This window comes from Chenopodium quinoa, unplaced genomic scaffold, assembly GCF_001683475.1.
Source record: "Chenopodium quinoa cultivar QQ74 unplaced genomic scaffold, ASM168347v1, whole genome shotgun sequence".
Classification (NCBI taxonomy): domain Eukaryota; kingdom Viridiplantae; phylum Streptophyta; class Magnoliopsida; order Caryophyllales; family Amaranthaceae; genus Chenopodium; species Chenopodium quinoa.
Window position 1 is genome coordinate 256,997 of NW_018742292.1, and position 72,089 is coordinate 329,085.

The 72,089-nt window shown below is 36.2% G+C and overlaps 4 protein-coding genes across 6 annotated transcripts in view; all 4 read right to left on the minus strand.

Moving 5' to 3' along the window:
- Window positions 1-7,068: 7,068 nt before the first annotated feature.
- Window positions 7,069-15,605, minus strand: LOC110685984 (2-methoxy-6-polyprenyl-1,4-benzoquinol methylase, mitochondrial-like). 3 transcript variants are annotated; one of them, XM_021862553.1, is made up of 8 exons: window positions 14,966-15,605; window positions 14,433-14,545; window positions 14,124-14,173; window positions 9,758-9,991; window positions 9,512-9,664; window positions 8,847-8,942; window positions 8,737-8,757; window positions 7,069-7,561 (listed from the first exon to the last, which is right to left on the minus strand). In XM_021862553.1, exons 1-8 carry the CDS (start codon window positions 15,235-15,237, stop codon window positions 7,394-7,396), a joined length of 1,107 nt encoding a protein of 368 aa, XP_021718245.1. In that variant the 5' UTR covers window positions 15,238-15,605; the 3' UTR covers window positions 7,069-7,393. The 3 variants fall into 3 exon arrangements, with proteins under 3 accessions (XP_021718245.1, XP_021718253.1, XP_021718260.1); XM_021862561.1 differs by having other exon boundaries at window positions 14,433-14,540; window positions 14,966-15,059; XM_021862568.1 differs by lacking the exons at window positions 14,433-14,545; window positions 14,966-15,605 and adding an exon at window positions 14,265-14,419.
- A 3,839-nt stretch (window positions 15,606-19,444) lies between these two features.
- On the minus strand, window positions 19,445-20,983 carry LOC110685878. The gene is made up of 2 exons (XM_021862421.1): window positions 20,146-20,983; window positions 19,445-19,919 (listed from the first exon to the last, which is right to left on the minus strand). Exons 1-2 carry the CDS (start codon window positions 20,503-20,505, stop codon window positions 19,503-19,505), a joined length of 777 nt encoding a protein of 258 aa, XP_021718113.1. The 5' UTR covers window positions 20,506-20,983; the 3' UTR covers window positions 19,445-19,502.
- A 42,762-nt stretch (window positions 20,984-63,745) lies between these two features.
- LOC110686012 lies at window positions 63,746-66,945 on the minus strand. Its single transcript, XM_021862588.1, has 3 exons — window positions 64,554-66,945; window positions 64,245-64,470; window positions 63,746-64,160 (listed from the first exon to the last, which is right to left on the minus strand). Exons 1-3 carry the CDS (start codon window positions 65,010-65,012, stop codon window positions 63,922-63,924), a joined length of 924 nt encoding a protein of 307 aa, XP_021718280.1. The 5' UTR covers window positions 65,013-66,945; the 3' UTR covers window positions 63,746-63,921.
- Window positions 66,946-67,480: 535 nt separating this feature from the next.
- The window catches only part of LOC110685885 (cytochrome P450 76AD1-like), a 6,252-nt gene continuing 1,643 nt past the window's right edge, over window positions 67,481-72,089 (minus strand). Inside the window, exon 2 of the mRNA XM_021862433.1 lies at window positions 67,481-68,201. Coding sequence (XP_021718125.1) covers window positions 67,584-68,201 — 618 coding nt within the window. The 3' untranslated portion in view covers window positions 67,481-67,583. The remainder of the gene's footprint in view (window positions 68,202-72,089) is intronic.

The following is a 72,089-nucleotide window of genomic DNA, read 5'->3' on the forward strand; positions in this document are numbered from 1 at the left end:
CCTCCCCACCTAACAGCAGCCGCATCTCCCACCATCACCAATTTAACCGCACCATAAATCGTCATCCAACAAACGCACACACAACCGCCGCGCAACAACAACAACGGGATAATCGACCTCCATCACCAAAAGCAGGAGCAGCCACGCCTCCCTGCCACCTTCTCCATTGGCTGAGCCCAATACATCGCAACAACAAAGCATAAATCCATCCCTATGTCAATTACTTTTTAGAACAACACTTCCTCTGTCGAAGCAGACGCTCCACATGCAATCAATTGTGGTTGAAATTGTAGTGCTTTTGTTTGTTGGAGTGGGGGCCGCCTGAGGCTGGGGGGATGGGAAGGGACTGCCGGAGAGGTGGGGGTGGGGATGGGAAGAACGGTTGGTTTTATTTTTTATTTTTTATATATTTTATTTTTTAGTTGTTTTTTTTTAAAAAAAAAAACAATCACTGAGTGACACTTGTTCCTTAAATAAAAAAAATTACCTATTACTAAGGTTACCAGTCACAAAGGACCAATAGAATGCAACATAAGGATTATTAGATAATAATTAGGGGTGGGACTTCGGACTGGCGGTTCGGTTTGACCTCGATTTGAGTCGGTTTCGGTTTGAAGCGGTTTGGATTGAAACGGTTTAGTTTAGCTGGCGGGTCGGTTTGGTTCGGTTTGGGTTAGTCACGGCTCGGTTTGGTTTCGGTTTATTTCTTTGCGGTTTAAATTCGGTTTGGGTCATAAGCGGGTCGGTTTATAAACGATTCGGATTATGTCGGTTCGGTTTGATACGGGTCGGTTAAGGGGGCGGGTTTACCCGGGTCAATGTCAGTTCGGTTTACAAACGGTTTGGATCAAGCCGGTTTGGTTTGAAATGGGTCGGTTTAGGAGCGGGTTTACCCGGGTCAATATCGGTTCGGTTTATAAACGGTGCGAATCATGTCGGTTCAGTTTGAAATGGGCCGGTTTAGTGGAGGGTTTACACAGTTCAATTGGTTCGGTTTATGAACGGTTTGGATCATGTCGGTTCGGTTTATAAGCGGTTTGGGTCATGAATTCATGATTGTTTTAAAGATCGCGTCATGACCATGATTTAATGAGTTGATACTTATAATACGATAAATCGATAATTAAGAATGTACAAGTATTCAATTAGATTGATCAACAAGTGTTTTAAACTTTTAAGTTTTAATGATCAGATATGTAAATATGTTTATCAATTGTAGTACATACCAATAATTCAATGAGGCAATGATACTTATGATAGTATGATAATGATACCAACCGTACATTCGTACGATATGATATACATAATAATTAATCTATAATTACATATACATTAACAATATCGTATTGAATCAATTTCCATTTCCAAACATTGCATTTCTTATAAATTATAACTTACACGAGATTAAATGGATTCGTTATTTAGTTTGTTACTTTATTTAGATTACTAACTCAAACAACTTAATAAGTTAAATGGACGAAATCACGAAATCACTAATTAAAGTGGTGATGAAATCATTATGCAATACTAATGTACGAATAGCCAAATATACAACGGTTAGATTGAATGCCCATGAAAAACAATGGTTAGATTTTCATTACTTTATTAGTTATTAGTATTACTTATTAAGTTATTATTAGTTTATTATATATATATACTGATATACAGTTACAGACTCACAGATATATATAATATACATATAGAGATGTCAGATATTGATGTGCATTAACTCATTAAGTCATTAACTATGTCGTATTGAATCAATTTCAATTTTGAAACATTTGTGTTTCTTACAATTTATAACTTATAAGTAATAAACTAATAATAATAATAATAATAGTAATAATAATAATAATAATAATAATAAATAATAATAATAGTAATAATAATAATAATTATAATAATATTATAATAATAGTAGTAGTAAACTAGTAATAATAATAATATTAACAAATAATTATACTAAAAATAATAATAATAATAATAATAATCCCTCAAAATAATAATAATAATAATAATAAATAATTAAAAAAAACGGTCAAAAAGACCTAGAAAAGCACAAAGAAAAATCTAGACCGTTAGATCTAGATGAATATTCTGGAATCTACAAAAAAAAAAAAATGAACGGTTAGATGTTGAGATTGAATATGGACGGTTAGATCAACTGAACAAGTAAAACCTAAACCTAGAAAAAAAAACCCACTCTATCAGCCATTCAGCCGTTTTACTCACTCATAGTTTCTCTCTCTAACTTCTCAGTTTCTCACTCTTTCGTTCTGAAATTCTCAAGAATCTCAAGCTCAACTTCTTAACTTTTAAAAATCCTAATTAGGGTTTTTGTTTTCGTTTCATTTGTGTTTTGGATCTACATTTCTGATTTCTCGCTTTACATTCTCGTTTTTTTGTTTTTTCAAATCTTCCTCTCCTTCAATTTGAAGGCTTCAAGCCGTCAAAAGTTCAAAACTCAAGGTAATTTTTTGTTAATTTTTGTTGTTTTCGTTTTGATTTTTTTCGTTTTTGTTTCGGTTTGTTTATTTAGGGTTTTTGTTTTCGTTTCATTTTTGTTTTGGATCTAAGTTCTGATTTTTGACTTTTCCATTCTCGTTTTTTTTTTCCAAATCTTCCTCTCCTTCAAGCCGTCAAACCTCAAGGTAATTATTTGTTAATTTTTGTTGTTTTCGTTTTGATTTTTTTCGTTTTCGTTTCGGTTTTTTACTTTTTTTATTTAGGGTTTTTGTTTTCGTTTCATTTTTGTTTTGGATCCAAAGTTCTGATTTCTAACTTTACATTCTCGTTTTTTTTTTTTTTTTTTTTTTTTTTTTTTTTTTTTTTTTTTTTTTTCAGATCTTCCTCTCCTTCAAGCCGTCAAACCTCAAGGTAATTTTTTTGTTAATTTTTTCGATTTTTTTCGTTTTCGTTTCGGTTTTTTTTTTTATTTCAAGTTCTGATAATCTACATTCTTGATTTTTTCTTTTGATCTCCAGTTCAGGCAGTTCTCCATCTTCAAATCTCCTTCAAGCCGTCAAAGGTAATTACTTTTTCCTTTTCGTTTTTTTTTTAATACAGTTTTTCTGTTTTTGTATTTGATTATTGTTGTTGTTCTTGCTTGAATATGTCGAAATATGCCTAAAATCTGTTGTTGATTGTATTTGTTTTTTACGGGAAAATGGTAGATTTGTGCTGTTTTGTTGTTTATTATGCTCGATTTAAAAGTAATGATGATGGGTTGTTCAGATTATGTGGTTATTGGCTTTTTTACCTAACAAAAGACCAAATTGTGTCACTTTCTGCAGTTATGTGCATAAAATAAATGCTAGTTTAGGGCTAGTAAAATAAACATCTCATGTTTATTTATAGGTTCATAATTTCATTGGAAACTTTTGAAAAAGTTTAAGCTTTTCTTATGTATGCTTTTTTCTTTTTGAGGATATAGGGGTAAACTTTTGCCAAAGAATGTTGAGGCATTGATTACCACCCAAAATTGGTGCCGTGGTTATCAAGCGGATGTTGAGGAAGACGTCCTTCTTATTGGTAAAGAGATTGAAGCCGAAAGTGCTTCATCTGCATAACTGGTATTTGTGTCTCATTGTGGTTTATTTTATCTTGAAAAATCGTTGCCCTTGTCATTTATTTTCAGACTTGCTGGCAGCATTTTTCAAGACTTTTAAAATCGTTGCCCTTGTCATTTATTTTCAGACTTGCTGGCAGCATTTTTCAAGACTTTTAAAATCGTTGCCCTTGTCATTTATGTTGAGACTTAAATAGTTAAATGTATTTTGGTACTTGCTGGCAGCATTTCTTAAGTTTTTGTTAAAACAACCATTGCTCAGTGATGTAAATCTGAGAGCAATTTTTAAAAAACAAAAGCTATAATTTTGAAGTTGCTTGAACTTGTTATGAGCTGCTGCCTGCTGGTAGTGCTTTTGCCTTTTGGTTGTTGTCTCTGTTGAGTTGTTATTGCCTATATGCCTGCATGAGCTGGTTCCTGCCTCCTGCCAGCTTGAGGTGCTGTGTTGCTGCCTTTTGTGTTATGAATTTATGATAAGTTTTGTTGCTGATGTTTCTTATGCTTGCTGTTTTAATTTTTCTTGAATCATCGTTGCCCTTGTCATTTATGTTGAGACTTCAATGTATATGTACTTGCTGGCAGCATTTTTCAAGTTTTAAGTTAAAACAGCCATTGCTCAGTGATGATACGATAAACGTAAATCTGAGAGCAATTTTGAAAAACAAAAATAAGTTCCTGTTGAGTCCCTTCTGCTTATATTATTCCTTGCTTCTGATAAGTTGCTGATCTGTTATTCCGTGTGCTGGTTCCTGCTTGTTGCTGCTATTTCCTCTGCTCTTGGGTGCTGTGCTGCTGCTTCAAGATTCTGCTTCAAGATTCTGCTCCCAAATCACTCACATTCTCACTCCTCCCTTCATCTTATAATGTATCATTTTTTGCAACCCTAAACTTGATGATGTTTCAGTTGATAAATCTGAAATCTAATCTGGGTAGTAGTGATAGTAGTTTCATTATGTATTGGTATATGTATTGTAAATTTTAATCAATGAAAATGGTGACTTTTTTTAATTGCTTGTTGATATTACTCTAATTTCAATGCTATTTATCTGCTGGATTTGTGGTAATGTTATGAAATAATTGTGGCTACAGATTTGGGATGCCTCCGTATTTATTAAAATTCTTTTACTTAATATCTGGTTTAATATAAGAAAAGCTAAAAAAATGTGTTTTATAAACATTTTAGTCCTCCCCTTTACAAAATACTTGTATAAGAAAGTTGTATAAAGTGATAATGTGAATGATTGTACGCCTTTTTGACTAGTACAGTAATATTCTAATGCTTATGCCACTTGTGTAACGCAATCTCATACATCTCCAATCTTATGTTACCTTTGAGGCTTTGAGTGTTATTGGATGATCATGAATATCAAGGAACAATGAAGATAATTTGGGTGGACTAGCATTATTACTGGAATGAAAATGATACAAATGATATATCTTGTAATTAAAATAAATAAGTAATCTAAAACGATATTAATAATTCCGTTGGCCTAGATCTAGGTGATATAAACCTTTGTATAAACCTAAGCCGTTTGATTAGATCTACATTTATTAACATTAATTGTATTTACTATTTAGCCATTTAGGTTGTAAATAATTCAATTTGAGTTAAGCAGTTTGTAATCGGATCAGTTTAAACAGGTTGCGATTCGAAAACAGTTCGATTTTAACGGTTTAACGGGTTATGGCAGTTCAGTTTAGACGGTTAGGGGATTATAACGGTTCGGTTTATACGCGGTTTAAACGGTTTCGGTTCATAAACGGGTCGGTTTAAACGGTTAGCGTGTTACAAATGGTTCGGTTTAAACGGTTTTTTTTTGTTTAAACGGTTTTGGTTTATAAACGGTTCGGGTCATTAACGGGTTTATAAACCATTCGGTTCGGTTTCGTTTCGGTTCGGATTTGCGTAGTTTGGTTTGTTATCGGTTTACGGTCCGTAACGGGTTGACATTGAGCGGTTCAATTCGGTTTTGGTTTGATATTGAACGGTTCAGTTCGGTTTTCGGTTTATATTTATCGGTTTATAAACGGATCGGTCCGTGATGGTTCGGTTCGGTAACGGGCGGTTTCACGGTTCGGTTTAAAAAGTCCCACCCCTAATAATAATCAAAAGGTGGGATTATTAATAGCGAACCGATGAAAGGTGGGATTATTAAAATCAATTTTTCCTAATAATTAATATTTAATAATAATAATAATTAATATTATATGTGGGACAATCCAAGATCTACATGTGGGACGAAGGTTAATAACTTGCATCATATGGAAAGTTGGAGGAGAATAGGTTGCTAAGGCACATGACATTGCGAATAACTGTAGAGTCAACTTAAATAGCTATACTGTTTAGTTTTGTTTAGAATTTGTTGTGGTAAAAAAAAAAATTAATATTATATTGACGATAATAATTGATAAAAGATATATAGAAAAAAGCTATGATAAAATCTGTATTTTAGTTTTTTTAAGGATCTCAATTTTAATTCTAAAATAAAAAATAAAAAAAAAACTAGATAAAGCCCGTGCGATGCATGGTTTGTTTGAATTTTTTAAAACATTTTTTTATATATGTGCTAAAATTTGTTACATATTTAGATAAAATTCCTAATATCAAAAGATAATATTTTTTATTTAATTAGTTTAAACTTTAAAATCTCATTCGCCAATTTTGCTTGTGTGGGATTTGAATGATTTAATTCTAAAAAAAATTAATAATCTCTTATTTGATTGGTTACATATATACATATAAGATTTATTTATGAAGTGGTATATTGTGAATAATAAAATTATCAAATATTCTAAGTTTATAACCTTGTACTATCTGATAATTTTAATACTTATAGGTTTCTTTAAATAATAAATATTAATAATAAATAAATAATAATATTAATAAAAATAAATAATAATAATAATAATAATTTTAAACACATCAATTATCATCATCAATGTTATATTAATTATTATTATTACTACTAAATATTAATTATTATTATTGTTATTATTTGAAAGCAAAGCAGTGTAAATTTCTTTTGAGTAGAGCAAAGCAGAGCAACTCTAAAGAGCGGGGGTATAGAATGTTGTGTTGAGCGTGAGATGATGCATCAGATGTCAGGTATATTAAGAGGCGGTCAAAAGTTAACCATTTAATCTTACCTAAACAGTGAACGCCACCACCCTGCATCCACCTAGCTCGTTCTTAGCCGCTCTCCTCAAGCTACTCTTTTCCTCTCGTTTTTTCCTTCTTTACCTTATTCTTTCTCCTCCTCAAACCTAACATTGCCCAACTACCCTATAGAAGTCACCACCCAAGCCGAAAAGTGATAGGCCGGTGACTTTGTGGTGGAATGGTGGAAATAGTGGTTGAGAAGAGAAAGGGGAAAATCGGAGCGTTCGATGAAAACAAGTGTAGACAATCAATGTTAGAAAGTGGCAGTCAACGTCAAAAAATGGTAGTCAACGGCCGATTCATATCAAAGGCCTTAGTCAACAACAAAATAATGCATTTAAAGGTCCAAAAGTGCCACAATCTTTATTAAGTCATTTCTCACAAAAGTACTACATATTAACATTAAAGCTCATTTTTGACAAATTTTCCTTATATTGAATGCCTTGATGATCTTTTTAATTTATGCGGAGTAACAAACAAAGTTGCACATAATTTATACATGCTTTGATGACTACATGCAAATAATGTCCTTAAAAAAATGGAATATATAGGCCATCGATGAACCAACCTTATCTTTTACAGTTGCTTTCCTAGAGTTGGTTTTGGGTCATAATGCTGTTATGTTACTGAATATACATAATATATGCTGCCTTCAATGCGGAAACTTAGTGTGGAACTGTTGCTGTGACTGTCCTATGCCTGGGATCAGTAAGAATCGTTTGAACATTAATAAATCCAGCTTCCCTCAACGCAGATTCCAAATCAAGCAGGTAATATTCATCAAGAAATGGTTCTGTGCTCTTCATTAACGTAAATAGTACCGGAGACAGTTCCTGAAATGAAACCAACAGCAAGCCGTTCAGTTTAAACTGCAGTGCAATGATAACAATGAGTCCTAGAGAATTGAGAATTGAGAATTTGAGATGTGAGATACCAGAAGGAATTGAGAATTTGAGATGTGTTGTTTTGCATTCTTCACTTCCATAGTAATGAAAATTAATACTACTCTCATAACTTGAAAGCTTTGAAGAAAAGTATACGCAGTACAGTTTTATGCCACTGATAAATACTTTCCAATTGGGGAATCATTTGTTATATACTACGTAGTGTAAGTGTATAACTATTTGCTCCATTTCCTTTTTTGGAGTCAATATTTCACTAACTTCGACTATGATTTCATATTGATATGGGATCTAGAATTGACTAGCTATATGGGATCTAGTTAAATTCGCTAAAAAAATAGAAATCAAAAATTTTGATGGTCAAACCGAGTAAAAAGCATAATGAAAACAATAAGGGACGGGGGGATTATCAACACCATCTATTTCTTACAAACCACAAAATATTCAGATCATGAAGTAGCAACAGGATCCCGAGTAGCATGCATTCATGCTGAATGCTCAAGTGGAGCAAGTAAGACAAAAGGTTTTCCCATTTCAGCTTAACCTACAGAAACTAAAATTACACAACATTTACTCATAATTCCCAATTAAAAGATAGGGGTGGTCTCTAATTCTTTTGCATGACATACTCCTTACATGATATAATCAAATTGCATACATGTTACACAATAATTAAAATATACAAAGAAAACTACATCAGCTTAAGTATAGATAATTGGGTTTTTAATGAGTCTACATTTCAAGAAACATAGGGAATGTCAGAAGGATGAGGAAGCAAATATTACGATTCCCTATGAATCCAAAGATCCGTAATGGTTCATTGCATAGTTGTCGTAATCCAAAGATATTACAAGGACATTTTTGAAAGGAAACATCATCAAAAGGGAGTTACAGCAATAGGCATAAGCTATGCCTTAATATTCTTAAAATAAATAAATAATAAAACATATATGAAATATTACTTTAAAACACCTCACTTGTCCTAGGTCGGTCTCAATTCAATAAATACAAGAATATAACACCAGCAACAATTATTATATATTAAAGCTCAAAGTAAATTGTAAACACAACTAATGCACAAACTAGATGCAGGTTAGAAGTTTTACCTGAAGTTTCTTTGACTTGGGCTGCAGATGAGGAAAAAACATAAATGCTTAGTATATCAAAGCAATAGCAGTGGGAAAAAAAGTTGATAAGAGATTAATGTATAACTCACTGAATTATCTGTGATAGCAATGGTGCCCCCTGGTCTAAGAAGCCTGAATGCTTCCTTCACCAAATTAACTGTCGCTATTGCTGGACATTCATGAAGCTGGATATGTGAGCAAAAAATTAGTGAATACTCACTTAACTAAGTTCTCAAAAAAAAAAAAAAAAAAAAAAAAAAAACTATTTCTAAGGTTCTTGAAGACTACAATGAACATGTATATGGACAACATTTTTCATGATACAACTTTATTCAACCAGAGATCTACCACAGTATTTGGTTAGCTTTGTTGGAGTCTTAAATTACCGAGTTACAGAATTTCATGGCATACTAGTTTTTCAGTGTTCAATTATTAAGGTTATATGACAACACACTCCTTTATAGCTGATGACTGTGAAGCCTGCTGCTAGTAATGCATCCCTCACATTTATATCTTATCGTTGACTTAATTTTTGACTACATACTCAGATATAGGATGAGAAAATCAGGAAAAAGTAACATGAGACTACATACACTACACATAGTTGAATTGTAAATTTCGGTTATTTTTGCTTGCACTAATCAAAAGAAAGCAATGTGAAGAGAGGTTTATATAGAGATCAAAGGCATCAGTCAGAGACTGTTACTATCACAGATTCACATGGATTAGATTAAGAAGTTTAGGTGATACATACAACATAAGCAATTGAGACAATGTCAAATGACTTGGCCGGCAAACCCGTATCTTCACCATTTGCATGAACCCACTTTATGCATTTTCCACTTGATGATCCATTTTTCTCTTTGTATTGAGCAACAGCCAAAAAATAAGGTGACAAGTCCAACCCCTGCAACAGTCAACTGTAATTATCTTACTACTATAAAAAGCTTGATGAAAAAACATTTTACATGATCTACATTGCATAAGAACATAATCTTACAGTGATATTAGCAGAAGGAAATTTGTTGGCCAGAAATCTTGTGCTCCAACCTACAGAGCATCCTATGTCTAAGATGTCCGCAACTACAGAATTACCAGAGTATTCCAGATGATGTTGCTCAATTACTCGAAGCCAATTCCCACGTACTACTTCAATTGCTTCATCCAGGGAAGCAGCATCAGGTATAGCTCTTCTAGTAATTGACATGGTGGCAGGCTCTGCTTCTGCTGCAGCCTACATTCACAAATGCAATCAGTAACAAATTGCACTCTTGGACCATTTCACATTTGAACAAAGATTTTATACAAGTTTGGATGCTTAAAAGGTTAGAAAGTTTATCCCAGGTATAATATTTGTTCCCATGAAAAGTTCCCTAATAAGTTTTCAGGTTTTGCATCCTAGAAGCAAAAGAACATCAGTTTGCAAGCTTGTGCCATTGAAATTTCTGTCTCCCATGTTGTGCAGTGTTAAATATATTGTATATATTTGTTAGTCAAAGGAGATAATTACTCTCATAATTATCCTCCTAGTTTATAGCCTTAGATATACGTGTATAGTATAGTTGGTTTCCTAGTTTATAGCCTTAGATTATGCTCAAGTCTTTGTATAAATATTCGGTACAGAGGAATAACAAAGCAAGGAAAACATTCCATAAATCTTTCATGGTATCAGTTGCCTAGGGCACGAATCCTTCATCTCTTCCGCTGCAATCCTCGGTTTACCGCTCACTATTATCCTTCTTTCTTCTTCTCTTTCATCTCTTTCTTCTCCATGGGTGAATCCAAATCCTCATCCTTTCATCCGGCTCTTGCCGTACCCAACATCAAGAACAATATTTCCATTACCCCTTAAATGGAAAATTCCCAATACTCTACGTGGGCAGAATTGTTCAAAATTCACGCAAAATCTCATCGGGTTCTTCACCATATCATTCCCCCTGCTGACAAAGATAAAAGCAAGGAGAAGGTTCCATCTACCGAGGAAGAACAGGAACTATGGGAAACCCTTGATGCCACGGTTATATCGTGGATATATGCAACCATCTCTCGTGATCTCCTCAATACCATTATCGAACCGGATGCTACGGCCATGGAAGCTTGGAATAGGCTGCGTGATATATTTCAAGACAATCAACATTCTCGGGCCGTCACTCTTGAGCAAGAGTTTTCCAATACTCAATTGGAGGACTTTCCCAATTTTTCAGCATACTGCCAACGTCTGAAATTGCTTGCCGATCAACTCAAGAATGTAGGAGCACCTGTGTCGGATAGTAGAATGGTTCTTCAACTAGTGGGTGGCCTCACAAAGGCGTACAGTGGCATGGGAACGCTCATAAGGCAGAGTTGCGGGAATTTTCTGAAGGAGGCCCACATTTCTTAGCCTTTAAGGCCCATATTTCCACTCAATTTGAGCGCAATATTAAAAATATTCAATGAGATAATGGGCGGGAATTTGATAATGGACCTTTTATGGGATTTTTGTAAGAAAAATGGGTTGTCTTTCCCTCTTTCTTGTCCTCATACATCTCCTCAAAATGGGAAAGCCGAATGGAAAATCCGTACTTTTAATAATATCTCTCGTACCCTTCTTGCCCATGCATCTCTACCTCATTCATTTTGGCATCATTCTTTGCAAATGGCAACATATCTCCTTAATATTATTCCAAGTAAAGGGTTGGGAAATAAATCTCCTCTTGAGGTTCTTTACAAAAGAGTGCTGTCTTATGCTCATTTAAAGGTTTTTGGGTGTTTGTGTTATCCCTTAATTCCTTCTACAACTATTCATAAGTTGCAGCCTAGGTCTATGCCTTGCATTTTTGTTGGGATTTCCTAGTAACCATCGTGGGTATAAGTGCTTTGATTTATCCACTAATAAAATCATTGTGTGTCGGCATGTTTTGTTTGATGAAAATGGCTTCCCATTTTCACAGTTGCATTCTCCACCTCCCTATTACTATGATATCTTTGACAGTGGCATTTCTCCATATGTTATCAATCATTTACAGAACTGTGCCTGACGCCAACTCCACAAGCCCAAACACTGCAGCCCACAAATTCTCCTTCCAAACCGGTCCACCATGTGTCTTTACCTTCACAACCGGACCCCTATCACCTCAAACACATCAGCCCACTTCCCCGGCCCAACCCACATCACCATTGCTTGACCAGCAGGAGCAGCCCGCCAATCCCACACCTTCTGGGCTTCCAATTCTGCCGGGCCCAACTTCTAGTTCTATTCCAAATCAGCGGCCCAAAGCCGTGACCAGAAGTAGGAATGGGATTTTTAAGCCCAATCCGAAATACTCTTGTAATACTGCGATTGTGAGGTCTCCTCTACCTCGTAATCCGGTTGAGGCTTTGCGGGATCCGAATTGGAAAATGGCCATGGATGATGAATATAATGCTCTTATTAAAAATAAGACGTGGGAGTTGGTGCCCCGTCCACCTGATGTGAATATTATTCGTTCTATGTGGATTTTTACTCATAAAGTCAAATCTAATGGTGATTTTGAGAGGCATAAAGCCCGTCTTGTAGGTGATGGTAAAACTCAACAGGTTGGCATCGATTGTGGCGAGACGTTTAGTCCGGTTGTCAAACCAGCTACAATCCGTACTGTTCTTAGTCTCTCTTTGTCGAAGGCATGGCCTATACATTAGTTGGATGTCAAAAATGCTTTCTTACATGGTGAATTGCAGGAAACTGTCTATATGCATCAACCAGTTGGTTACAGAGATTGGGTTCATCCGGATTATGTTTGTCTCTTGCGTTAGTCACTTTATGGACTTAAGCAGGCACCCAGGGCTTGGTATAAGCGGTTTGCTGATTATGTGTTGTCTCTTGGCTTTACTAACAACACGATGGATAATTCTTTATTTTCTATCAGAAAGGGTCTGACATGGCTTACATATTATTGTATGTTGATGATATCATTTTGACAGCTTCTTCTAATGCCCTCCGATGTTCTATCATGTCACTTCTTAGCTCTGAATTTGCTATGAAGGACCTTGGCCCACTTAATTATTTTTTGGGTATAGCTGTGACTCGCCATAAGGGTGGTTTGTTTCTTTCACAGCGTAAATATGCCGAGGAAATAATTGACTGTGCAGGGATGTCAACGTATAAACCGTCTCCGACTCTGGTTGACCAAAGTCGAAGGTTGGCGCTACTACTAGTGCTAGTTTTGATGATCCATCTCTGTATCGGAGCCTTGCATGGGCTCTCCAATATCTTACATTCACCGGCCGGATATTTCTTATGTCGTTCAGCAGGTTTGCCTTCATATGCATGACCCGAGGGTTGATAATATGTCTGCTCTCAAACGGATTATTCGGTATGTACAGGGTACTCTTGATTTTGGATTACATCTTTATCCATCTTCTATTTCTTCTCTGGTTGCATATACTAATGCAGATTGGGGTGAGTGCCCTGATTTCTTGGGTGACAATCTGATATCTTGGTCATCTAAACGCCAACCCAAGTTGTCAAAATCCAGTGCAGAGGCCGAATATAGAGGGGTGGCAAATATTGTCTCCGAATCATGCTGGATTCGGAATCTTCTCTTGGAGTTACATTGTCCGATTAAAAAGGCTACTCTTGTGCATTGTGACAATGTTAGTGCTATTTATTTATCAGGAAATCCAATTCAACATCAACGTACAAAACACATTGAAATGGATATTCATTTTGTACGAGAAAAGGTTGCACGTGGGGAAGTTCGGGTCCTACATGTGCCATCACGATATCAGATAGCGGATATTTTCACCAAAGGACTTCCGCGAGTTTTATTTGAGGATTTTCGGGACAGTCTTAGCGTCCGTTGCCCTCCCGCTTCGACTATGGGGGTGTGTTAAATATATTGTATATATTTGTTAGTCAAAGGAGATAATTACTCTCATAATTATCCTCCTAGTTTATAGCCTTAGATATACGTGTATAGTAATAGTTGGTTTCCTAGTTTATAGCCTTAGATTAGATTATGCTCAAGTCTTTGTATAAATATTCGGTACAGAGGAATAACAAAGCAAGGAAAACACTCCATAAATCTTTCATGCTGCCTCACTGCCTATATCTGATTTCTTAAGACGGCTGACGTAACTAATCTATTTCCATGGTATCTTAGAGCCATTGAAATTTCTTGGCTAAACCGATAATATTCATTAACCATTATAAGGCTTGTTTGAATTCAACCTACAAATTAGCCAATGCTTATCAGTGTTCTTAGTGCGGTTAATAGAAGGCTTCCACACATCTAACCCTTTTATAATCACAACCAACTCATTCTCCACAACAAATAAAAGCACCATAATAAATGTGGTAGAGGTCTAAAAAATAAATACAAAAATACAAACAAGAATCAGCAAATTACCAGCCATGAAAGGTTTCCTTCATCATAAGCATGGAAAGGATTTAGATAATCTGCAATGACAACACAATGGTCCAACATTATCATCCTAAATTTTTCAAAAGCCAAACAAATCAATATTTTTTTCCTAACTAAATCACTCACCCATTAAAGGATTATAACATCATGATTTCCATCTTGTTTACCAAGTTTCTAATACTACAACAGTAAAGCATATTAACTCATTGTTTAAGCCAAACCTAAACTTAGTTCGGATACAAAACAACCACATTATAAGCCTTGCAATTAGATACAAGAGAGAAGAGAATTTACAATCTGGATACACAATATTCGGGTTTTGAACGCTCTCCATCTCGTTGTAGACCTCCGATTCCAATATTTCCTTAGTCATCTCCCTCCATGGTATATCTGTTTTCTCAGCTGTACTGTTTCAAATCCCACAACTTACAAAAAAAAAAAAAAAAAAAAAATCGCTGACAGTAAAGATAACTGAACTAAGCAAAGGAAATTAAGACCATTTCACAAAACCCAATGTACACAATTCAAAGCAATAAATCAAATGCCTAAAAACTTAGTTGATTAAAGTCTCGAGGTAAGACATCTACTACCCAAGACCTCAGATTTAATCTCGTTTACATCACTGCCTTTTGTGACTCTCTCCACACCAAAAACTAAACAATTTCTACTAATTCAAGCAAAACAATAAAAACGCACCTATTCAAATCTGTCCTATTGTACTACAACAATTTCAGAATCAATTTTTTTGCTGAAAACACAAAAACATATCTCAGGAAAATCCAAATAAATTGAAAATTCAAGTGAAAATAAAAAGAAAAAGGGTAGACCTGATAAGGGCTTGTCTAGCACCAAATTTCATGACAGAATAAAGGGGTTTGAAGGAAATAAGAGCAGCAACAAGACGAGAAAGAGGGGTTTGACCAGTCCATTTGGGTCTATCGAGATTTCCCTCTTCGTATGACTCCATTGTTGAGGCCATCATTTGAATTGTGAGTGAACGACGAGCTGAAGTTTTTGATGTTTTGTGGTTTTTAATTGAGCTGCCATTACCATTACAGTTGAGGAAGGTTGAGGTCAGAGTTTTGGAATACAACGCCATTGATGATGCAGACAGTGAGCCAGTGAGGTCTGTGAGGGGGAGAATGAAGAAAGGATTGTCCTTGTCTTCGTGGATAATGTTTAAACTTATTAAAAAGTTTCACAGCCACAATTTTTTTAAAAAAAGTTTCTTTTTCTCTCTCCTCTTTTCTTCTTCTTCAAGCCGGAACCTTCATCTCATTTTCTCAGAGAACGTAACACAAATTTCGCAATTGTTGTCTTCATGGTTCATTCGTCAATGGTTCATTCGTCGGAAGTAGTGGTTTCGCTGGGAGGGTAGTGGTGTTTTGGTAACTCCGTTGCCGAAGAACAAGTTCAAGGTTTTTAAGGTCAAATTCAGCCATGAAAACTCTAGATCTAATATTTTCATGGTCAAATTTAGCCTTTTTTGCCATATTTGAAGTGATATTCGAAATCATTGTTAACATTTTAAGTTATTTGTTTGACTTGATTTTTTTTTAAATGGTTTGGTTGGATCGGGGTTTGTTTGTGGGTTAAGGGCTAGTGGCAAGGCGTTTAGGTTGGTAGTGGTTCATTGGTGGTGGTTGTTGGTGGTAGTTTTTTATTGGTGGAGGGTAAGGGGTGATTAGATCCGGTCAGGGGTTACTAGGTGGTCTGGTTAGGGGTTACTAGGTCGGCGGTCAGGGGTTACTAGGTTTGGGTTACTAGGTCGGGGGTTACTAGGTCGGTTAGGGGTTACTTAGGGTTACTAGGTCGGGGGTTACTTGGGGATACTAGGTCGGTTAGGGTTTACTTGGGGTTATCAGGGGTTACTAGGTCAGGGGTTAGTTGGTCAAGGGTTACTAAGTCAGTAAGGGGTTACTTTGTCTGGGGGTTACTTTGTCATTTGCTGATTTGGCAACATGCCGCATGGTGCGGCCAGCTGCACCAGAAACCCATAGTAAACTTATTTATTAAAAAAAAAAAAAAAATTCCATTGGTTTTTACTTTATTTTTTAAACTAGATTAGAACCCGTACGATGCACGATTTATATAAAATTTATTTTTATAATTTGTACATTAATGTATAAATATAAATAAAAATATGCACCTTGTACAAAATATCTGTATTTTGAAAATTTTAGATTTTTCTCAAAATTATGATATAAAACCTGTTCAACTTTGTCTAATACATATTTTAATGTAGGAGTCTATTTATTAGTGTACAACTTAAAATTATCTCATTTTTTAAGGATAAATTGATATGTTGTATTTGTAATATAGAAGTTTCTATTACTCAAATTTCAAAATCTATTAAATATAATAGCTCAAAAAAAAAGAAGAAGATGACATCATCATGCATTTAGGCGGGAAAATTTTTATTATGAGAGTGACATATGGACAATGATGACATCAACAAAGTTTTGTTTTAGTATTAATTAATAGACTAGCTTAAGTGTGCAAAAAAAAAGGCCCCGTTCTTTAGAGCTGTTCCGCTCAAATTAAATCTGCTCTGCTCTGTTCAAAAGAAATTTGCTCTACTCTGCTCTGTTCTATTTTCAGAAAATAATTAATAATAACAACAATAATAATTAATATTCAATAATAATAATTAATATTGTATTGATGATAATAATTTATTATTTTGAATAATTATGATAATTATTGATATTAAAAATAATTTTAATAATATTAATATTAATAATAATTAATATTTATTAATCATAATAATTAATAATAATTATCAATAATAAAATTTAATAATTTAAACTATTAAGAATTAATACTTAATAATATTATTAATTAATAATTTCTAATAATTATAACAATTCTTTCAAAAATAATGATAATAATAATAATAATAATAATAATAATAATAATAATAACAATAACAACAACAACAACAATTAATAAACATTTATTTTGTAAACATTTGATATTAGAATCACAATGTGTAGAAACATTTTATGTGGGTATTGATTGTTAGTTCATTGAGTTGAATTATTTTTCAAATCTTTCCATACATTTTAAGATTAAAAAAAAAGGAGGTTGTTTTCAAGTATTACTTTTTTATATTATGATTATTTTTAGGGTAAAAAATATATGATTAAGACAAATTTATAAGTAAAATCGTTATTACTCATTAAATCATAAAATTTTTGTGAAATAAATATAAGTAAACCGTTGTCTTTTATTTTTCTACTATTAACATATATTAAATATGATACACATATATTTATGTTTTCACTCACCTAAATCGTATATGTTGATATGCACTTAATGATAGTAGTAGTAGTAGTAGTAGTAGTCCACTCTATTGAAATTTAATCTGCTCTATTATGCTGACCCCTACTCTACTCTGCCCAGAAGCTCAAAAGAACAGGGCCTTAGACCATCTCATAATACTCTTGTTATTTTCTTTACAAATTAATTCTATTATAAAAATTGTGATACTAGTAAATAAAATAGTAACATCATACTGAGTATTAACAATATCATAATACTCTTGTTATTGATTGATGTTTTTGGGCAAATCTATGAGAATTTATAATACGAATTACGGAGTAGTTTTCACTTAGGATTATATCATAATGTCCTATTCTTTTGAGTTTATGGGAAAAGAAGAGTAGAGCAAAGTAGGGCAGAGTAAATTTGAGCAAAATAGAACAAATTTCAGTAGAGTATGACCGGGCTTTCCTAGACTACAGAGCATAGGAAATTTCAGTAGAGCAGAGCATCTCAAAAGAATAGGGCCTAAGTTATCCAAATGTACTATTAAAAAAATAACATACTCCCTCCATTTTTAAATACTTGCTTTACTTTCCATTTCCAGCCGTTTAAAATACTTGTTTCATTTCCTTATTTGGAAAGCTTTTACAATATTTAATAAAGTTCTTTCACTTAAAGTCTATTCTCATACAATTATTTTCAGTTCAGTTCAACTCTAATAACTTCAATTCAGTTTAATTTAGCTCTAATAAGTTCAATTCAGCTCTTAATTTCCTTCTCTTATAAAATATTCATTTCAATTCAGCTTAGTTCAGTTCATTTATGTCCAGTTCAGTTCAGTTGAGTTTAGTTCTAATAAGTTCAGATCATTTCAGTTCAGCTTTAATAAGTTCAATTAAGTTCAGTTCAGTCAATGAAAACAAGCCCTTAGGGTACCCACCATAAAATAATATTTTATTATTTCATATTTTCTCCTCCAATTCTCTCAATTACTTTTGCATTTTACAATTTTTTATTTTTCTACATATCCCACTATCTCCATATTTACTTTATCTAATTATCCTAAAACTCCGCACATGGAAAAATAAAGCAAGTATTTAAAAATGGAAAGAGTAATATATATATATATATATATATTTCTTTTCAAAAAACACTCTTGTGTACACCCAATTTACAAATTGACTTGTAGTCAAATTTGAATAACTTTTACTTTTTGAGTAAATTTATACCTAAGAAGCTTTTATATGGGCGTGGGAATGTGGAATAAGAACATCTTAATTTTGTTTTTTAGGAAATATGAACATCTTAATTCATTTCTCCAAGTATTGTAACTTTGGAGGATATTTCCTCTTAATAATATACTATGCAAAGAGAAAAAAAAGGAAAATTGTAAATATTAAGTTAACGTTTTGGCCATCCGTTTATATTATTCAACCTTTTGATTATTTCTCAACACATCAACCTTGTAATAGTATTAATTTTTATTATGTAAAAAAAAACCTATTAAAACAGGTCAACTGGTTACCTAGACAACTAAGATAAAGGTAAAAAAGCTAATTTGATTTCAATCTTTTCTCTTATTCCCCACTTTCTTACTTCTTCTTCTCCATTCTTCCTCTTCTTTCTTATATTAGTTTAAAGCTAAAATAAAGCCCCAATTACCTTCCCTTGAATATTTAAAATCCCAAATCTGATAAACAACCCACATACTCCAAATTTTTCCAAGATGAAAGCAATTGAAAATCCATAAGGTTGCGTTTGGATACACTTATTTCATTTCAATTAGTTGAATTCAATTTTAAAATTTTAATACCTAGAATTCAATTCCAAGTCCTATGTTTGGAAAAGTTAAGAATTTACAATTTTGCATTTCAAATTCTAAAAGTTGTTTGGCAAGACAATGAATTTCAAATCCTGAATATCAAATTCTAATAGCTATTTGGAAATACAAGGAATTTCAAATTCTGAATTTTAAACCAAGGTATATTTTGTAACAAACTGTAAACAAAAAGACAACATATCAAGATCTAGCTAGTAGATTTAGTTCACAAACATCTAAATAAAGATACTAATCATTAATACATAATAAAACCCAATCTAATTTTCCCCCTCCGATAGATTTTTTAACATTTCGAAATCATTTGTCCCATTCATGAACCTTTTCACAGCTTGTAGGACTTGGTGACGCGAGATCCCAAGTACACTCGAGATTACCTCGTAGATCTCTTGTGAACTTGGCTTCGGTGGCCCTTGCGTTCTGCTCACATAGTCCTTTAATGACTCTGCAAAATAACTCACTACATCTGCTAGACGATCTCTCTTGAGCCTCTTATTTGATCCTCCAGAAGAAGTCTCGGAGGTACTACCCCCTTCAATTTCGGTGTCCATTGCATCAACAGCCTCATCATGATGCTCAGCTCCCTCCCCAGTTGTTCTATCCGAAGCAAACAAAGTACAAATATCATCCCAATTCTCAATGAATTTATTCTGATATGCAGCGGCTTGGGTAGCTTCCTACATTAGCAATAATCAACATCAATGTAAGGTAAACTATAATCATAAAAACTGCAATAATTTAACATATAATCAGCAATAATCTGTTCTGATATGCAACGGTGAATGGTCCCTGATTTAAATATAACTACTCAAAAATCCACAAAAAGCCATCATGAAATAATTCCCAGAAACAAGCTTGCATGTTATAGCCTATTCAATGAAACAAGGAATAAATGAAGCATACCATACAGTACATATACCAATCAGCAAGCTGTTTTGGAGGGATCACCACCATCTTCTTTTTTTCATCCCATTTAAACTTCGTGTAAGTTCGAATTTTAGGAATAACAGAATAGTGCTTCTTCCAAACATTAATCCGATTCCTAACATGATCTACAGTTATAGACATGCCCAAGTCAGCCCTTAACTTGTCAACCACGGCTTGATATGCTTGTGACTTGAAATATCCATCACCCTTGTTCCCTTCATTTATTTGCTCAAACAATGTATTAGTAAGTATCTCATCCATTTTTGAATTCCACGAAACATATCCTCTTCTATTAGGAGGACCCATAGGTTGTTTGACTTGTCTTTTAGAAGTCATTGTTCCTAAATATCACAATGTAAACATTAGCAGACAGCCAAGATAAACAGCAAAAAAAAAAAAAAAAAAGTCAGCTAAAAAAAAATCTGTGATGCATATATCGTGTCATGCATAACTTAGGTAAATCTATCAACAATAAATGTTGGCAAACACAACACATTCAAGCACTAAACACTGTCCTTAAATGAAAATAGACCTAATAAAAACCATATAATCAGAAAAAACACAACACATTCAAGGCAGACCTAGCTGTATAATTAAAGTAGCATATAATTATAAATAAAAACCATTAATCACCTATTATCCATTTCATTAAGTAGTTAAAATTCGAAGTCTCCTCCCTTGATACTCTTTAAACATCTTCTTAGCAAGTCTATCCCTAAACTCATTCCACTCTATTGTTGACCGAGCATTGATAATATAGTCTTGGGCGTGAAAATATCAATTAAACAATTAAATCACTTACTTGGATGCCTTGTATCTCTTTTTAATAACAAAATACACACGTTAGTAACTTCAAGGAAAATATAAAATCAAACAATTAAATTAAATAATTAAAATAAAGATTTGGGACCAAAACCTCAGAAATATCAAACCTTTCACGTCTAGGGCGAAGGCAACTTCGAACTTGGCTAGGTGTGTCTAGATCTTGTGAATGCAAAATTTTATTTGTAAAAAGGGTTGGTTTAGAAAGAGAGGGAGAGAATAAGCTTTAGCTTAGAGAGAGAGAAGAATTAGAGAATTCTTGATGAGAGTTGATCATTTAAAACGGAGGTTTAAGGATGCTATTTATAATAAAATTAAGCCGAAATATGATAAAAAAGAATCGGAGTTTCAAGAAGAATAAAACACGACGTTGGCGCCGCAATAGCCTCTGTCGCCGCACGACAGGCTTGTTGCCAGGCGACAGCCTGTGGTGCGGCGCTATAGGCAGTTTTCCACACGTTTTCATATTTTTTGATAAAATTAAGCGTACGAGGGGTAAAATCGTAATTTCATTTAAAACACTCCTTTTATTCTAAATAAAACTCATAAAACTCAATTATCAATGCTAATCACATTAGGATTCAAAAGAAGATTCTAGAAGACTATAATCAATTCTAATTGCATTAGGAATGATAAATCATAATAGGCCCTCCTCTTGATCATTAGGCCGCATATGAGGATCAAACCGGACCCAGTTCAGTAATTTGGCCATAACTTCCTCATTATTCATCGAAATTGGGCTTATAATATATCGTTGGAAAGCTTTTTTCGAACCCAATCCAACTACACTATTATTGTACCCTTGTTATGGACCAAACTAAAGTGGATTGGATATTTTCATAAAATAGGTTTTCGAAAAAGAGAGAGAAAGAAGAGAATTTTAATAAAAATTAACCGCAACACTAAACTTTCCATACTTTCACTTCATTCGATTATGGTTTGACGTGAAAGGTATTCATCACCGGGTTTGGTTTTGGGGAGACACAAATGGGTGTCTACAGAATCTCCCACTTTGACTGAGTTTGGAGAAACGCAAGTTTCGAAAACAAAAGTCAAAGTATCGATAGGGACGGAGAATGATTTAGAACGTTCTGCAATCCTAAATCATTCTTGTAATGCCGATACATGCAAACTAGCGTTAGTTAAAACATATAAAAGAGTTAAGAAACGCGTATCTTACACCGTCGAGCACACGTCTCTGGGAGTAACTGATTTGTTGCTGCATTGTCATTGTGACAACCTTCCACAAGCTAGGGAACACTATCTTGCTGTTTTGATGTTGATATATCCACGCGTCTCTAAACAAAGAGCTTTTTTGAATATGTTCACGCGTTTCTGAACAAAGAGCTTTGACGATCTTCCTCAAGCTAGGGGATACTGCCTGAAGACTGATATGCTTGTAACTGCCTCCAATTTCCACTGTGATAGTCTTCTGCAAGCCAGAGAATCCTATCGAATACTGCTTCTCTTGAAACGATCTTCATTTGTTGTGATAATATTCTGAAGAATATCACCGAAGACCAACGCTTGTCGTTCCTTTAAAGTTCGCTTGAACTTGCTTTTGCTATGCCAGTGCGTCAGCGCTTTTGCTGCTTGTGAACCAGTATGTCGGTATTTCTATTGTTTGTGAACCAATATGTCGGTGATTTGCTGTTTAGACCATTATGTTGGTACTTTTGCGATGAGCCAATGTTTAGGCGTTTTAAGCTAAGTGAGACGATCATTTATCAGGTCGATCACTTAATGTGATTGTAAACAAGCCGATTACTAAATCATGTCAATTACTTATAGGGGCTAACTGGCGTACCAAGAAACCTAAACTGTTGTACGAGGTCGAAATCATCATTCAGAGAGGCCACGCAGTCGTGGGATTGTTTGTGGTAGGACGCGCAGTCGTGGTTTGGGGAACGAGACCATAGACAAGCTGTACAACAAGTATTTTCATGGCGATGAGGGGCTGCGACTGCTTTGGGAGTCCTGTGGGCTGACTGCCCTATTCCGGGCTACTCAGGCCATATATTCGTTCGACGCGAGCCACCACGTGGTTCGAGCTTTGGTGGAGTACTTCTGGGACACTACCAACACTTTTCACTTTCCTTGGGGTGAGATGAATGTCACTCCATTTGACTTCAGTCTCATCTCGTGACTGAAGTTTCGCTTGACTGCGCTGCCGTTCGACAGCTCTATTAGTGCTTTCTCTTCGATAGTCAAGGAGTTGTTGGGTCCGATCGTTGTTCGGGCCCGTGCTGAGGTGGATCCATCACGACTTAGCTCCAGGTGCATTCGCCGGTCGACTCTGGCAATGGCTTTTGAGGACGATGCGACCACCCGAGAGCAGCGGGTGCACATCTTTGCACTTGTTTTGCTGTTAGGGACCTTTTCCCCTGACAAGGGTAGTCGGGTACTACTTTACAACCTTCCTGCTCTTCGCGATCTTCAGCTGATCGGGACTTACGATTGGGCCAGCTTGGCATACACTGACTTCTTGCGGGGATTGCGAGACTCCTGTCGCCACCGGTCTTACACAGGAAACATCTCACTCTCTAGCTTCTAGAGAGTCGTAGAGGTATACTTTATCTCTTTAAAGGTTAGGTCTATACTTTTATTATCATTTGCTGACATCCTTATATCTTTGTAGATTTGGTTCTACGATTACTTTCCTTTGCTTGCGCTAGCGAGACCATCTCCTCGCGAGCTCCCTGTTGGCGCTTGTTGGGGAGGTTATTTCAGTGACCAGGCGGCTATTGCCCATGTCCGAGAGTTAATCCTCTTGGTATGTTCTTTTTGAATAGTTGTCATCCTTTGTATTGTTTTTTGGCAGGGCTTCATCTTACAGACATATTTTGCAGGATCCTGAGGTGTTATACCAGCCTTGGGACGGTCTGGTTATTCCTGCGCTGGCTGCGCAGTAAACCGCCGAGCGTCGCTACTTTCAGGGGACGTATGAGGTGGAGGTGTACCTAGGAGAGAGAATTGCTATTCAGCACTCTTCAGAGATCTTCGTCGTCCCTGCTCCTCCTCCACGCCACATGTTCCATGATGCGATGCTGCTCAACTTGGCGGAGAGGTCGCCTTCTGTAAGGAGGGTGTTCCCATCGTAGGGAATCCTTCTCCTTAGATGCCCATGGCCCTTTAAAGCCTAGGACTTTACACTTGTTAAGGTGTATTAGGATTTGAATTCTTGACTGTTTGGGAGACCTTTGAATTAGAGATGATTCTATCGTATACGTTTTTTTGTAAGAAATAAGTAGGAGTTGCCAATGAGTTTTAGGAAAAACCCATAAACCTCGTTCATGCCTTTCTCCCAAGTAGAGTTCAAGGGATATTTAGCATGAATCATAAGTTTACCCATGCCCAAATTGGTCTAGAAAACCAGAAATGAGTTTGGGAGCGAGGGTACTAAGATAACGTTCCCTTTAGAGGGGAATCACGATCCTAGCCCTAGTGCGGCCTCTACTAGCTCTTCCTTTGCACAATTTCATTGCCAAACAATATATGCAATGTGATACCTAAAAACTATGTTAATTGATTTTATTTACACACATTAATTCACATAGGAATTACATCGTAAGGTCGTTATTCTTATTTAATCAAATTCGTGAAAAGAACAATAAAATAAAGAAATATTCGCCTTGACTTAGGTGATCAACCAACAATTATTTTATTCAATTCTAATCTTGATTAACGAAAGAATACTATGTGAAATTAATTAATTTATTATTTTAAGGCAATCAAACAACACTAATTAATAAATTAAAGTTCTTTTAAACAATAAAAAATAATGGTGATTTAACTAAGTGCTCGGGAATTTACCACTTCTCTTTGCTATATCTCCGTTTAGAACACTTATGGACTCCTTGTTGGGGAACCTCCACCGTAGTAACAAAATATCAAAAAGGGTGAGTGTTTAGGACAAGAGGGTTTGGATGCACAAGTTCACAAGTATTCTGCCAGATTTTAGGTTAATTTTCTCTGTCTTGAAGCCTCGGATTAGGGTCTTATTTATAGGGAATGATTAGGTTTAGGGTTTAGAGCATTCTGCCGCAGCAGGTGTCGTGCGCAACTGAGTGGGTTGCGCGCGTCTGTCGAGCGCAAGTGAATAGGTCGCGCGCGGTATACGCGCGCAACTAATTGCCTTACGCGTAGCTCTATGGTAAGATTCGATTTTCCAATATTTTAATATTCTAAATCTTACGCGAGTGCATCTCTGAAAGTTGCGCGGCCTGCCGCGTGCAACTTAAGAAGTTGCGCGCGACTTTGTGAAATGCGCGCGATATTTTCTGCGGCAGCTTTTATTTTAACCTAGACGCTCCTAAATTTGTCATTATTTGGTTTTAAGCACGGGCTTAAGCCTAATTATGATCGGGTTTAGTTAATTTGGACCTTGTATTGGCCTTGTTCTTTTATCTAGGCTAGTCTTTTGTGTTTTGTGGCTTAACCAGTTATCCATAAGCATTCTTTACTTTGATCCAACACGAAGATGGTTTTATTTATCGTCATTGCACTTCTTATCAGAACAGGAGGCTAAAAGTAGATGTCTACAGTTAGCCCCCACTTTGATCGAGTCTAGAATAGACGATGATCAAAGTAGTCAAGGAAAAATCTGAGACTCATTCTACGAAGTTCTCCAAGGTTAGAGAATCTTTCAGTAAGGTTTAAGGATGTCGAAATAGTCCTTGGTTCGCTGAGTGTTTGATACAAATAGCTATTAAGGCTAGAAAAAGTTTCCCCTAGTCTTAATGCGCTAAAGAATCTAGATTGATTCTTTGCAATTGTAGAACGCTTTTACAAGTAAAGGTGTTCTGGGTGATGTCAAGTCATGAGCAGAGATCAGTTTTAAAAGAATAAAAGGGGATGATTTCCTCCCAATCATGTCATCGTTGGTCTAAAGTCCCTCGATATGTCATTGAAACTTTAGCTTGACTTTAACAAAGTAAAAAGAATGAAAGGGATTTTCGATATGCGAATCGAAAAAGGGTCCGGTATTTGAGCCGGATGTCTAAAAGATAGAAATACATGTCTCAAGACTGGAGGCATATATCCAAATCCATTGAGAGAGAAGAAAGTCATCAACTCTCTCAGCAGTTTTGTCCACAAGATGAGTACACGTGTCTTATGACTGGGGGCACGTGACTACATGGGTGCGACATCGTTCCGTCGCTCTTTATACAGTGGGTGGACGAACACCCTAATTGTCCGATAAGTTAGTAAGCTCACTAACTACCGTATTTGCTTCCTTTCACGAAGTGCCTGTTCCTGAAAGTTCGGCGCGCCTGTCAACTCGTGAGCTAACGCCTACAGTAAATAGTCTACCTTTTAGTTTCGAGAGGTAGATCTCTCAAAGCTTGGGCTGTGGTGAAATTTTACGCAACACCTACGCCGTACAATTTTACGCTGTACGCTACGCCATTTGCATTTTTACGCTGCATGAAAACGCCTTCCTTTTGCTTCGTAAGTGAAAAAGAAGAAGACCCGAACACTTATATTGTCAGTACAGTAAAATGACAAACCTGTCTATGGGTGCTTTCATGTAAAGCACCACCACGGAACGTCTTAAGGCACGCTTACGAAAAACGTTCAAAACATATGCTTGGGGAAGGCACAAAGCACGGTGTGCATGTAAAGATGATGCAAAAATCTATCAAAGAAGAAAATAAACTACAAATGCAAAGCAATTGAAAAAGGATTTTGATAATTCACGCGCTATTACGTCTAATAACGAGCGAAAATCGTTGAAAAATGATAAAACGGATCAAAATCCGGATACCGGTCATTATAGTGACCATAAAAACGCGCGCAACTCAGTAGGTCGCGCTGGCCAGGCGTGCGTATCTTTCTGAGTTGCGCTCGTGTGTTACACGCAACTTCTGAAGTTGCGCGCGACATTTAGTTCAGCAAAAAGAAAATCGCAGAAGCGATTTTTCATTTCGCTTTCTCTCTCTTTCCTTCCTCCATTTTCGCCCCTTTCTCTCTCTATAGAGCTCGGATTTTCGAAGATAAAGGAAGCAAATTTCGTTCTTAATTCCTTTTTGCCATAATCCAATGTAAGTCTTATGCCATTTTTTGCTCTTTTTTGGCTGAATTCGAACGATTTTCGAATCGTTAAACCCTAATTTTTGAATTTGGGGTTTTTCGATTTTGTCCATTATTCTTGAAATTGTTTGTTCCATGTTGTCATGCTATGCTTAAGGAGTTTTTTTGCAACAAATTTAATGAAAAGATGGATAAGTATTGAACCTTGTTTGAGCATTTCTTCACTTAAGTTCGTTCTTGCCTTTTTTTGCTTGAATTCTGCTTGAATTTGTTTTTTTCTTGCTCATTTTGGTCATACTTGTTGATTATGAGGTAGATTATAGTATTAGAACTAACATTACTTTCATAATTCATATTTTGTAAATTTTGAAATTGAAAAATGGCGCGAAATATTTACTTAGTTTGTTTTTTCCATATTCGAACTTCAAGATTGTTTGGTAGACGATAATTGCGTTTTGTTGTTACTATTATTCGCCTGAAAATAATTGATTCCTTGAGATTTTGAAATATAATCTCTTGAATACTTAGTTGAAACTGGTATAGGATGGCTTTTGTGGGTGTTTGAAAGCCACCATTTACTGAATTTAATTGCAGGATCATAGCCCCTAAGCATGGGTGGCATTCGATTTTCGTGTTTCATCCTATCGGCAGCCGTTATGCTGCCGAAATGGATCTAGAACACGTTTATTAGCTTAGTTTAGAAAGTAAACTAATAGAGAAACCTCGTTTATCATAGCATGGACTCGCCTCCATTCGTCGATGCTGAGGTGATTTTAGTAGGTCCTAGCGAGGTAGTTGGGTGTCTCCTTCAGCGGAGATCATATATACCGATGCCGTTGGAACGGTAATTCGTGAAATCCTTCCAGCAGCGGAGGATGATGAAGGGATACCGTTTGTTCTTGAGACGGTTGAGTCGGTATGTCCTTTTGTATATTTACTTAAAATACTTCTATTTTTGTTTCATATACATTTATCTATTAACTGTCCTTGTATTTTTTTTTGGAATAGGTTCCGCGGGAGACCGTGAACGGCATGGTGAGGACCTTACGTGCTTTCCGAGCTGCTTATCGGAGAGCCCTCGTGACTTTGTCATGCTGTGATCATCGGATGATTGCGGTAAGTTATATATATATATATATATATATATATATATATATATATATATATATATATATATATATATATATATATATATATATATATATATATATATATATATATATATATTACAAAGTTATTACATTGCATGTATTAATCTTCGGTTTGGGATTTTAGAGGATGTACAACAGCCGTATGCAGTCGCAGAGCACCCTGAGCCCTTTTGTACACATTTTATTATTATTATTTTTTTAGGAAACATTGTACATAGATTTCTTGTTTTTGTTGTACATATGACACACATTTTCTTTATTTTTTTTTTGTATATGTCATATTATTATTTTTTTTGTTTCCATGTGTACTTAACAAAAAAAAAAAAAAATTCCGAGGGAGGGAAAGGGTTCCCGACTTACCCCCCTCGAAAAAATAACAAAAGAAAGAAAGTAAAAGGAAAGAAAGAGAGAAAAAGAAAAAAAGAAAAGAGAAAAAAAGAAAAGAAAAAAGAGAAAGCAAGAAAAAAAACAAAAATAAAATAAAATAAAAAAAAAAAAAGAAAAGGAAATAAAGAACACAAGAGTTAGCAAAAGGCAAGCATATTATTAGTCTTAAGATTTCGTTAAGGTTCCGTTATTATGTAAGTCAAAATACGGAAATAATCCTAAACCACATGCCGCGACAGAGGAGACGCGCGCATCTGAAGGAGTTGCGCGCGACTGTCGAGCGCAACTTCATGAGTTGCGCGCGCCACCTGTTCCTGAACTTTCCTTTGGGCGAAAATTGTCGAAAATTTGCCCCTCTTGGGTCTATTTAAGCATGGCTTCATATAGGTTTATGATCATCTCGCATTCATTCGCTTAGTAATTTTATAAGAACTAAAAGAAATAATCTCTCTAAACTCTTATTTTCTTCTTCTTTCTCTTTTTTTTTTAATATTGAACAATGGTAAAAACCTTTGAACAACGATTGAAGCAATGGGTCACCTCCCTTTCAAACGAGGACAAACTAGCTTTCAAAATTTATCCCCTAGATCCTCTATTGAACTATATGCAATTAGTGATTAATTTTGACTTCCGTCATGCCGCGGTTAACCATTGGGATTCCAACCACCATCTTTTCTTATTTAAAGGGGACGAAATTATTCCCCTTCTTGGTGAGTTTGAGGCCTTGCTAGGCTTCCCTACAAATACTCTCCCCGTGACTTATTCGCCTCCATTGTCAGATCCCAAACCTGTATTCCAAAGATTTTTCGGCTTGTCTGACAATGACATGACTAATATTGGAACTGATGAAGGCGTGAATTTAATTCAATTTATTGAACATTTCGTCGCCCCTCGTGACAAAATGACTAAACAACGCTTTAAAATTCGTGCTTTATGTTATTGTCTTGTTGCCAACTGTTTACTTAGGACAGGCAAAAAATATGGAGACTATTCCATGGTGTCTGTAGTTGAGCAAATAAAGGGATGTCATTCATCCGCTCCTTTGGCTTTGGCGGAAACCATTCTATGCTTGAATCGCTTTAGAGGAGATCCTAACGAAAATGGCTTCAAGGGAAGTCCACTCCTATTACACGTAAGTTTTATTTATTTATTTTTTATTTTTTTATTTTGAGCGCATGTTAAGGAGTTACGCTGGCACTGCCAGCGCAATCTCTTATGCTGCGCGCGGATGGTGCGCGCAACTTTTCAAGATGCGCGCGCCACCTACTCGTGTAAAATCGCAAACTGTTTTTTTTTTTACTTTTTTTTTTTTCCAGATTTGGCTCATGGAGCGTTTGCGAATAGTCGACTAGCCAAAAAACATTGAGGCTAACGGAGTGCGGACATTCCTTAGACGTCGAATCCATTACAAGCATATGAATGAAGAGGAGTGGACGTCGTTCTTTTGTCACGGGGTTCCTAACATACGCTTCGTGATTCCTTGGTGGAACATAAATAGTATGGTTGGGAGTAGTCACAATTGCCCTTACATTAGGCTTTTAAGCCTATCTAGCGCTACTTACATCTTTCCTTGCAGGGTAATGAGACAATATGGGATAAAACAGATTATACCCCCGCAAGATTGTGACGCACCCAAGGATGTGTCTTTTATACCCGAGCGAATCTTCCGTTGGATAGAGTATTGGTCAAGTCTTCCAAGATGGGTAGTACAAAATCCTACTGCGACCATTGTATTATCGTCCTTTTATAAGGCTTGGATGAATGCGGCGGACAAGGGCGAGTTAAACAAAGCCCGTTCTCAATATCAAATTGCCACAACTTGCAATCCACCTAAGCCTCTAATGCATTCGACCACCACTACTCCTCCTAGTGGTCAAAACAAAGGAGTGAGAAGAAAATTGGACTTCTCATCTCCTAAGGCGCGTTCGAAGGAATCCAAAAGGAAAGCTCCTTCCAAACCCGCACAAAAAGGCGTGATAATCAAGGAACCTTCGCAACAAACCCGAAAAAGGACTCTAACAAAAGCTTCGGAAAAAGGAAAAAGGGTTGAAAAGGCTCCTATTCCCAAATTGAAGAACAATGTATGGGTCAAGAAGAAGAATGTAGGGGAGAGTTCTAAGGTTTCTGAAAATACTACAATGGAAACTACTCCTCCATTATCCGTGACAATCAAGGATATAGTGAAGCCTTAGAATGTTACACATTTTTATTATGTTTTTTTTTTAATAAAGCGTAATCACTACTATGCCTCTTTGTTTTTTTGCTTTACAATTTAGTTTAACAATGTCCTTTCTATTTATTTTTTTGAATGAAATAAAATGAGCTTTATATTTCGATATTTTGATATGACCGAATCTTATAGATTGCCTACGTATTCGCATCACAAAATCAAGTCATTGCGTAGTTCTTTTATATATATTTTTTATTTTTTCTTTAACTCCTTAGGTAAAAGTTAAATGAAAAAAATTAATCAAACTTTGTTTAATAGAGAGTTAAATCAAAGTTTATTTTTTTTATTTTCCGAGTATATGTTTATGTTTATGAAACACTCTTCTTTCATTATAAGTAGAAGTTACAACTTCGTTCAAACAAAAAAATCCGGGTTCTCAGTTTGAAAGTCATTTGGCGCGCGCAACATTTGAGGTTGCGCGGGCATGTCGCGCGCAACTTAATCAGTTGCGCGTGGTATCTGCGCGTAACTATTTCGATTGCTAGCTACACCTGTACTATGAGTGTTTCAATTTTTTTTTTTTTTTGTGCAATTTACCCCCCCAAGTGTGAAGTTTTTTTTTTCGTGAAGTTCGAAGAAAATCTGAACACTTAGAATGGTTTATTATTCTTGAATTACCCCCCCCAAGTGTTATGTATTTTATCGTGTTGTTCGATAAAATGCATAACACTTAGAATCTTTTAGTTGAATGCTAATTTAAAGTTGGTTGTATGAATGAACGAGTAATCCGGATTTCATATGTAATATTTTTTAAGTCGATTAATGTTTATTAATTGGCGAATTTCATCTCCTCATCCAATTAGGTTTAAATTTTCCTCTTGGATCAGTAGGTGGACCCCTAACCTCCTTTAGTACAAAGTCACCTTCTTTTATGTTTCTTGGTTTTACCCTTTTATTAAAATGACGCGCAATGCGCCTTTGGTAGACTTGTACATGATGAAAATCTCTTAACCGTCGTTCATCGAGCAATAAGAGCTCTTCATATCTCGCTCTTACCCATTCAGCTTCCGGTAGCTTACTTTCGAGTACGATGTGTAGGGATGGTATTTCCAGTTCGACTGGTTGAACTGCGTCCATTCCGAAAACTAAGGAGTATGGAGTTACCCCTATTGATGTTCGTATAGACGTTCTATAACCCCATAGTGCAAAGTGTAGTTTATTCGGCCAGTCTTTATAATTTTCTGCCATTTTCTTAATGATGACTATTATATTTTTATTTGCCGATTCTATAGCTCCATTCATTTGAGGTCTGTATGGGGATGAATGATGATGTTTTACTTTATAACGAGTTAAGAGGGTCTCAACTTCAGCTTTGAATTGTGATCCCTGATCACTAATTAGTTCTTGTGGAACTCCATATCTACAAAATATGTTTTGTTCGAGAAACTTTGCGACATGTTTAGAAGTCATATTAACGTAAGAAGCAGCCTCAATCCACTTAGTGAAGTAGTCGATGGCTACTAATATGTACTCGTGCCCTCCTGCTCCTATTAGAGAGACCTTTCCAATTATGTCAATTCCCCAAGTTGAAAAGGGCCAAGGGGAAGTGAGATTATATAGTTCAGATGGTGGAAGGTGTTGTAAATTAGCAAACATTTGGCACTCTGGACATTTCTTGACATATTGTATGCAATCATGTTCCATAGTGGACCAATAATACCCTTGTCGTGAAATTATTTTTGCGAGCATTTTACCATTCATGTGAGGTACACAGACACCTTTGTGAGTATTCTCCATAAGGCGTGTGGTTTCGGGTTGTTCTATACACAACAAACTTTGACCATCAGGCCCTTTTTTGCATAATTGACAATTTAATAGACCATATTGAGCCGCAAGTGTTTGTAAGGCTCGTTGGTCTTTCGATGAAGTAATATATTGGAGGATATGATCATACCAAGGATTGTTTCCTTCGATGTCATTTATTTCCTCTATTGCGTTGCAATATGATGGTTCTTCTCTTCTATCAACGCATAATGACATCATATTTAAGTGATCTGGAATGTTGATCATTGAGGTTAATTTTGCTAGCGCGTCGGCAAATTGATTATCATCCCTAGGGAGATATTTGAAGTCAATATGTTCAAAATGCTCGATGAGTTGCTCTAGGTGTGCTTGGTATAATATCATTGTGGAGTTATTAGTAAACTCAAAGTCTAATTTTACAGAGATTGGAGTATGTGCTCCCTCTGGACTTATGAGTAACACTCCTACGCCACATCCTTTTTGGTTGGATGCACAGTCGAAGTACATTACCCATTTGTCATCTTGTGTAATGAGAATCTCTTCATCCAGAAGATGAGTACTTTCTACATAACTTGTTTGAATTGGATGTTGAGCCAGAAAGTCGGAAATTACTTTTCCTTTCATTGATTTTTCTGGAATATATTTTAACTCAAATTCGGCCAACATCACCAACCATTTGGATATTCTTCCTTGTATAGGTGGTTGTTCAAACAAATACTTTATCGGATTTTGTTGAGAAATCACATGAGTGGAGTGTGGTAGCATATAATGTCGTAATTTTTTAGTTGCCCACACTAATGCTAGACTCGTCTTTTCTAGAGTGCTATATTTTGTTTCATATTGGATGAATTTTTTACTTATGTAATATAGTGAACGCTCGACTTTTTCTACCTCTTGTGCTAACATGGCTCCTGTGGCCGTGTCTGTAACTGTTCTGTATAGCCTAAGAGGTAGTTTGGGTACTGGTGGTGCAAAAATTGGTGGACTTTTGAGATAATCTTTGATTTTCTCAAAGGCCTTTTGGCATTGATCGTCCTATTTATGTTTTTCTTCTTTTTTCAATTTTTTGAATATTGGCTCACAAGTCATAGTCAATTTGTTTAATAAATCGACTAATGTATTGCAATTTGCCAAGGAACCCCCTAATTTCTTTTTCTGTTTGAGGGGGAGGCATGTCAACAATTGCCTTTATTTTAGAGGGATCAATCTCAATACCGCAAGTGCTTACTACGTATCCGAGTAACTTGCCAGAAGTTACCCCGAAGGCGCATTTTTGTGGATTTAATCGCATGTTATAATATTTTATGCGAGTGAAAAATTTGCGTAAAGCTTTTATATGACCCATTCTATCTTTGGACTTTACGATCATATCATCCACATACACTTCTATTTCTTTATGCATCATATCATGCAGGAGAGTTGTAGCCGTTCTTTGGTACGTAGCTCCTGCATTTTTTAAACCAAATGGCATGACTGTATAGCAATACGTCCCCCAAGGGGGAATAAAGCATGTCTTTTCTTCGTCTTCTTTTGCCATTAAAATTTGGTTGTAACCTGCGTATCCATCCATAAAGGATAACATCACATGTTCAGCCGTGTTATCTACGAATATATAAATATGTGGTAGAGGAAAATCGTTTTAGGCTAGCCTTATTAAGGTCCTTAAAGTCGACACACATGCGAAATCGTCCATCCTTTTTAGGGACTAGGACGATGGTCGCTACCCATTCTGGGTAATTACATACGCGAATGAAACCTGCGTCCAATTGTTTTTGTAATTCTTCTTTTATTTTTAGTGCGACGTCAGGTTTCATTCGTCGAAATTTTTGTTTTACTGGTTTAGAGGTAGGGTTCAAGGGAATGGTATGTTCCGCGATTTCCCTATCTATTCCAGGCATGTCCTTGTATGACCAATCAAACACGTCTTTGAATTCTTTGAGCACCGATATGAGGGTCGATCGCTCTTCCGGATTTAGAGTTAAGCCAATTTTGACTTCTCTTTTGTTTTCATTAGTTCCTATATTGATTGTTTCAGTTTCTTCAATGATAGGGTTCTTTTGTTCTCGTTCATTCATTAGTTCAACCGACTTATTAATGTTATCATCTTCATTAAATTGATTATTATAGCATCTAAAATATTTAAAAGAAGGCATATACTCGGAAATAGAGCTCATATTATTAGAATCAAAAGAAAGTACATTAAGAGAAGAATCCTTTTTGGGATTTTTATCCTTAGAACTAGAAAATAAAGACTTAGTAATGGCCACAAGGCCTAAATTTTCAGCTTCCCTAGAGGCAATATTAGATTTTTCGTCCGATTCTTCAAACATCTTCCCTTCGCCTGTGACAATTTCCAGCCTATCGCCTTTGTGATTGGTCCATTTGAAAGATTTCCTCCATCCATGCTCCAAGGTTTCATTAGAAGGGGTGATCAATGAAGTTGGGTCAAAAGCTTCATCCTGGATGGCATTTTGATTGGTCATTGTAGCGACATGATTTTGCTCTAGTCCAAATAGCAAGTTGAATGCTTGCCTATCATAGCACCCTAGAGTTGGATACTTTGGTTTAACGATACTAAAATCGTCATCCAAGAAGTAGCAATCGTGAAATATTTCGAATCTAGGCTTCTTGATTCCTTCCAAAACCAATGGTTCTGGAAAGTCATAGCATGGATAGTCTTCTCCCTCCCTAATGAATTGTCCATTAAGGGTTTGTTGATAGGATGGGAGTAAAGTGACTATCCCCTTGTTGTTGTCATCTCTACGTGCCTTTCTTTTCGCATCGTGAGACTTCAATTCTTCTTTAGTTGGTTTGTATCCCAATCCAAAGGAGAATCTTTTCTTTGGGATAGGAAGTAAGAAAGATTTCTTCATTCATATTCCCAAAGGCATCCCAGGAAAATAACTACTCTTAAATAAGATGTTGTTTACTATCTGGGTGGAATATGGATCAAGCTTGAAAGGTTCTTCCAAGTCTTCTTCCATTTCTATTGTGCAGATTGGCTCCGCGGCGAATCCCCACATTTCCTCTTCATCATTGTCATGGTTTATTTCTAGGAGTGATTGGTCGTTTATTGCTATTTTTAGTGGAGAAGCATGTATAGTTATAGGAAGCCCTTGATAGTTCAACCTAATCATTTGATGAAGTGAGGATGGTATTGCACCAAGCTCATGTATCCAAGGACGTCCAAGTAGAAGGTTAAATGTAGGTTTTATGTCCATAAACATGGAATTCAACCATCTTTTAATTTGTATTGGGCCTGTTGTAATTGGTAGCTTTACAGTTCCACAAACCGATCTTCTCGAGTTATCATAGGCCCTAATGCTTTGTGTTGTTGATTGAAAATCTTTTTCTGGATTAAGGCCTAAATATTTTGCAGTTCTCAATGGGCATACGTTTACAGCTGACCCATTGTCTACCAAAGTTAGAAGGATGTTATATCCCTTGCACCCCACAGTTAAGTATAATGCATTGTTGTGGGTAGTGTCTTTTGAAGGCAAATCATCATTAGTGAAAATGATTGACTTGTCAGATTTCTCGCTAGTAAGCAAGCTAATGAGATCTTGAGGGGTTGTGTTCGTGCTTACAGACAAAGTCGTTAGAGTGTTCATAAGGGAATTCCTATGTTCTTTAGAAGTACTTAGAAGTTCCCAAATGCTAACATTCGCCTTGGATTGGCGAAGTTGTTTGACCAATGGATCTTCCACCTCAAGAGGAGGTGATATTGTATTTTGTACTTGACCTTGATTTTACGTGGTCGAAGATCCATTTGGTGGTGGTGCCTGGTAAATTCGTCCAGAACGAGTTAAATGATCTATCTCGTTTGGATTAGTTGTAGGACTTATGAACCAACTTTCTTCTAGAGGCCTTGAGCGTGCCTCCATTTCAAGATGTTCCATGAGTTGAGCTTGATGCCATTGTTCATCCAAGGAGAGATTTGATAAGTCTTGTGACTTCCCCAAGAAATGATCCCAATCAAACGCTCCATTTGTTTCATTTTGTAAACAAGATGGAGGTGGGACGACGACATACTTAGAGATATATAAGTCTTGAAAGTCGTCATCCCATAGCCCACATACTTCATTAGTTGCCCCTTTGAGTATTGTGGGTAGAAGTTCTCCTATAGGTGTGATGTAGTTCAATGGATTGAACGTATCACTTCCCATATGGTCCTCATCAATGTGAAACACCCCCAAGGGGGACGCATTATTGTTTGGTTTAGGTGTGGGAATTCTCCGATCGTCTACCAAATCCTGCATTTTATGTTTTAAGACAAAGCAACGTTCAGTGTCGTGTCCATTGCCTCTATGATAAGCACAATAAGAATTACCATCCCAATTAGGAAACCTTCTTTCTGGTGGAGTGGGTGGTGTTGGTCCTGTTAGTGCAAGTAAGCCTTTTCCATTTAATTTTTCTAACAATTATTTATAGCTTACAGGAAATGGAGTAAATTTTCTTTCTTTTGTCCATCTTTTCCTAGGATCATTATTGTAGGGAATAATTTCAAGCGTTAACGCCTAGCTTGAACCCCACTGTGATCATACATTAAAGTACGGTGGCGTCCAAAAGGGAAGAAGATAGAGCAAAAGAGTCGCCAACAAGTTTTAGGAACTTGTAAACCGTTCACAGGGTGAAGGTTACACCCCTTAAAGATCCAAGAGATCGTCAACTCCATAAGTTCTTGAACCAAATAGGGTTCGGGGATGAAGGTACAAATCCAACCTAAAAGAGATTGAACCTGCCCTAATAACAGGCCTATACTTTATTCTAATCGTATTCATGTGCGCTTTCTGACTAACATACAATCAATAGGATTAACCCTAAACCTTTTTATCTATGTTGGTTGATTATTAATGCATAAATAAATCAATTATTGGCAATCACTTGAATTATAACCATATTAACCCTAAACAAGATTATTAATTATCTTATTAAGCGTGATTACAAGTACAAATTCCCTTTAATCATGCATAAAAGGCGTGATCAAGCAATAACAATAAATATCAAGCAACAAAATAATAATAATCATCATAATAATAATCAAAATTATAATTATAAAAATATATAAAAATAATTACAATTAAAATAATCATGTTAAAGCATAATAATAGTAAGATCCTAAGCATGATACTAACAAGATTAATAACAAACCCTAGCATGTCACTAAGAAATAAAGATCAAATCTTTAACCCTAACATGACACTAACAATCATAAATATTAGGAAGAACATAGGAAGCATCATACTTTTAATCATACTTGATATTAAATTTACCCTAGACATGATACTAGGAATCATAATAACAATCTAAACATGATTTCTACATCATAACATCAATAAAAATCATTAAAGTACTTACTTTGATGCCTCGTACCTCTTTCTAATAACAAAATACAAACGTTAGTAACTTCAAGGAAAATAATAATCAAAAACAATTAAATTTTATAATAAAAATAGAGATTTGAGACCAAACCCTCAGAAATTAAACCTTTCACGTCTAGGGCGAAGACAACTTCGAATATGGCTAGGTGTATCTAAATCTAATGAATGCGGAATTTTTATATTTAAGAGAAGCTAGTTTAGAAAAGAGAGAGAGAGAGAGAGAATAAAGAGTTTCTTGAGAGTTGGTAGATTGTAGATGAAAACTGATTATTGAAAACGGAGTTTTTACGACGTTATTTATAGAGAAAATCAGCCAAAAAGACAAAAATATCAAAAATAGAGTCTGGCGCAGATAAAACTGAACTAGCACCAACGCTGGCTATTGGCGCCAGGCGCCAAAACTAGCGCAGGCGCCAATGCTGCCGCCAGGCGCTACAGCTGGCGTTTGGCGCTGATTCAGAAAATCACGCGTTTTCTTAAAATCAGATAAAAATTGCCGTACAGGAGGATAAAATCGTATTTCCCTCAAAAATGCTCTTTGATTTTAATTAAAACTCTGAAAAGTAAAAAAAAGTCAATTTATCAATGCTAATTGAATTAGGAACGAAAAGAACCTTCTAGAAGAATCAAGAAGACTAAAACCATTCCTAATTGCATTAGGAATGATAAATCATATTAAGCCCTCCCCTAGATCATTGGGCCGCATATAAGGCTCAAAACGGGCCCAGTTCAGTAAATTGGCCATAACTTCCTCAATATTCTTCGGAATTGGGCTTAAAATATATCGTTGGAAAGCTCTTGTCAAGCCCCATCCAACTACACTACTATTGGACCCATATCATGGACCAACTAAATTGAATTAGCTGTTTTCTTAAAATAATTTTTCAAAAACTAAGAGAAGAGAAAAAAATTTAAAACTATCCGCAACACTAAACTTTCTACACTTTCACTTCATTCGATTATGATTCGACGCGAAAGGTATTCATCATTGGTTTTGGTTTTGGGAAGACACAAATGGGTGTCTACAGAAGCCCCCACTTTGACTGAGTTTGGAGAAACGCGAGTTTTAAAAACAAAAGTCAAAGTATCGATAAGGACAGAGAATGACTCAGAACGTTCTGCGATCCTCAATCACTTTTGTAACGCCGATACCTGCAAAACTAGCGTTAGTCAAATAGATAAGAGAGTTAAGAAACGCGTATCTTGCACCGTCGAGCACACGTCTCTGAAAGTAACTGATTTGCTGCTACTTTATTGTTATTTTGATGACCTCCTGCCAAGAGAATGCCATCCCACTTGAAAAATGCTACCCTTGTAACTGTTCCCAATATAGAAGACTGCTTCGCTTGAAACGATCCTCTCCCGCTTTGATAATATTCCACGTCCAAGGGAGCACTATTGAAGATTGTTTCGCTTGAAACAATCCCCATCTGCATTGATAATATTCCACGTCCAAGGGAATACTATCGAAGATTGCTTCGCTTGAAACAATCTTCATCCACTTTATGACCATCTTCCACGTCTAAGGGAACATGGTCGAAGACAACTTCGCTTGAAATCACCTTCAGTTGTTTGTGACAACTCTCCACAATCTAGGGAATGTCGTCGAAGATATCCTCGCCTGAAGCTATCCTCATTTGTTGTGATAATATTCCAAAGGAAATTACCGAAGATCTCCCGCTATGCCTGTACGTCGGTGCTTTTGTTGCTTTGAACCTGTACGTCGGTGCCTTTTGCGAATGAACCACTATGTCGGTGCCTTTTGTTAATGAGCCAATGCTTAGGCGCTTTAAGCTAAGTGAGACGATCTTTCATAAGGTCGACCACTTTGTGCAATCAAGCCGATTACTAAAAATCGTGTCAAATCTCTAAGAGGGGCTAACTGGCGTACCAAGGAACCTAAAATATATTGCGAAAAGGTAGAACAACCTCACTGAGTGGCTGAGTGTCCTGGCGCCGCTGAAAAAGCATCAGCGCCACACAACTGGACTTAGCGCCAAGCGCCAAGCCTGATTTTTGACGCCAAAGCCTAGCTCTTGGCGCCAGAATAGGGTTTTTCTTAAATACCCCTTTAAATATAGAATGCTTAATTTTCTTTATTTATGCTCGTTTCTCAACCAAATTCACTCAAATTTGTTGTAAATCAAAGCTCTTTTCATCCATTTTCCCAATCTATGTAAGTTTTCTTCAAACTCACACCGATTTTTATGAATTTTGCACATGTTTATATTAAAATTTCATGAGGTTTCGAAATTTAGAATGCTTAATTCTCTTTATTTATCAAATTTTATGCCATGAAATGATTATGTTTATATATTTCCTTTGGAGTAATTTGAGACTTGTTTGACTCAATTTGGTGAAGAAATGAGTGAATTGCCATTGTTGGACCTCTTGAGGTCGGAAATGTAATGTGACTTGTTCTTGATGTTTTTGCTAGCAATATCTTGTCCAATTTGTCACAATAATTACTATAGTATTGCAAGAAATTTTTTGATTGCTTTAAAAATGTCGTATATGCTCAATTTGAATTTGTGCTCTGTTTTAGTACTACGTACTTTGTTTTTTGCGAACATAGTATCATGCGGCTAGGCGAAACTTAGATACTATAGAACCTTAATTTATGATAATTCTGCATAATGTAGCATGGCTAGACAACGAGGCTCTGGTTCACGGTCGCTCGACGGGAGCATGAACCCGTGGAGGACGACGCCACGCCGTCCACTTCGCTTGGTCGACTCCTCGAGTGGGATGAGCGGACCCTATTCTTTGCCCCCCGTCCACCACATTTCTGAGAGGGTGAGACAGGGCATCACCGTTGGGAGGACGCGTTGTCATGGCTCAGGCTGTGACGATTTAGGCGACCTGTACAAGATGTATATCGCCAGAGACGTTGAGACGAGACTCCTATGGGAGTCTTTCGGTCTTGATGCGTTGTTTGAGACCTCCGAGGCGATGGTTGCCTCCAGCGGGGGTCACCACGTAGTGCGTGCTTTGGCGGAGTTCTTCCGGGACACCACCAACACTTTCCACTTTCCCTGGGGTGAGATGATGGTCACTCCTACCGACTTCAGTCTCATCACAGGACTGGATTTCAGCTCCGTGCCACTGCCGTTCGACAGTGGGATCGACGTCTTTTCTCCCAAGGTCGAGGAGCTATTGGGGCCGATTACCATTCGGGCCCGAGCTGAGGTCGAGTCGTCTGAGTTCAGTGCTAGAGGGATTCGCCGCTCGACTCTGGCAGCGGCTTTTGATGATGGTGCAACCACCCGAGAGCAGCGGGTGCGCATCTTTGCGCTTATTTTGTTGTCAGGGACGTTCTCCCCTGACAAGGGTAGTAGGGTGTTGCTTTACTACCTCCCTGCTGTCCGCGATCTACACCGGATCGGGACTTATGACTGGGCCAGCTTGGCCTATGCTGACTTCATTCGTGCGCTGAGGGACTCGTGTCGACACTAGTCCTTTGGGACGAATGTTGCTTTGTCCGGCTTTTGGAGGGTCGTAGAGGTAAACATTATTCTCTATAAAGTTTAGCTCTACACTTTAGCTAGCACTTGCTTATAATTTTAACTCCTTGTAGATCTGGTTCTACGAGTACTTCCCTTCTGCTGCGCCGACAAAACCGTCGCCGCACGGGTTTCCAGTGAGTGCTTCTTGGGGTAGCCGCCGTGTGGGGATGTCCACTGCGTATGTCTGAGATTGGATTATCGCGGTACGATTCTTTCTTATTTGCCATTTTTTGATGCTCTACATAGATCCTTGCCTGATTGATGCTCTTTACAGGAGCCTGAGGTGGTGTACCGGCCATGGGTTGGCTTGGCAGTCCCTGGGTTAGCCGCACAGTATTCTGCTGAGCGTCGCTTTTTCCTGGGGACTTATGGAGCGATCGCATACTTGGGAAAGAGGGTTGCTAGACAGCATTCCTCCGATGTTTTTGTCGTTCCTGCTCCTCCACCACGTGACATGTTTGACGCCGCGAGCTTGTTGAGCATGTCAGAAGGAGCTGGTACCCTTTGGCGGTCTTGCACGATCCCCGAGCGATGCTATGCGGAGGAGCTACTGCCATTGTTAGCTCCAGTTCCTGTACCGGCTGAGGATGTGGCTGTAAGATTTTTCAGCTTTTACTTTTCGTTAAGTAGCCCCCATGTAATGCTTTACTGACTTGGTTTTTGCTTTATCAGGACGATGCTGCTGAGTTCGTGCCACCCCGTATGTCTATCCATTACCAGAGGACATACGGGCCGATTGAGGAGATGATTCCTCCGGCTCCTTAGGACAAGCGCTTCGTAGAGCAGTCGATTCCTCGCAACCAGACTCGGGTAAGCTTATTTATTTGCAACTTTTGTCCACATATATTATGCATGTTTACTAACTTATTTCTTTTACAGTTCTCACGCGAGGTGGTTTTGGCGATGGCATGATGTATAGATGCCTTCGGGAGCCAGCTTGTCCGGATGAGGAACGTGGCTATCTGCCGTCGAGACGACGCCGTTTAGGAGGTAGTCTTTCTTTCACATGTTTTGCATTACCGCTTCGATTTTGCCTTGTTTTTGATTTTAATTCTTTTTGTAGGGTCAGCCTATTGCTTCTCACACCCGCCCGAGACCTGAGTTGCGGAGGGATCCGGCGAGGTCTAGCTCGAGACGTCGCCGCACTACGTCAGGGGGTAGAGGCGGTCGCTCTGAGGCTGCTCGTGACTATGTGGCAGAGGGCTCGGGTTCTTCCTCTGAGGGTGCTCATGCTGCGCCGATAGGCCAGGGAGAGGCTACCTCGGCTCTCAGAGGTGGTGGGATGTACGAGGTTGGCTCGTCATCGCAGCAGCCTCCGCAGCCTCAGCCTCATGTTGATTTTGGGTGGAGTGGACTTGTGATGAGTTTTCCTCCTCCCGAGGAGACTGGAGCTGGAGCTGGAGCTAGTAGAGAGGTTACTCCTCGTACGGCGCAGTTTTACGAGATGATGGGTGTACGTCCCCCGGCGCCATAGTTTGTTCCTGTGCTTTTTTTTTTTTGACTTTGTATAGAACTTTGTCTTTTAGTTAGACTCATTTTTTAGACATATTTTGTATATACATACTTATTATGAGTTTATTTTTATTATCATTTTTTTTCATTTTTTATTTATATTATTATGTGCATGTTTGTGTGTGCAAGAAAGTGTGACAAGTAATTTTGCGCAAAAATTCCAACATTTTTATTATTGATGGAGGGTATCCGACTTTCTCCCCCAAAAAGAAAAATGAAAAAAGTAAAAGTCAAATAAAAGCTTGGGTTTATAAAAAAAATTGGAAATTAACCTAAATAAAATCTAAAAAAGAATAATATAATAATATAATAGCTATATTAATTAAAAAAGAATAAAAAGATGTTTAGAAAAGATAAGGGAGTCGTAAAGTCATTAGCAGACTTGAATTAAGGTAAAAATGCGGTTTTAGAAAGCGCGTATGACATGGCAGATTGGCGCCAGCTGGCGCCACACAATTGGGTGTACACTTAGCGTGCGTCGCCAAGCTTTGGCGTTTGGCGCCAATCGCGGGGTCTAGCGCCAAGTAGCGCTGACTCCGTATTCTACCCCGATTAAAACTGCTCCTAAATTGTGCATAAATATCCCCCTGCCCAGCCGATTCTTTTCATAATTTCAGCACATAAAATAATTCTTGGCCTTAGAAAAATAATATCATGTCTCCAGTCACCAAAACTTTTACCCAATACATCCGTGAATGGTGTCGATATCTTAATGCCAAAGAAAGAAAAGAATTAGATTTGTTTCACTTGGGGGGAATTTATGGTATCAAAGGGGTAGATCTTGACTTAGATTTCATTCATACCGCTCTAGAATATTGGGATGTTGATACTCATTGCTTTAGAATAGGGTATGATGAAATTAGCCCTTTGCCGGAAGAATTTGGTGCTATTTTTGGTTTCCCTGCAATAGACCTTATATTAATCCCTAGAATAGATGCATATTATTACAAGGATTTTGAACGCTTCTTCAATTTAAAAGAAAGGGATCTATCAAAAATAGTAGATGACAACATAGTTAATTTGAAAGAATTTGCTCGCCAATATTTTGATAAACCTCTTTTTGAATCTTTTCATATTTATAGAAGAAGGGCTTTCTTATTTTTCATGCTTAATCAATTTTTCCTTAATAGTGGTAAAAATAATGAGGGTCAATCAATTATAACCACCGTACTAGAACAAATTGAATCAGGGAGAAATCCAATGCCATTGATAGTTGGAGAGACTATGATTAGTCTTGATGAATTGAAAAGGAACCCAAAAGCACCTTTTCGAGGCTCTCCAATTTTATTACAGGTAGAAAAATAATATTTTTAATTACAGAAATCAAAAAATATATTTTTGTACAGTAATAATAATTTATTTGTATTGCAATTTTTTTTACAGATGTGGCTAATGGAAAGGCTAGAATTAATTAGCCCTCCGGAAAACATTGATAAGTACATTCTGAATTGCTTCGTGAGGAGGAAGAAACACTTTTCTAAAATGGGGCGCCATGAGTGGAGAAGGGTCTTCGAATCTCGCAATTTTGCTATCAAGTGGGTCATCCCATGGTGGAAAATAGAAAGGATGGTTGGTGTCAACAAGCAACCTTTCTGCCGTCTTCCAAGTTTGTCTCGTATGACTTATTACTATCCCTGCAAGGTAAAAAGACAATACGTCTTGCTTCAGAATATTCCTTCCGGAGATCTTCGTCCTCCCTACGAGTTCCCTGTCTCCCAGGAAGTAGACAGATTTGATGCTTATTGGAGTACTAGACCTTTATGGGAAGTAATTACCCAAAAAGTTCCTCCTTCCTTGCCCAATGATGTGAAGAAGTGGTTGCTGAGAAAACCTTCAAAGGACTTGAAGAAAGATCAGGGTAAAACTGATGTGAAGAGTCGTCTAGGTGACAGGGTGATTCCTGCCAAGGAACGCTTAGGTGAAAGAGTTGAATTCAAAATACTTACAATGCCTAGGAAGAAAAGTATTACAAAAGATAAGGGAAAAAGGAAAGCTGACACCACAGATAAAAAGGCTTGGGTAGAAAAGAAGCATGGAGTCCTAGCTGAAGGGAAACTATCTACTCTAAGATTCTGGGATGCAAGATTTTCGAAAAATAAAGTGGCCGCACCGGCAAAGGGTTGCCTACGTATCCTTTCTTAAGGAATCAGGCCAAACGTAGCTCTCTTGAGTATCCTACTCAAGTAATTATGGGTAGTACTTCTTAAGTTGGTCAATATTTGTCATGTTCGAGAACTCATTGCCATCCATATCAGTTAGTTTTGTTGCACCTCCCGACAAGATTGTTTTGACAATGTAGGGTCCAGACCAATTAGGTCTAAATTTTCCCCTTGGATCTAAAATATTTTTCCTTAATGCTTTTAACACCAAGTCTCCTACTTTGATGTTTCTTGTCTTGACCTTCTTATTAAAAATCCTAGCCATACGAGTTTGATAACACTGAGTGTGATGTACAGCTTCTAGTCGTTTTTCATCGAGTAAAATTAGCTCTTCATATCTTGCCCTAGTCCATTCAACTTCATCGAGTTTGCTCTCTAACGCGATGCGTAGAGATGGAATTTCTAGTTCGACAGGTTGTACGACATACATTCCATATACTAAAGAAAACGGCGTATTTCTTGTTGATGTACGGATTGACGTGCGATAACCCCATAAGGCGAAGTGAAGCTTGTCAGGCCAATCCTTATAATTTTCCGTCATTTTCTCGATGATGGTCTTTAAATTTTTATTAGCTGCCTCGACTGCTCCATTTGCTTGAGGTCTGTAAGGGGAAGAATGATGATGTTGAATGCTATATTTTTGTAACAATTCTTCACATTCGGCTTAAAAGTGAGTTCCATTGTCACTTATCATTTCATGGGGGACTCCATATCGACAAATAATATTCTTCTCGATAAAGAGTGATACATGTTTTGCAGTGAGTTTAGCGTATGATTGCGCTTCGACCCACTTTGTGAAGTAATCAATTGCTACTAATATATATTCGACAAATAATATCAACTGTTTGAGTTTCTTCAATTACCGGTGTTTTCTTTTCGAGTGTTTCCATTACTTTAATAAGTTCTTTGTCTTTTTCATTGTTAGTTAAGCAATTCTCTTCATCTTGGGTTAGAAAATAACACAAGAAATAAGGAGAAGGAGAAATATTATTATACTATGAGATCATTACATCAAAGAGTGATATGTCCTCAGGGACTTGATCACTAACTATTCTAGGAGAAAAAATAGGAAGGGAAGGTGCTACTACTAAAGATCTAGAATACTCTATAGGGAGGGACTCCGACTCAGACTCTGACTCAGACGATTCTTCAAACATTGGTCCTTTCCCTGTTGTAATGGATATTTTTCTTCCGCTTGGAGTAGTCACCTTGATAGTCTTGCGCCACCCTTGTAGTGTTCCTTCAGCTAGAGTGAATAGCTTCAAGGGATCGAAGCTTTCACTTTGTAGGACTTTCTGAATAAGTGAGGAGTTGTCTTCGCTGTAAGTTGGCTCATTCTTTTCTCGCCCAAATAGTAATCCCATGACGTTTAAGTCAAAGCATGGGGGTGCTTTCTCCTTATGGACAGGAGTAGGGATTTCATCTGTGAAATAACAATCTAAGAAAATCTCAAATCCCGGTTGCCTTATGCCGTTTACAACAAATGGCTCGGGAAATTCATGGCATGGATAGTCTTCTCCTTCTTTTATAAATTGGCCATTAAGTGTAAGAGGGTACTGATCCATTTGGATTGCTTTCTTTTGAATGCGAGCGTCTCTACGTGCCTTTGACTTTTCCTGGGATCGCTTGAGATCTTTCCGAGTTGGTTCGAAACCAAGTTCGAAAGTGTCTAACTTAGGGAGGCCAGGTGACTCTAGCGACTTTACTATTCCTTTCTTCTTTCCTAGGGCCATCCCCGGGAAATGTCCTTGTTTCTTCACCATAGCATTTACAAACATGTTGGAATGGGGGTCATGGAAAAGAGGGGTCCTTTCATCCTCCTGGATTAAGGATACTTCTTCGTTAAAGCCCCATAAGTCTTCATCATCCTCGTCGTGCTCCACATTAATGATTGGATTTTCTATAGACTTGATCCTCATAGGCGAAGCATTGATGGTGATAGGAATTCCCCCAACTATAGCTTTTACTTTTTGGTGGAGAGATGAGGGGGCGGCCTTTAGGTCATGAAGCCAAGGGCGCCCCAACAGTAAATTGAACAAAGCTTTAATGTCTACAACTTGGAAAGTAGTAGCATGTTCTATTGCTCCCGCCGTTACGTTCAAGGTAATTTTACCAAGAGCTTGACGTCGAGTGTTGTCGTAGGCCCTTATTCCTTGTGTAGACGGAGTTAAATTTTACCAAGAGCTTGACGTCGAGTGTTGACGTTGATGGCTGATCCATTGTCTACAAGAGTCATAGGAACATTCATTCTCTTGCAAACTACTGTGAGGTTTAATGCCTTGTAATGTTTGTCACCTTCTGGAGGTAAATCCTTGTCAGAAAAGGTGATCAAATTAATTGGACTACGAAGATCACTTGTGAGGAAGTTGGCTAACCCCTCAGGAATAGTGTTAGAATCTATCCCAATTTTGTCCAAGGCATTCATTACAGCCAACCTATGTTCTCGAGATGTTGCCAAAAGTTTCCATACGTTCATCTCAACTTTTGTCTTCTTAAACTGCTTAACAATATCATTGTCTTCAATGATAGGTATGGGAACTTGTTGTGCGGTCGGCATAGGTTGTGTTGAAACGGGAGGTTGCATTCTCCCGGATCTTGTGAGGACGTCTATCAATGAGTCTTCTTCAGCCCAAAAGTCATCCATGGCGTATGACACAGAAGGTGGAGGTCCTACTATGTCTTTTAGATAGACATATTCTTCATCATTGTCCCAAACTCCATTAATGGTTGCATCGTCTTCTTGTGGAACTTGGACTAGTTTCTTTTCATCAATCATTTTCTGAACTAAATCCTTAAATTTAAAACAGTTTTCGATAGTGTGACCCCCTGATTGATGATATTGACAGTAATATCTATCTGTCCTTTTCAATGATTCGAATGGTCTCGGTTCGAGAGGTTTGATCTCGCCATTCTCGCAGAGCACTTCGAACATTTGTGCATATGGGATCCCAATTGGAGTGTAAATTTTATTACTCTTCTTGGGTTTTTCAGTGACTTGTAAAGGAAAACGCTTTGCCTCATAAGTCGTTCTCATGGGTGTGAATTCTCTCTTGGGTTCATCTTTCAGGAGTGGAACCTCGTCATATTTCTTTTGAAGTTCTTTTATAGCTTTGAGAGTTTCACGTAGAAAACACGACCCTTCAATCATAGACAATGTGAGCGATTGTATGTCTTCTTTACTTGCTAGTTCTGGAAGGTTATCCATGGCGTCGAAGAATGTCTTCTCGTCTTCTTCAATGGCATGGATTTCTTTGACAGGTTTAATGAGAGACGAGGGGTCAACCTCGTCTTCCTCATCAGAGATAGCCAAGGCATGAGCGAGAGGTGCATTATAAATGCTTGGCTTCTTACTGGCAGGGGCAATGGCAGCTTGTTGTTATCGATTAAGTCTTGGATAGCTTCCTTAAGCTTCCAACAATTTTTGGTGAGATGGCCCCTACCTTGGTGATACTTACAATGTGCATTGGGATTCCAATTAGCCGACCTCTTTTCGGCTGGTGGGTCTCCAAATGGTCCAATAGGATTTATAAGACCTTTTGCATTTAATCGATCAAATGTGGTGTCATAACTCATGCCAATAGGAGTAAAGTTTCTCCTAAATGGTTTCTTTTGTCCTTGATTGTTCATAGCAAGGACTTCACCTAAATTAAAAGTGCTAACGTTGTTTTAGTGGGTGGTTTTGGAAGAAGAAGGATCGTCGTTCTTATTTCCTTTCCAACCACTGTTGGAGTTATTGTTGGCAGCTTTTAACTTAGCCAGGTCGTCTTCAATATTGATCCCAATGTCGTAGACGACCTTGAAGGTATTGAGATTATTTTGATACTTGAGATGCTTGGAATACTTTCTTGAAGGTTTTTAATGAACAACCTTACAGACTCTTTTTCACTTGGCACCTCAATCATCTTAGCTGAGGTTTCTCTCCATTTGTTAAAGAAAGAGGTGAAGCCTTCGTTATCTTTCTGCTTAAGGATTTCAAGTTCCCTATGGTCAGTCTCAACTTAAATGTTGCACATGTATCTATCAACGAAAGCATTTTCTATGGACTCCCAGGTAAAGGTCTTTTCTTTCTCGAGAGAAAAGAATCATTGTTGGCAAACAATCTCGAGAGATAATGAGAACAGAGAGGAGAAAACCTTCTTATCGATATCCTTAATACTCATTATCGTTTAGAATGCTCTTAAATGAAAATAAGGATTATCAGTTGCTCTGAATTTCGGGATGTCGTTAGCAATGAACTTTTGTGGAAGAAGATCTTTGTCCACCGAGACCCCTTGTGAAGTAAGCCCTTGAAACTTGTAGTCGCTAGATAGATTTCTTAGACTCTCTTGCATGAGGTCCATTTGTTGTTGTTTCACGGGATCATCGGTCTTAAGTGTGAGGAGCTTCAGTGTTTCAGTCACGGTAACCAGTTGGTTCCTAAGCTCATCAACTTCTTCTAGTGTTGCCATTATGGTCTTAGTTTTCCTCTTACGAGTTATGGTTTTGTCGAAAAGTTGGACTTGTACGAAGAGGTTGTCTTTGATTAACCGTCCTTCCTTTCTTAACCACGCGCTGTAATTTAAACCATTTAGCATTTTAATTACTTGACTCAAATCGACTTGACTTTACGGTTCTTAAAAAAAGAGAAAATAAAAAATGGGTGCATATTTTTGCCAAAAATAATGTACATATTTTTAGGGAACTAAGTATAGTTTTTAAATTGGAGGATTAATATCCGACTTGCCCCCCTAAAAAAATGACGGAAGAAAAAACCCCCGCTGCAAGACTCCCTTAGACATGGTCAAAGTGTAGGTATTGGTGTGCGTTGAGTGTAAGTGACATGTTTGGACTCTTGTTTAGGACCATGGAACTTAGTGCCTAATGACTCAACCAAGTACTATTGACAACGAGAAATTAACCGAATTAATTAGCAAACTGGTTAATTAGACACTAGGTGATGACTCGACCAATAATCCGAACTGTCTGCAAAACGACAGGACTGGAGTCGCACTGTGTAGCGTAGCGCCAGACGACAGAGCTGTCACCAGGCGCCACACTCCACAGAGTGGCGCTACAGTCCAGACTTTGGCGCCAATGCAAGAGCTTCAATCTAGGACTGTTTTCGTTGTTATTAATCAACAGGGGTATGCCTAAAGTCGTACTAGGTCAATTCTGATTAAAAAATTGGACTTTATTGACTCAAATTAATTAATTAATTAATTAATTAATTAATTAGGCAAAGTTCTTTAAGTCATTAATTTATTAAATCTCAACACAAGTCAAACAAACGGTTAAGAAAACATAGAATATATGCACAACAAATAATGCACAATTAGTCAAGTAGGCACAATATGATGCAATGAGTTTGCAACCTAACCATGGCTCTAGTTCTCTAACGTTCGGGATATGGGTTAGTCAAAGAGGGTCCATGGTTAATTGTCCGATTTCACCGCGCGGAAGCCTAACCGTGAAGGGTTGGCGCGAGTGGATGGGATACCGCGAGTTTTAGAAAAAACTCGCTTCCATGGTTTGGTGAATTCAACAATCTCGGATGTACCCTTTGTTGCTTAGAGCGTTCAATCAGGTAGATGGAGCATGAATTCCCAGAGGGTTATGTCCATATATAGAACACATATGGGTTTCAAAAAAGTGAGAAAAACTCAATCAGGAAGTAGGATCGAGCAAACAATACGAAAAACTAGTCAAAATTAGAACACATATTTCTGGCTCGGTATTGGAAGAATTTGGCGCCAGCAAACAGAGCTTGGCGCCAAATTTTAGCTGTAGAGCCTGGCGCCAACGCTGGCGTCTGGCGCTACAGTTAAAAATATGGCGCCAACCCTCTGGTCGCTGACGCTAATTCCTACATGCCTCAGCATCTTTCTGTGCTCGATAAAATTTTCCAGTTTCGTGCATGTTATTTCAGTCCTAGTTGTGAAAGATATTTCTCAAATTTCCTACGTGTAAAATCCTATGTTTTTAACTCATTACGGATGGTCTTTCCAATGAGATCTTTTTTTATGCATATGATAATAATGTTAATCAAAATTACACACATGAAATACTTAGAACGTTTCGAGTCTCATCCACTTATTCTAAATCATTGCTGAAACAAATTCAGGAATTAAAATAGAAATCCTCCCAGTGGAGTCGCCAAAAACTGTAGGGAATAATTTCAAGAGTTAACCCCTAGCTTGAACCCCACTGTGATCATACAATAAAGTACGGTGGCGTCCAAAAGGGAAGAAGATAGAGCAAAAGAGTCGCCAACAAGTTTTAGGAACTTGTAAACCGTTCACATGGTGAAGGTTACACCCCTTAACGATCCAAGAGATCGTCAACTCCATAAGGTCTTGAACCAAATAGGGTTCGGGGATGAAGGTACAAATCCAACCTAAAAGAGATTGAACCTACCCTAATAATAGACCTCTACTTTATTCTGATCGTATTCATGTGCGCTTTCTGACTAACATACAATCAATAGGATTAACCCTAAACCTGTTTATCTATGTTGGTTGATTATTAATGCACAAATAAAACTATTATTGGCGATCACTTGAATTATAACCATATTAACCCTAAACAAGATTATTAATTATCTTATTAAGCGTGATTACAAGTACAAATTCTCTTTAATCATACATAAAAGGCGTGATCAAGCAATAACAATAAATATCAAGCAACAAAATAATAATAATCATCATAATAATAATCAAAATTATAAGTATAATAATATATAAAAATAATCACAATTAAAATAATCATGTTATAACATAATAATAACAAGATCCTAAGCATGATACTAACAAGATTATTAACAAACCCTAGCATGTCACTAAGCAATAAAGATCAAATCTTTAACCCTAACATGACACTAACAATCATAAATATTAGGAAGAACATAGGAAGCATCATACTTTTAATCATACTTGATATTAAATTTACCCTAGACATGATACTAGGAATCATAATAACAATCTAAACATGATTTCTACATCATAACATCAATAAAAACCATTAAAATACTTACTTTGATGCCTCGTACCTCTTTCTAATAACAAAATACACACGTTAGTAACTTCAAGGAAAATAATAATCAAAACAATTAAATTAAATAATAGAAATAGAGATTTGGGACCAAACCCTCAGAAATCAAACCTTTCACGTCTAGGGCAAAGGCAACTTCGAATATGGCTAGGTGTATCTAAATCTAATGAATGAGTAATTTTTATATTTGAGAGAAGCTAGTTTAGAAAAGAGAGAGAGAGAGAATAAAGAATTTCTTGAGAGTTGGTAGATTGTAGATGAAAACTGGTTATTGAAAACGGAGTTTTTACGACGTTATTTATAGAGAAAATCAGCCAAAAAGATAAAATATAAAAAACAGAGTCTGGCGCAGATAAAACTGAACTAGCGCCAACGTTGGCTATTGGCGCCAGGCGCCAAAACTAGCGCCAGGCGCACTTTCTACACTTTCACTTTATTCGATTATGATTTGACGCGAAACGTATTCATCACTGGGTTTGGTTTTGGGGAGACACAAATGGGTGTCTACAATTATATTGATTTGTGTTGTGGTATTACGTGGAGGTCGCAAATACATCAATAAAGGATGATGAGCCATCATTCCCCTTCTTGTAGTTATTTTTAGGTTGATGATGATGAGGCTTATTTGCTTTTTCTTTAGCAAGATCATCTTCAATCCTAATACCCACGGAATAGACCGTTTAGAAAGTGTCTAAACCAAGGTAACGTAGATGCTTGTTGTACTTTTCATGACAATTGTCAATAAAATTTTGTACTAGCTTTAGTTTGGGCAGCCTTTAGGCAAGGTGGGTCGCCTTTTCTCGCCATCTACCATAGAAAGCAAGGAAACCTTCATCGTCGCCTTGCTTAAGCATTTCGAGTTCACGTAGAGTGGACTTGAACTCTACAATACTCTCATATTGGGTAATGAAAGCCGAAACTACATCTTCCCATGTTGCTTTGAATTTTGGGTCTAGCCCATAGTACCACTCTCTTGCGGTTGGGTCTAGAGACAAGGGGAAAGTCAAAGCGTAAAGCTTAGGATCAACCCCCTTTAGTGCCATGGTGCCAGTAAAACACATTAAATGATTTTGTGGATTATTGGTCACCTTGAATATTGGTAAGTCCGTAGCTACAAACTTTTCCGGCAAAGCAAGTCCTGCGGGAGGAGCAAACTTTTCTGCGTCAAAGTACATATTCCCCATTGTAGAACGAAGAACTAGCTTCTCTAACGACTTTTCTTTGATGGATAATTGTTCCATCTTTTCTTGTAAGGCTTAAGCTTCAGCATTTTTCTTACTAGCTTTCTCAATTTTCTTAATTCTCTTTTCCTCGGCTTCTTGAGCCTTTTCTTCTCTCAAACGAAGAATCTCATCTTGAAGTTCTTGAATGGTAGACATCATTATTGGACTAGGACTAGTTGTCGAAGGAGAATGGTTTGAAAGGGTTGGATCTTTAGGTGGTAAACGTAGAAGGCGAGCGCCCAGGATTCTTTTTTTTTAAGATTGGAAACCGGCCTTAAAGAGGTACGAAAGGATAAGTAGACCAATATGCTTGCTTAGAAGGGGAAGAAGGAAAATAAAAAAGAAAAAGAAAAAAGTAAATGATGCAAGATATATTCGAACGGATAACATTTCCCCCAACAATTCTTGAATAAATATATCATTTTAACAAATCAACTTGTTTTTTGCAAAATCAAAACTGACTCGTACAGTGGGTGCGCGCAAGAAATTGAGTTGCGCGCGGATGTCGCGCGCAACTAATTTTCATGCGCTGGGTATGGGTGCGCAAATCTGTGAGTTGCGCGCGCCACCTGCTCGTATGACTTTTTTCTTTTTTTATTTTTTACATCGTTCTTTGTTTTGTTTGTTTTTTTAATTTTTTTTTATGTTACCCGTTGAATATGACTCTAAATTACAAAGAGACGACTTCATAATTGGGAACCTAGACCAAGCTAAAAAGAAGAAAGAAATTTATCCTAACACGTTGCATATAGTCATGTAATCACATAAGCATGCCACAAGTTATAATCCACATATTGCCATTCTAAGGTCGAAAAGGCTTGGGTGTCCAAGGTACCATATCTTAAGAAACGACGCACAAATCAATCACTCAACGAGTTGACTCATGACATCGCTCTCCCAACGTTTTGTTGGTGATATGGGTGGGATGATTGTTATTGATTTCGGGATAGAAGCCTGGTGTTGGCAACCCCTAGTCAATGAGCCAATCCCCATGGTTTAAGTGTGCTATACTTATGCATGATGCAACGTTGCTTGTTTGACTTTTAGTTTTGTGCAAAAGGAAGATATTATGCGTTCAAGTCTCGCTCTCTAACTACAGATTATCCAAGTTAGCTCTCGTTACAATCCATAGGTAACCTGGTGTTGGATACCTTGGACCATAACTACGAACTAATCATGTAACCTCTAAATCCCCAGTGGAGTCGCCACTGTAAGGAGGGTGTTCCCATCGTAGGGGATCCTTCTCCTTAGATGCCCATGGCCCTTTAAAGCCTAGGACTTTACACTTGTTAGGGTGTATTAGGATTTGAATTCCTGACTGTTTGGGAGACCTTTGAATTAGAGATGATTCTATCATATACGCTTTTTTGTAAGAAACAAGTAGGAGTCGCCAATGAGTTTTAGGAAAAACCCATAAACCTCGTTCAGGCCTTTCTCCCAAGTAGAGTTCAAGGGATATTTAGCATGAATCATAAGTTTACCCATGTCCAAATTGGTCTAGAAAACCAGAAATGAGTTCGGGAGCGAGGGTACTAAGATAACGTTCCCTTTAGAAAGGAATCACGATCCTAGCCCTAGTGCGGCCTCTACTAGCTTTTCCTTTGCACAATTTCATTGCCAAACAATATATGCAACGTGATACCTAAAAACTATGTTAATTGATTTTATTTACACACATTAATTCACATAGGAATTACATCGTAAGGTCGTTATTCTTATTTAATCAAATTCGTGAAAAGAATAATAAAATAAAGAAATATTCGCCTTGACTTAGGTGATCAACCAACAATTATTTTATTCAATTCTAATCTTGATTAACGAAAGAATACTATGTGAAATCAATTAATTTTTTATTTTAAGGCGATCAAACAACCCTAATTAATTAATTAAAGTTCTTTTAAACAATAAAAATAATGGTGATTTAACTAAGTGCTCGGGAATTTACCACTTCTCTTTGCTAGATCTCAGTTTAGAACACTTATGGACTCCTTCTTGTTAGGGAACCTCCACCGTAGTAACAGAATATCGAAAAAGGTGAGTGTTTAGGACAAGAGGGTTTGGATGCACAAGTTCACAAGTATTCTGCCAGAGTTTAGGTTAATTTTCTCTGTCTTGAAGCCTTGGATTAGGGTCTTATTTATAGGGAATGATTAGGTTTAGGGTTTAGAGCATTCTGCCGCAGTAGGTGTCGCGCGCAACTGAGTGGGTTGCGCGCGTCTGTCGAGCGCAAGTGAATAGGTCGCACATGGTATACGCGCGCAACTATTTCTCTTGGACGTAGCTCTATGGTAAAATTCGATTTCCCAATATTTTAATATTCAGAATCTTACGCGAGCGCATCTTTGAAAGTTGCGCGGCCTGCCGCGCGAAACTTAAGAAGTTGCGCGCGACTGCTGAGCGCGACTTTGTAAGATGCACGCGATATTTTCCGCGGCAACTTTTATTTTAACCTAGACGCTCCTAAATCCGTCATTATTGGGTTTTAAGCACGGGCTTAAGCCTAATTATGATCGGGTTTAGTTAATTTGGACCTTGTGTTGGCCTTGTTCTTTTATCTGGGCTAGTGTTTTGTGTTTTGTGGCTAAACCAGTTATCCATAAGCATTCTTTACTTTGATCCAGCACGAAGATGGTTTTATTTATCGTCATTGCAATTCTTTTCGAGACAGGAGGCTAAAAGTAGATGTCTACACCTTCTGGTACCCCTTGGAGAACTTATGCTAGCTCGGGGCGATGCTACGAGGAGGACTTGCTGCCGTTGTTAGCTCCAGCCCCTGTTTTGTCTGAGGAGGCGGCGGTATGATTTTTGTCTTTTATTTCTTTGCTAAGTAGCCCCCAAGTGGTATTTTATTCACTTTGGTTTGCTTTTTGCCAGACTGAGCCTAATGAGTTCGTTTCACCTCGGATGTCCATAAGCTATCAAGGGATGTACAACCCTATAGAGGAGATGATCCCCCGACTCCTAAGGATCAGCGCTTCGTAGAGCGATCTATTCCTCGTCACCAGACTCGGGTGAGTTATTTACTTGTCATTTGTTTATATTTGTCCTGTATCATTACTAACTCGGTTTCTTGACAATTCTCGCGCGAGGTGGTGTTGGAGATGGCGAGCTGCATAGAGGCCTTTCGGAGCCAGCTAGTGCGGATGAGGAACGTGGCTTCCTGTCGTCGTAATGAAGCTGCTCAGGAGGTAGCTTTTCCTCTTTTGCATTGTTTATTTTTCTATTTTCTTTGTATTTGACTTAATTTGCTTTTGCAGGGACAACCTATCCCTTTACGTACTCGGATGAGACCCGAGGCAAGGAGAGATCCGACTCGGTCTGGCACGAGACTTCACCGCACTGCTTCTGGTGGCCGAGGTGGCCGATCTGATGCTGCTCAGACTGAGGCAGTGGAGGGCTCAAGTTCTTCATCTAAGGGTGCACGGACCAGGCCGATGGGCCAACGAAAGGCGACATTGGCTCCTGTAGGTGGTGGGACGTACGAGGTCGGCTCGTCGTCGTAGCAGCCTTCGCAGCCTCAGCCTTTGCTGATTCATCATTAGGGCGACCTTGGGTGGACTGGTCTTGAGTTGAGTTTCCCTACTCCTGGCGAGACCGGAGCTGATGGGGAGCATACTCCTCGATCTACGCAGTTCTTTGATATGATGAACATTCCTCATCATCTGCGTCCTCTAGCACCATAGTTGTACCTGTGTTGTTTTATTTTGACTTTTGTAGGACTTTTCCGACTAACTCATTTATTAGACACATTTGTTAGACATATTTTGTATATACAGACTTTTATCTATTATTATTATTTTATCTTTGCATTTATTTTTCATTTTTATTTGCATATGTGTGTGTGCAAAAAAATATTTGTGATTAATTTTGCGCAAAAATTTTCGTCATTTTATTACTAATGGAGGGTATCCGACTTTCTCCCCAAAAAGAAAAGAATGAAAAATAAATCAGAACAAAACTAAATTTAATTAAGATTGAATAAAGCCAAAAGGAAAAGAAAATATATTAAATTAATATGTATGGGGTAATTGAACAAAGGGTGAAATTGTAAAGTCACTGTACGAATTCGAGTCATAGCCAGAAAAAACGCGATTTGCATAGCACGTTGAGGAAGTGCTGCAGCGCCGCTTGTCGCCACGCGCTTTGCGCTGCTGCTGTCGCCAGACCCTGCCATAAGGTGACAAGCTTGTCGTTTGGCGCTGCAGTGCGCTGCCACTGAATCCTTTTCGGAGTCAAACTGCACCGGTTTTGTAAATAAATAGCCCCCCTAATCTGCCGATTTTCAGTATAATTCGAACAGATTAATTATTAGCTTCTCAACAAACTGATTTTCCTCTCTAGGTAGCTTAGATAGGTGTATTCTACCTTTTCCAACTGGTTGGTGAGAGTTTCCAGATAGGTTTGGTAAGGGGCTAGACTTTCACTCCTTACTTTCCATCTTTTGGAAATTTAGTTGATAATCAACGAAGAGTCTCCGAATTTTGCAATTTCTTTACTCCCAATGCCAAAGCTGTTTCGAGGCCTACCACGCATGCTTCGTATTCAGCAGCGTTGTTGGTAACGTCAAAACCTAGCTTTATAGAGATTGGAACATGCTCTTCTTTATGTGATACTAATAGTACTCCAACGCCACATCCCTTTTGGTTTGAGGCTCCATCGAAGTATAAAGTCCAAGTATCATCTTCTGTGACCATTAAATCTTTGTCTAGAAATTCGTTGTCATGTACTGGCGTCGAATCTTCTATTGGGAAATTCGCCAGGAGGTCCAAGACCATAGATCCTTTGATAGCCTTTTGAGGCATGAATCTTACATCGAACTGGGCTAAATTGACTATCCACCTTGATATGCGCCCATTGATTGTAGACTTTTTGAACATATACTTAAGTGGATCCATTCGAGAAACTACAAAGACTTTATCCACGAGCATGTAATGTCTTAGCTTGGTTGGCGTACTTCATACTCGAGCATTTTCTTGCTTAGATAGTAGATTGCATTTTCTTTACCTTCTACTTCTTATGCAAGCATAGCCCCCATTGTCTCCTTGGTGACTGTTAAGTACAACCTAAAAGGGGTCCCTAGAAGCGCTGGTGCTAATACGAGAGGATTTGCAAGATAGGTTTTGATCTTTTCAAAGGATTTTTGACACTCGTCATCCCATATTACTGGCACATTCTTTTTGAGCTTCTTGAATATTGGTTTACATATCGTTGTTAACTTCGATATGAACCGACTTATATGTTGTAACCGGCCAATGAATCATCGAAATTGTTTTTCGATTTTAGGCGGTGGCGTTGACATGATCGCCTTGATCTTGGTTGGGTCTTTTTTTATTCCTCTAGAGCTTATGACGTATCCCAAGAGCTTTCCTGAGGTGACTCCAAAAGCGCACTTAGATGGATTCAACCTCATGTTGTATTTTCTTAGCCTTTCGAAGAATTTTCTTAAGGCTACCTGATGTCCTGGGTGATTTTTTGATTTCACGATCATATCATCCACATATACTTCAACTTCTTTATGCATCATATCATGGAGTAGGGTAGTCGCTGCTCGTTGGTAAGTAACACCCGCGTTTTTCAACCCGAATGGCATTACCGTGTAATAGTAAGTACCCCAAGGTGTTATGAATGTTGTTTTTTCCATGTCTTCTTTCGCCATGAGAATCTGGTTGTACCCCGCGTATCCATCCATAAATGAGAGAAGCGCATTATTTGCTGTATTAAATACTAAGATATCGATGTGTGGTAAAGGGATGTCGTCCTTTGGACTTGCCTTATTTAAATCTCGATAGTCGACACACATTCTCACCCTTCCATCCTTCTTCTGAACTGGGACCACATTTGCTACCCATTCGGGGTATTTTAATACCCTAATAAAACCAGCAGTTATTTGCTTTTGAATTTTTTCTTTTATTTTAAGAGCTACGTCGGGTTTCATTCGACGTAGCTTTTGTTTTACAAGTTTCATTCCCGGAATTAGTGGTATAGTGTGTAGAGCTATTTCTCTATTAATGCCTGACATATCTTCATATGACCAAGCAAATACATCGATAAATTCTTTAAGTAGATTAATTAATTTGGTTCTTTCTTATTTATTAAGTGTTAATCCGATTTTAACTTCTCTTTTAATGGTTGAATCATTTGAGATATCAACCGTTTCGGTATCCTCAATTACTGGTGTTTTCTTTTCAAGTGTTTCCATTTCTTTAATAATTTCTTTGTCAGTTTCATTGTTAGTTAAGTAATGCTCGTCATCTTGGGTACTTAAGATGCTTGGATTACTTTTCTTGGAGGTTCTTAATGAACATCCTAACAGATTCTTTTTCAGTTTGTACTTCAATCATCCTAGCAGAGGTTTCTCTCCATTTATTGAAGAAAGAAGTGAAACCTTCATTCTCTTTTTGTTTAAGTATTTCAAGTTCCCTATAATCATTTTCAACTTGAATATTGCATTTATACCTATCAATGAAAGCGATTACAATTGATTCCCAAGTAGAGGTTTTCTCGTTGTCAAGGGAAAAGAACCATTGTTGGCAAATGGTCTCAAGAGATAAGGAAAATAAAGAATGAAATACTTTTCTATCAATCCCCTTAATATTCATTATAGTTTCAAAGGCTCTTAAAAGAAAATAAGGGTTATCAGTGGCCTTGAACTTTGGGATGTCGTTGGCATTGAACTTCTGCGGAAGAAGCTCCTTGTCCACCGAGACCCCTTGCGAGCTAATGCCCTGGAACCTGTAATCATTAGATATCTTACTCATGCTCTCTTGCATGAGCTCCATTTGTTGTTGCTTCACAGGGTCATTAATTTGGAGGGTTAAGGTCTTTAGCAACTCAGTTCCACCAGCCATTTGCTTCTTGAGCTCGTTAACTTCTTCTTGACTCGCCATTATCTTCTTGGCTTTCCATTTTCGACCGATTGGTTTATCAAAAAGTTGTACTTGAACGAAAAGGTTGTCTCTGGTTAAACGCCCTTCCTTTCTTGACCACGCGCTGTAAATTAAACCATTTTACTTATTTTAATGACTTAACTCAAATTAACTTTGACTTTACGGGTTTATAAAGAAAAGGAAAAAAGCAAAAATAGGGTGTATATTTTTGGGAATGAAGTATATAGGTTCAAGCAAGTTGTTTAATTGGAGGTTTAATATCCGACTTACCCCCCTAAAAAAAATGACGGAAAACACGCGCATACAAAACTCTCTAGACATGGTCATACATATTAGTGTGTGCTTTAATTGTGAGTGCAAGTGACATGCTTTGACTCTTATGTAAGACCATGGGACTAAGTGTTTAGACTCAATTAAGGACTAAACAAGGTTGCTGTCATTAACAAAATAATTGAACTGATTAATAAACTGTTTAATTAGACTCGTCGTGATGACTCGAGCAAAATCCTAAACTGACCCCAAAGCAACAGGACTGTCGCCGCACACTACAGTACAGCGCCAGATGACATGGTTGTCGCTCGGTGTTACACAGCAGCGTTTGGCGCTACATCCCAAATTACTGCGCTATTACTGGAGCATTAATCTGGGACTGCTTTCAATATTTTTACTCTACGGGACAGGCCTAAAATCGTACTAGGTCAGTTTTGATTAATTTAGTAAACTTTAATTACTCAAATTAATAAATTATTAATTAGGCAAAGTCCTATTAGTCATTAATTAGTTTAGTTAAGGCTTAAACACAAGTCAAACAAACGGTTAGGAAAACACGTAGAGTATGCACAACAAATAATGCATAAATAGTCAAGTAGGCACAATATGATGCAATAAGTTTGCAACCTAACCATGGCTCTAGTTCTCTAAAGTTCGGGATATGGGTTAGTCAAAGAGGGTCCATGGTTATGAGTTCGGATGCACCGTGCGGAAGCCTTACCTTTGGAAGGGTTGGCGCGAGTGGATGGGACCCCACGAGTTAAACTTGCTTCCATGGTTTGGTGAATTCAACATTCTCGGATGCACCCTTTGTTGCTCAGAGCGTTCAATCAGGTAGATGGAGCATGCGTTCAATCAGGTAGATGGAGCATGAATTCCCAGAGGGTTATGTCCATATGTAGAACACATAGGGGTTTCAGAAAAGTGAGAAAAAATCAATCAGGAAGTAGAATCGAGCCAACAGTGCTAGAACTAGTCGAAAAAAGAACGCATATTTCTGGTTCGGTATTGGAAGAATGCATCGTCAGCCAAAAGGGATTGTTGTCGCGATATAGCCCTGTCACCTGGCGACAAGATTGTTTCTCAGGAACAGAGCCATATCTTTGGCGACAGGCTCTGTTTTCTAGACGCCAGTTCCAACATGCCTCATCAGCTTTCTGTATTCTTAAATTTTCTAGTTTTTCGCAGCATTATTTCGATTCTAGATGTGAAAAATATTCCTCAAGTTTCCTACGTGTAAAAATTCTATGTTTTTGACTCATTATGGATGGTCTTTCCAGTGATAACCTTTCAAGTCTTATCCTCTCATTCTAAATCATTGCCGAAATAAATTTCAGGAATTAAATAGATTTCCTCCCAAGTGGAGTCGCCAAAAACTATAGGGAATATTTCAAGCATTACCCCAAACTTGAACCCCACTGTGATTATACACTAAAGTACGGTGGCATCCAAAGGGAAGGAAGCTAGAGCAAAAGAGTCTCCAACAAGTTTTAGGAACTTGTAAACCGTTCATAGAGTGAAGGTTACACACCTTAACGATCAAGGAGATCATCAACTCCAATAGGTCTGGAACCATGATTGGAAGTTCGGGGATGAAGGTAAAAATCCAACCTAAAAGAGATTGAACCTGCCCTAATAATAAGGCTCCACTTTATTCTTCTCGTATTCATATGCACTTTCTGACTAACATGCAATCAATAGGTTTACCCTTAACATGTTTAATCTATGTTGGTTGAATATTAATGCACAAATAAATCTATTATTGGCAATCACTTGAATTATAATCAAATTAACCCTAAACAAGATTATTAATTATCTTATTAAGCGTGAGTACAAGTTCAAATTCCCTTTAAACATGCATCAAAGGTGTGATCAAGCAATAATAATAAATATAATCAAGCAACATAATAAAACTAATAATGAATAATCATAATCATGTTAAAGCATAATAATTTTAGCAAGATCCTAAGCATGATACTAACAAGATTAATAACAAATCCTATCATGTCACTAAACAATAAAAATCAAAGCTTTAACCCTAACATGATACTAACATGCTATTAGGAAAGAAAATAGGAAGCATCATAGAAATCATACTTGATTTAAGGAACTTATTCTTTATCCTAAACATCATACTAAGAAAAGCATCCTAACATGATACTAGGAATCAAGATAACAACCTAAACATGATTTCTATATCAAAATATCAATTAAACAATTAAATCACTTACTTGGATGTCTCGTATCTCTTTCTAATAACAAAATACACACATTAGTAACTTCAAGGAAAATATAAAATCAAACAATTAAATTAAATAATTGAAATAAAGATTTAGGACCAAACCCTCGGAAATATCAAACCTTTCACGTCTAGGGCGAAGGCAACTTCGAACTTGGCTAGGTGTGTCTAGATTGTGAATGCAGAATTTTGTTTGTAAAAAAGGTTGGTTTAGAAAGAGAGAGAGAGAGAGAGAGAGAGAGAGAGAGAATAAGCTTTAGCTTAGAGAGAGAGAAGAATTAGAGAATTTTTTATGAGAGTTGATCATTAAAAACGGAGGTTTAAGGATGCTATTTATAATGAAAATAAGTCAGAATAAGATAAAAAAGAATCAGAGTTTCAAGAAGAATAAAACACGACGTTGGCGCCGCAATAGCCTCTATCGTCGAGCGACAAGCTTGACAGGCATGTCTCCAGGCGACAGCCTGTGGTGCGGCGCTGCAGGTAGTTTTCCACACATTTTCATATTTTTTGATAAAATTAAGCGTATGAGGGATAAAATTGTAATTTCATTTAAAACACTTCTTTTATTCTAAATAAAACTCATAAAACTCAATTATCAATGCTAATCACATTAGGATTCAAAAGAACCTTCTAGAATATTTTAGAAGACTATAATCAATCCTAATTGCATTAGGAATGATAAATCATAATAGGCCCTCCTCTAGATCATTGGGCCACAAATAAGGATCAAACCGGGCCCAGTTTAGTAATTTGGCCATAACTTCCTCATTATTTATTGGAATAGGGCATATAATATATCGTTGGAAAGCTCTTTTCGAACCCGATCCAACTACACTTTTATTGGACCCTTGTTATGGACCAAAATAAATTAGATTGACTATTTTCATAAAATAGGTTTTCGAAAAACAGAGTGAAAGAAGAGAATTTTAATAAAAACTAACCGCAACACTAAACTTTCCACACTTTCACTTCATTCGATTATGATTTGACATGAAAGGTATTCATCACCGGGTTTGATTTTGGGGGGACACAAATGGGTGTCTACACTTCTTCTTCTTCTTCTTTTTCTACATCGATTACTTCCATATTTAACAAATCGTGTTCTACCTCTTGCATAAGAGTCGTTTCTTCCATTTTTTCCTCTCTTAAGTTATGGAGGATGAAAAATACATTAATTATCCTAATTTGAGTCTTTTTCCCAAAAAAAACTAGGATCCCTAAGGATGCTCCAACGTTTCTTCAACAACCCAAAAGCCCTTTCGCTAGTGTTTCGGGCAGAGGAATGTCGTAAGTTGAAAAGTTCCATATAATTTGTTGGAGTGTTTCCCCTCCACAAATTGAAATGATAACGGGTTCCTTTGTAAGGAGATAAAAATCCCTCACAGTTTGAAAAGCCCAAATCCACAAGAAAGTATTTGTCTGCAATATCAAATATTAGATTAATCATATAAGATTCAGTATAAAATAACTAAGTTATGAGAAAAAAAATATCTAAACTCTCACTTCTTTGTAATTTAAGCCCATTAGGCCTCCTTAACGCATCACGAAGCACACGAGGATCTAATGCGGACCCTTCCCAATCGGGTAAGACATATGTGAAACGAAGATTTGAATCACAAGCCGCTAAGACATTAGTACTAAGGTCACCTTTCCTATCTCGATAGCGAGGAGGATCCTCAATAGGGACGGTCATCTTAATGTGTTTTCCATCAAGAGCTCCAACAACACCCTAGCATTATATTTCACAATACATAACTTCGGCTAATAAAAAGAAATTTATATCACTAAAGCTATAGGTCATATTGATTTTACCTCAAACCATTTCTGCTTGTTATCCTCGGCAAAACTAGTGGTTTGGTCAACTTGCTTGATGTAATATTTTCCAATCTTCAAAATAGATCGGAGGACTATATGGAATTGACGACTCACGGACTCTCCAGAACGGGCAAAGATAGCTTGAATTGTTCTATTTTTCAAATCTTGGGCAAGAATATGAAGAAACAATGCAACTATCTCTTTTACCGTGACATTTCTTGTTGTCTTTAAACCTCCCTTAGTTTGCAAAATATGACATAATTTATTAAAACAACTTATTTCATTCCTTAATTGCTCTCGAAAAATCCTATTATTTTTTAAAGTGTTCATCCAAGTAGCTCTAGTTAAGGCACACTCATGCTCATTCCATGTTACCTCTTTAAGCCTATACTTTTGACCATAACATGCACCTACTACTATCATAATGAAACCTATAACTACGACAATAAACTCCATATCTTCGTCATCATCCCTTACATGTTTTAGAGACTCCCGAGTAGAGACTTCCTCTGACAACTTTTTAAGTATGAGCTGGAAGAATAAACAATACCCAAACTCAAACTTTGCATATATATACTTGTACACAGGTTAGGAGGCGAATTCTCTAAGAAACAAACTCAATGCAAGTAATAATTATTCTAGCTAGTGTCTTCTACATGTAAGTCACTTACTAATAATAATTTCCAATAACGTACACATTATCATGTTGTAATCAATATTAATCTCTAAAATAGTAAATTAATTGAAACTGATTTCATAAACTGATTTCTGCAATGAAGCACATACTCCTCCATGAGTTTCATGAAATAAGTTTGACAAAATAACTCCAGTATTACTACTGCCTAAGTCATACACTCCATTATTATACCCCTCCGGCAGTAATCTTGGCCAAGCTACTCTACTCAAGCTCTCCAATAGAACAACATGAAAATCAATTGATCATAGCATTTCAAATAAGAACACTTAAATTTCCAACATTCAGAGAGCAAAGATATTATTTTGTAAACAATTTCTCACTTTAACATTTCATCGAACACCTAGTGTGCACTGAAATACTAGTGTTTTACCACACAAATCAATTAAATTTATAGTAAAAATGAACAAAAAAAAGAGCGAAAAAAATCAAACTGAAAGGCAGCTCCTATTTAATCAAACTATCAACACAAATCACGAAAAAAAATCATGCAAATCAATTCATACCAAGCTGCTGTAAAATTGTATGCAACAATTAAAGATAATAAAAATAATACAATCGCAGCCATCAGTGCTATTGCTCATCAAATTGCAAAAATTAGGGTTGATTAAATTGACAAATCTCATCAAATTACAGAAATTAGGGTTAAGAATTACAACTAGCTAATAAACAACAATTACAAATGGCAACAAAAAGGAGAGAGATAGAGCAAAAGCTTGACCTCAGCTTCTCTAATGGCGGCACAGGAGAGAGAGGTAGGAGAGAGAGCAAGGTTTTAGGGAAAAAATTCTCAAAAAATTCGTGGAGAGGGAAAGAGTAAGATGGGAAATAAATTGGATTTGAAATTACATGATTTGATAATGGATTTCAAATTCCTAAAAATGGCCATATTTCTTACATACCTTGGATTTGGCCCAATTACAAATCCAAATTCTTAGTATAGCCAAACAACATATTTGGCCCAATTCCATCATTTAAAATGAAATCCACAATACCAAACAGACCATAATTTAATTGAGAATACTGGGGTGTGATTAGAAGAGGACGATGATGGGAAAAGAGGTGGATTGGTTGTGGTGGGGTGTTTGTTTGGTGGCAGGGAGTCACAGAGGTGGTTTTCCGGCACCGCTTGTGGGGTTTGCTGGTGTGAGCATGCTGAAAGCAAGTGAGAAGCGGTGAGGGTGGGTCTTGGGTTTGAGAGGAAGAGGAAGGAATAATGGAGTATGTGCAAATTTTAATAGAGTTGGAGTATGGAGATGAAAGGAAGAGTGGAGAATAGGAGGGAGATCGTGAATTTTAGGAGTAAATTATTAATTAGTTGCATGATTAACAGCCAACTCATTTTTTTTGGGGGTTAAAAACAACTTAAAATGCCAACTCAATTTTTCATTTTAATTTTTTTTTGAAAATTTAAAGGATTTATCCGGTCACCGGTAAAAAAACGTAATAAAAATTAATGCTATTACAAGGTTGACGTGTTCATAAATAATTAAAAGATTGACATAATAAAAGCGGATGGCAAAAAGATTGACTTAATATTTACAAATTTTCCAAAAAAAAAAAAATATATTTTCTCCTCCTTCCTCTCTCCAAAACCCTAGCCTCCATTGTTGAATTTTGAAAGGGTTTTCATCGGTTTTAATCGATGGAAAGCCTCAATCCTTGTTTCTTTAATGTTTTTTTTTTTTTGGTTTATAATAGTGCTTCCTCCTTTTGGGAGGAATTGTTCTCCCTCGAAAGAAAGGGTTTTCAAGCTCCTTCAAAAGACAAGGGTTTTTCGACCTCCTTTGAAAGACAAGGTTTATATCCTCTTTTCGAGGAGAAATTTCTTAGTTTTGAATCCATGATATTAGATCTAATGGATTGTCGTAAGATTATTTTGTTGGTGAAAAAATTATCAAGTTTCGAATACAGATAGATGAATCAGAAGGAAAACATCCTGACGGCTTAGATTGTCTCTCCAACAAAGTTGTAGGGTAATTTCCAGCGATATAAGCGGGAGATATTCCACGGTGCAAGATCTACTCGACGATCGTAGTTTTTATGAAGGAAAATTTTATTTGATTCAATATCTTATGTATTTGTTAACGTCGAATATCTATTAAAGATCAGATGTCGTATGACTTTTAATTAATAAAATATTTTGCTATTAAAAAAATTTGCAAGTATTTAATGTGTAGTGTTATAACTTATAAGGAAACGAGGAAGTTGTGAAATTGACATTCATAAAAACTAATTTTGGATTAATTAGTATGTGCATCATAAATCTTAGCTTCATATTTCAAAAAATATATATATATAAAAAATAAAAATCGTAGCTTCAACATAAATTATCACGAACGATTAATCAGAATAGCACGTAGTGATTTGGTCTTCTTTATTGTAATTCCACATAGATCATCCATGTCTAAAACCCGTTGCAACTCCTCAAAATCTTCAAATTTCCAATTAAACGAGTGAATCAAATTACCCAATACCAAAGAAATCATGCGAATGGCCAAGGGCATCCCCGGGCAAATTTTCTTTCCTCCACCAAATGTAAAGAGTTGGCTAAATTGGCTCTTAACCTCAATCTCCGACCCCAAGAATCTCTCTGGAATGAATGAATTCGGGTTAGACCAAGTATGTGGATCGCGATTAATAGTCCATGCATTAACTATAAGCATTGTATCCTTAGGGATTTGAAAGCCGTCAAATTCTACATCCTTTTCTGCTTTGCGAGGGAGTAACAATGGAGCTGCTGGATGAAGTCTAAGGGTTTCTTTAACTATTGCTTGTAGGTATGGAAGTTCAAAGATATGCGATTCCAATATATATTCCATATTGCATTTTAGCATCAATCCATCTAATTCTTCTTGCAACTTGCTTAGAGCCATAGGATTTCTAAGTAACTCTGTCATTGCCCACTCCACTGTTTTTGAGGTGGTGTCCATTCCAGAACCAAGAAGATCCTAAAGTTTATATAAAGAAATAAACAAAGTTTCAATATAATATGTGAGATACATATTAATTATTACATGCATGTTATATAAAATTGTACTCTGTATTACTTTAAATATATTGACCCTTTATCCAATTACTTCCTATGTTTTTGTAGTTGATATGCGCTTTAATTTTTGACACTATTTACAAACCCTAGTTTGGCTTAATTTGTGATTTGTAATTATAATAATTCCTCTATTTTTTTTAGATACATCATTTTTTAAAATATGGAATCCTACACAATTTTTGGATTAAAGAGAGAATAAAAAGGGGGTCCATGTGATATGAGAAATATAAAGAGAATTTATTAAGAGAAAACTAATGCATCTAAACCAAAACTTCAATTCTATTTATAGAAAGTGATGCATCTAAAAAATAGAGGAAGTACTTCGTATATATAGCTAGTTATGTGTTATTTTCTTATAATCGTCTCGATGTATATTTATGATAATATCCATTTATATATTCATAATATTAATCTTTATTAATTATTATTTATTGATCATAAGAGTTCAATGCTGTCAAACTAGTAAGTTGATAAACGCAATACAGAAATATGTCAAGCAAAACAGAACTGATGACAGTTTAAGGCCTTGTTTGACAATTGACTAGCTACTGATTATTGGCACAGACGGATCTAGGGCGCGGGCCTACCCAGGCCATTGCCCGCCCCATGAACATAAATTTCTTTAATACAAATAGAATATTGCTGCGATATATACCATTAAATTGTGTTGGCTAAGTTGGTTTTTTCCATATAGCCTAAACTCTCAAATGAATCTAGTATTGATACCGTATTCGATTCTTACTAGCAACATTATTTTGTCTTTTCTTTTTATTGAAACAAAAACTTATAGGTATCCACCCACCCTATGAAATCGTCCTAGATCCATCTTTGGTTGTTGGCTATTTCTCTTGACCGGTCTAACCAGCTGTTTTTATTGGATTTTTATATTAGTTGTTTGAATGTTTTCTATTAATAAATAAATATTTTTGATAAATATAGCTGTTGTTTGTTTTTTTACAAAATCACCTTTAAAGGCATTGACATATGTTTTTTAATTTTTTTAATACACACAACTTTTATATTCCATCAATAAAATAATAAAGGAAAATGTTATACATAGCCCTAAGGGATATGAATAAGAATCTAAAAGAGGAAAGCAGAAGGTCCCACGCCACGCACGGTAATTTTTAAAAAATAATACTCAGTATCAACTTTTAAATATAATTGGTTATTTTACAAAAAATTTAAAAATATAAAAAAAATAATAAATATACACACTACTTGGATGTGAATTCTAATCAATAAATGACAACTATTTTTATTAGGGAAAAAATATGAATACTTCGTTGAAGTAGATTAAAATATATCACAAATGTTAATATTTTCTACTATAGTCATAAATGTTTGTGTGGAAAGATATATCAAATCTTTTTATTTAAAGTAATTATCTTTGTTAACTTATATAAGAAATTATTTTCGTATAAGATATTATACTATAATTAAATTTCCTTAACAAAAAAAAAACCTAAGGACACACCAGGAGATGACACGTGTCATTGCTGATGTGTCTTTTAGTATATAGTTATTGATTGATAGATGATTACATTGATTTACGCGTGTTTTTGTCATGCATTCCTAAACTAATACCAAATAAGGAAAAGAAATTTAATTTTTATTTATATCCTTAAGAGATATATATAGCATTACCCAATTTTAAAAATAGTAATAATAATTAATTATTTTAATTTACTCCCTTCGTCCCTAAAAGAACGACCCTTTTGAGCATTTTTCATCAGTATTAAGAAACTAAAATGTGAATGAAGTATATATAAGACTATGGGGAAGCTAATAAAAGTACATTGAAAAGGTAAATTTACGTGAAATTTGCAAAAAAAAAGTTGAGAGACTAAGTAATAAAAGTACATGAAAAAGCAAAATTTATATGGGAGAAGCTAATTTTGCACAAAAGTATTGCAAATTGGAGGGTATTTAATGTAAATGGGATGAACATTTTGCGACTAAAATTTGACCAAAATGGACTATCAAAAGGAGAAGGAGGGAATTAATAAACACAAATTGGAGGGATTAATTATTAATTATTACTCCCTCCGTTCCCTTTTAATAGTCCCTTATGGGAATTTTTCACGGAAATTAATAAACACAAATAAGAATACTTAAATTACATTGAAAAAGTAAATTGACATTGGGCGGGTATGCGAAAAAGTAGAGAGAGAAATTATTTAAAGTACATTGGGAAACAAAATTTACATGGAAAATTTAAATTTGCACAAGTATTGCTGCAAATTGGAGGGAATTTTGGTAAAAAAAAATTAATATTAATGGTTGTTGGAAAAAAACAAATGGGGTGAATATTTTGGGACTAAAATTTGTCCATAAGGGACTATCAAAAGGGAAAGAGGGAGTAATTATTAATTATTAATTATGAATTCATTATTGATTGTTGATTTAGCCCTTATAAAAAGAAAACTGATTCTTGAACCCCTTTTACGCTCATGTCACGTCGAGGTACTGTAGAAGAATAATTATGAATTATTAGTTATTCATTATTTCTTATTAATTATTAAGTATTAATTAATCCATCCGTATCATAATGTTAGTCCCACATACTATTTTGGGTGTTTCAAAAAGATATACCATATTGAATATATTTCATTTATAACTTGATTTTTTTTAGGAATTAATTTATTGTGGATTGATGACATGACTCTAAGTAAGGAAATCTTTACCATAAATTGTGCAATTATGACTTGTGTTTTCTTAATAAAAAATCAAATAAGTTAAATAAGGTAAATTAATTATGAATTATGTTGGTAAAAAAATTAATATTAATGGTTTTTAGAAAAAAAACAAATGGGGTGAATATTTTGGGACTAAAATTTGTCCATAAGGGACTATCAAAAGGGGAAGGAGAGAGTTATTATTAATTATTAATTATTAATTATTAATTATTAATTATTAATTATTAATTATTAATTATTAATTATTAATTATTAATTATTAATTATTAATTATTAATTATTAATTATTAATTATTAATTATTAATTATTAATTATTAATTATTAATTATTAATTATTAATTATTAATTATTAATTATTAATTATTAATTATTAATTATTAATTATTAATTATTAATTATTAATTATTAATTATTAATTATTAATTATTAATTATTAATTATTAATTATTAATTATTAATTATTAATTATTAATTATTAATTATTAATTATTAATTATTAATTATTAATTATTAATTATTAATTATTAATTATTAATTTAATTATTAATTATTAATTATTAATTATTAATTATTAATTATTAATTATTAATTATTAATTATTAATTATTAATTATTAATTATTAATTATTAATTATTAATTATTAATTATTAATTATTAATTATTAATTATTAATTATTAATTATTAATTATTAATTATTAATTATTAATTATTAATTATTAATTATTAATTATTAATTATTAATTATTAATTATTAATTATTAATTATTAATTATTAATTATTAATTATTAATTATTAATTATTAATTATTAATTATTAATTATTAATTATTAATTATTAATTATTAATTATTAATTATTAATTATTAATTATTAATTATTAATTATTAATTATTAATTATTAATTATTAATTATTAATTATTAATTATTAATTATTAATTATTAATTATTAATTATTAATTATTAATTATTAATTATTAATTATTAATTATTAATTATTAATTATTAATTATTAATTATTAATTATTAATTATTAATTATTAATTATTAATTATTAATTATTAATTATTAATTATTGGTTATTAATTAT

Coding starts and splice junctions, on each gene's coding strand:
- LOC110686012 (XM_021862588.1), bottom strand. CDS start 65,012: ATGGAGTTTATTGTCGTAGTTATAGGTTTCATTATGATAGTAGTAGGT. Junction 64,471..64,553: donor ACAAGCAGAAATGGTTTGAG/GTAAAATCAATA, acceptor ATATAATGCTAG/GGTGTTGTTGGAGCTCTTGA. Junction 64,161..64,244: donor TGGGCTTAAATTACAAAGAA/GTGAGAGTTTAG, acceptor TTGATATTGCAG/ACAAATACTTTCTTGTGGAT.
- LOC110685878 (XM_021862421.1), bottom strand. CDS start 20,505: ATGACTTCTAAAAGACAAGTCAAACAACCTATGGGTCCTCCTAATAGA. Junction 19,920..20,145: donor ATTGGTATATGTACTGTATG/GTATGCTTCATT, acceptor TTGCTAATGTAG/GAAGCTACCCAAGCCGCTGC.
- LOC110685984 (XM_021862553.1), bottom strand. CDS start 15,237: ATGGCGTTGTATTCCAAAACTCTGACCTCAACCTTCCTCAACTGTAAT. Junction 14,174..14,432: donor GAATATTGTGTATCCAGATT/GTAAATTCTCTT, acceptor TTGTCATTGCAG/ATTATCTAAATCCTTTCCAT. Junction 8,943..9,511: donor TTGTCTCAATTGCTTATGTT/GTATGTATCACC, acceptor TCACATATCCAG/CTTCATGAATGTCCAGCAAT.